Below are 60,355 nucleotides of genomic sequence, written 5' to 3'. Positions count from 1 at the left end.
ACTTTTTGACATAATCAAAATATAAATTCAATCGTCGAATACTTTCTGCATCAACACAAACTTTTATACATAGTTCAGTGAAAAGTGGTTTTTTTTTCAATAATTTAATAATTAAACCGAGTTCGCTTTCCAAAAATTATCAAACTAAACCGGCTTATTGAAATTTTAACTTGGATGAGACACAAAACTCGAGTTCGCTTTACCGATTGTCCAGTTTATTTGGCCGACTGGAAACCGGTTTGCGGAATGAACCGCAGCAAGATGCCATCAGTTTACTATCTCGAACCGGCTGCGGTTTGATTAGAGCGACATATTAGCAAAAATGATTACATAAATTGGCTGATTAAGATTTAAAAAGCCATGAAGTTATTTACAATTACGATTTTTATACTAAGAACAAACAACTTCCACCTTGATGTTTATAAATTCGATTGAATCTTTTTACTGAAAAAAAAATTAAAATGGCACTAAAATATATTTCTACATACCAATCAAAGTCAACCAATGAATTATGACAAAAACTCATTTAACATGTGGAATTATTGATATTAAAAATATCAAAATAAAAGAAAACCACAGCTTTCAGCATCATACGAAGCAAATTGTGTATGAATCATCGTCCAACATCCTCAATAAAACCAAGGACACTATACAGAGTAACAATCTTCCGGATCAATTTTTCTTTCTTTAACTTTGTGACCGTAGCAAGGAGCTGCAAACTGATCAAGCCGGATGTCGTCCAGGCACCTGCAACTCCTTCAGGGCTGACACTAGCCAGTCGAGTCCCTCGTACAGACCATCTCCGCTGAGGGCACAAGTTCCCTGTGCGTGCCAAGTTCGCGTCCGCAGATCATGGAGACCCAGCCCTTCGGCCACTTCCATTGGAGCCATTGCGCCTCTCTGAATGAGAAAATGAAGTTAAACCTAAAATGAATCTGACATGCAAATTGCCATATAATCTAATCCATTGAGAAAGTGCATGTAACATGAAAAGATTATCGAGAAGTTATGATGTAACTGGACGAACATAATAAGAAGATTTCACTGAGCTTAAGACACAACAAGAAGCAAAGCCAGGTTGAGGAAAAGCTGTAAGGGTATCTGCTTATCACCATTCACATGACTCTGCCTATGAAATACACTGCAGCAAAAAGGCGAAACCCTCGCCCCCAGGGCCCCCACCGACCGGACCCACGGTCATTGTGAGGGAGGTAAATCGTAGCACCCGATCTAACATGGGACGGACCGGGTGGGATACAGGGATAGGGGATTTATTCCCCCGTTGCCACTGAGTTTCGACCCGGTGGCCTCATTACAGCAACTTCCGCCCCATACCATCTCGGATGACCCGGTGGCCTCGTTGCCTATGAAATACACAAGCATATGGAGAAGGGAAACGAGGATACATTGAGATAGTTAAGATGAAGGTACTAAAATGTTAGAAAGACTCATAAGATATGATCTCTCTTTAAGCCAAGGAAATACTGCCAAAGAGAAAAGAGTTAAGTTAACAGATCATTGCTCGAGAATTGTTAAACGGGCACTTGATGAAGAAGAAATGTTAGCAAGCAGGATAGCTGCCGTAACTTATTTGGCTATTGAGCATCGAATAAGGTAATACAAGTTGTGCCTTTGGTTATTTCGTAAGAGACTTTCATATATTGTTCAAATACAAATTGATTGTATAATCTTCGCACGCTCGAACTCTTTTTTCTCTTATTTGTGCATTTTTCACATGGAGGAATTCCACTCTTTGTCAACGAAAATAAACATGGATGTTGGTAATAGAAACAAGCTGTATAAATTAAGGATGATATGATGGAAATCAGATTTACTGCATACCAAGTCTTGCTTGTTAGCAAATACCAATATAACACTGTTCAACATGAATGGATCTCGGATGATAGTCTGAAAGAAACAATTTATCAGAATTCCAAAAACGAAAAAGGAAAAAGGAAAAGAAGAAGAAGTTATATCATGATATCCTCCATCCATACACTACATACCTGAAATTCCTCTTTGGCTTTTCCAATTCTCTCTCTATCCAAAGAATCGACGACATAGATCTGAAAGCATAAACAACAATAGAATTGTTAGTGATTACTCGATGTAAAGCAAATCTGTGATTCAACAGATGGTTAACATATGAAACAAGAAAAAATCGAAACTAAAGGTTCATTAATCGTAACAAAAATTTGAGAAAGAATCTTGATATCTTGCTAATGTTGATCATTTATGTCAAAATGTCCTCCAAATACCCCTCTCCATTAACAAATGAATAATTTAGGTGGTAATTTAGAAGGGTAAAATAGGTATTTTAGTTTTAAATAAGAAGCATTTTAACAACACAATGAAAACCTTGCTAGGCGTTTTGATATTTAAAAGCTAGTAAACCTTGGGAGCATTTTAAAAAATACCCAATTTATTATGATTCTCCTCCATCTCATACACCTTCACTTGAATTGATTCAGCCACCGGGGTTATGGTGCAACGGCAGGGCATTCAGGTTGTCACCTAAGCACCCGCGGTTCGAGTCCCAGCTATGGCGAATTTGCAAGAATTTAAAGGATGCTAGGCTCCTGGGTTGTCCGCTGCGAGCACTTCCCGATTTACCCTGGTGGCCGGTGGGAAACTTCCGTGGGCCAGCCGGTCACCCTAGGCTCGACGTTACCCAGCATGGTTAATCATTTTTTTCCACTTTAATTGATTCAACTCTTCAAATTAGAATCTATAGTTGCCTTTGAACATGTCCATAAAATTTAACTTATTCCTCTCATTTTATCATCTATTGGATGCACACCAATTGCCATTGGCATTATAATTTAGAATCGTTAGACAATATGCATCTAAAAGGTGGATGATAAGAAGGTACTTTAGCAAGTTGGATCAAACTAGTGTTCCCAACAAGCAAAAGTAGGATCAATTTCAACACTCAAAATTGTCAGATATCTCAATATTGAACACTAACCACTTATAAATACTAAACTAGAACTTGAAGAATGACAAATTACCAGTGCATCAGTGTTGCTAAAGTAGTGCCTCCATAAGGGTCTTAATTTTTCTTGTCCACCGACATCCCACACTGTAAATACTACATTCTTATATTGGACCTTCTCCACATTGAAGCCTGGGAATAGATAAAAAGACGTTTAATATCAACAATGAAATAGAGGACATAAACATTCTCAAAGTATATTTTCTAAATTAAGTATATAGTGAACAAAGAGAAGAAGGATCGTATTAATATCATCACTATGAAGTAGAACAGAGAATAGTAGGAAGACCCAAATATCATAGGCAAATAAATAATACATTAATCCAGTGAAGAGAGCCATATGAAGCAAGAGAGCTTTTACATCAAAGGACAAAGATGTAGCACAAGCAAAGATACAAGTAATAAACTTAGCAGACATATCTATCAACAATATATTGTAATTACTAATATGGTATCAATTTTAACCATAGAAATTTAACAGAAAATAATTTGAGTGATGTGAAGGGCGATATAAGATCCATTTATCTAGCCTAATCTCAGTTAAAATATAAGGTCAAAAAGAAGATGATAAAGAGGAAAGAATAAAAGAAGTTCAAGTTATGAAGCAATACATCGCATAAGTTCAAGAGATAGTTCAAGATGAATAGGAACTTCCACTTAGCATCGATTTATTTACATCTTATGCAGATGGCAAAATGACTTCAAGTAAAACAATTACTTCCCACTAGACACGTATATTCAAAACTGGATAGGACCGAATGGTTCAACCAGTTAAACTAGGAACTGGAAGCGAAGACATTGAAACCATAAAGTTTGATTAGTGGGGACATCCTGGTAGAGCTGTATTTTTGCATGGTTCAACCTGAAAAGTAGGAAATTACCAGTCTGCAACCCAGTTTCATAAACACTTTGATATGTTATAACCGGTTGAGTTGGGGGGGTGGGGGGATCTTCTTGATTGCGCAACAAAAACTTGAAAGCAATGTTAACTCTTTGTGTTTACTTGGTATCCACTTCCTTGAGATGACTAATCCAAGGATCCCCACCACGGTCATAACATCTACTATGAAACTTTTTCTTCTCAGACCAACGCCAAAGGTAGAGAAACCTTACACAGTATACATCTCTCTCCCAAATGAAATAGCTTACAAGGAAGAAGAAGAAGAAGAAGAGAAGATATTACAATTTTGGTACAGCTTCTCCTTCTTTGAGAAGCTTGAGGATGTAGCAAGATGAGAGCTTGAGTACTTGAACTTGAGCACTTGTGAGCAATGTTCGTGAAAAAAAGTGTCTTCAATCGTGTTTGAAACCCTTCGGAAATGAGCTATTTTTCTTGTTGTTTTGTTAATCGCTTAAGATTTTTTTTTTTATCGCTTAAGAATCTCTGATTTATTCGTTGAATAGTCACTTACCCCAAATTGACGGCGGAGATTCATTTATTTGAATCTTAAGCGATTCAAGAAAAGAGCTCAATCGCTTACTGACCTTAAGCGATTAGAGTAATCAATTTGGCGCGTTTTTACACGAACACGACTTCTCCAAATCGCTATTTGGGAACCTTCTATTTTGAATAAAAGATTCCGTAAGTGATTGCTCTAATCGCCTACAGTCTCCAAATCAATTATAGCAATCGATTTGGAAACCTTCTTTTCGAACCGAAGGATTTGTAAGCAATTGATCCAATCGCTTACTATTTCAAAATCAATTATAGCAATCAATTTGGAAACATTCTATTTTAAACAAAAGTTTTCTTAAGCGATTGCTTAATTGCTTAACACTCCCATAAGGGATTAAGGATTTTGGCAAATTGATTGGCACAATGTACCATTTACTGCATTTGTACTGATACCAAGTACCTGATGCCAGACAAACCTCCTATTCTCTGGACTTTGTGCTTGGAGGTTCCTCATCTCCGGGTCTTCAACTACCTAGTATTTGATCTCGCAATCTGCTCGGGTTTTACCATTGCCAAGAATTCCATCCTCGACCTCCTTGGACTTCTTTGCTTTACATCCGGTCTTCTGACCTATAAGGGCTTCTCCTGCCAAGGATCCGGTCCCCGACCTCCTTGGACTTCTCTTGCCTTACATCTGGTCATCCGACCTGCAAGAGCTTCTCTTGCTAAGAATTCGTTCCTCGACCTTCTTGGACTCCTCTTGTCCTGCAAACTTACAACTCATGTTAGATCCAACGTATTAGCCTAAACTTAAAACAATTATCAATCATCAAAACTACTTATTTAGGACATGATTGCACCAACAATCTCAGCCTTTTTGATGTTTGACAATCTATTTAAGTTTAGACTAATTTCCAGCATAACACAAACAATATGTTGCATGAAACTTAAATACAATATTTTCTCCCTCTTTGGCAAATATCAAAAAATAGATACACAAGAGAAGAAAAATAAAGGAAAGACGCGAAGCTCCCCCTTAAGCCGTGCATGCCCAAAGGAACATATGCATATAATCCAGATCTCTACAAGGAAAACAAGAAATGGGTGCCCAACCTAAACAAATGCAAGAAGGATTGGATTATCTCCGCAAGCTCCTCCTTGGCTCACATTATGCCAAGGATGATCGTCTTCGTTAGGGTATGCATCGACAAAGGCAACAAGCGGCAAAGTCGAGCACGGATCCTCTGGACCACAAAGTGTGGTCCAGAGGATGGACCAGCTCACTCATAGGCGGGGTTCTATGGACCCCAACTGTTATACAGGTGGGATCCATAGAATCCACCTATGAACAACTCTTGGTCCAGGAGCGGACTAGGAGTTGTGGTCCAGAGGATCTGGACTGGGCAAGGTCTGCAGAAGCTCATGCTGCGGCGGAGGTTGGGTCTGACACGTCTGAGTCTGAGGATGATGTCCGGGCTCAGCTCCTTCAGTTTGAGAAGATCATGGACATTCAATTTAAGGAGTTACTGTTGGATCGAGATGCACGTGGGGGGGGTGAAGGGTCACTTTAAAAGATTTTCAAAAATTTAGTACGCAGCAGAAAATTAAATCGGAATGAGAACACAAGAAAACACGGGAGGTTTTACTTGGTTTGGAGCCTTCAACGACTCCTACTCCAAGACTCAGGTCCCACGGATCTATCAATGGGTACCTCCGGAAGAGGGAATCGAGTACAAAAGAAGATCGGTGAAGTGCAACATACTACACTTCCCGTTTGCAGAATTTAAGTACAATAAAAATGTTACTGACACTTAGGATCGAAGTGGCTTGTTCGTGTATCAATGTCGGTCAGTCGGCCGCGATCAGAAGTCCTTGGAACAGTCGTAAGGTGCAGTAGAGGAGCAGTTGAAAAATCAAATGGACGCGTAGTAGCTCACATAAGTGTTGTGTCTTGAAGCTTCCTCGAGACTAGTTTATATAGGGCATTGAAGGCACCTTCCATAGCCATTGAAGACGCCTCCAACTTGCGAAAGTTGATCTCGAACAGCACAGCCTTTATCCGCGACTATGTCCAAAGTTTATCCTGCGGAAGGCGTCTTCCATAACCTTGGAAGGCGCCTTCTATGAATAGTACGAATGCGCCTTCCATTAAGCTTAAAGGCGCCTTCGGACATTATTCATCCGAAGGTAATTTTTGCTCCTTTGTCCTGCAAAACAACGTTAGTCCAATAACTAAAAATGATAACCTACAAGACAAATGTTAGCACAATAATAATGAGCAGTATTAATTAATTTCTATCCTCCCAGGACCAGGAACTAATCAAGGTCTCAGATTAAGGATCCGAAATGGACATAACCTGGACCGACGCCTACTATCCCCTTAACCGGGACGTGTCCTCACAAGGTCATTCTCCTCCGGTGACTTAACCAACTTGTCAGATATCTGATCAGCCCGTCGACTTATCTGGACTTCATGCCAGCTATCCGGTCGGCCTGTTGATATAGCTGGACTTCTTGTCAGATATCCGGTCAGCCCGTCGACTTATCTAGACTTCATACCAGCTATCTGATCGGCTCGTTGACCTAGCTAGATTTCTTGTCAGATATCCAATCCGCTCGTCGACCTATCTGGACTTCGTACTGCACACTTAATCAAGTGGTTAGATCACAACAGAACCTAACTTAACTTGTTATTCATCAAAACCTGAGTTAGATCGTTAATATAAATTGCACCAACAATCTCTCCTTTTTTGATGCAATGACAACCTGAATTAAGTTAGCAAAAAAATATACAAAGTAAGCATAAAAAAAATATGAGTAAATTATCTTTTATTGTGGGGTTTAAGTTGTTCTGATTTTTCTTTTGTTTGCTAACTTAATCCTTAACCCTCCCCCTTTGACATTCATCAAAAAGATATGAGTTAATACGTAAGTCAGTGTAACAAAAACTTGTTCAAAAAATAGGCAACAAAAATAAGGTTCAGAGTTATGGGGGATGTACTTAACAAAAAAAACGAAGGTTCGCAAAACACTTGTAATTCTTTTTAAAAACTAACGGTAAAGTTTAAATAGTTATTAAGAAATTTTAAAGAAATAAGTTTTGCAAAAAAAAAAAAAAAAAATCAGGGATGAACCTTTTTCAAGATTTAAACTTTTAAAAGATTAATTTTTGCAAAATTGAAACTTTTTCAAAAATTTTCAAGAAAAAAACTTTTCAAGTTTGTTTAAAAGCAGCTTGCAAAAATTAAAGTAGTCAGTTTTCAAAACCATCAAAATTTTGCAAAACATTGGATATTTCAAAACGTGTCAAGAATGATTTTCAAAATAGAACTTTGAAAAGTATAGGTGTTTTCGAAAAACATCTTTTAGAAATATTTTGAAAAAAAATGTTTTTGAAAAATATAAGTATGTTTAAAATATCTATTCAAAGCAAAATTTTAAAAGTCGTTTTTAAATATCCTCCCCTTGAATCCAACATTATTTCAAATTAATCTAATCAACTATAAATTGTCCTTAACTGTCTAGCCATTAGTTACTAACTAACTATCAAAAGATAGCAATGTTCACTTGGTTAGTCAGGTTAAGTCTTTTTATACCGTTAATGTTTGACTAACCTGGATTACTTAACTTGATCACTATAAATTTGGTATTTAACGCACAGACTTATGTTGATGCACTGATATAAGCATCTTAAGTCCAGGCAATCTGTCTATGCATCTCACCCCTTTCTAAGTTTGACAATACATAAACAAGGTAGCTCTAATGTGTTAGTGAGATGCTCAAGTCCTAAATATATAGGAATATGCTTTCTATGGAGTTGATATAGACTAAGGCTAAAATTGATCTTGAAAATTCTAAATATAAGGAAATTTTGAGAAAAATGTAAGAAAAGAAATTTTACCCTAGAATTTGCAAATTATTTGAAAATAATTTTGAAAATATTAGTCATAGTCTATGAAACACATTACTAATTATCGACGTAAGTTGTTAAATTCACTTTCAGGGAAGGGTTTGGTGAATATGTCAGTTAAGTTTGACTTGGACTCAATGTACTTGAGTTCAATGTCACCTTTAACATGATCCCTGATAAAATGATGTCTAACTTCGATGTGTTTGCTTCTTGAATAATGCACAGGATTTTTTGTTAAATTAATTGACCTAATATTATCAATTAATACTTTTGTATTTGTAAAGTTTAGATTAAAATCTTTTAGAGTATACATCATCTATAATAATTGTGCAATGCATTCTTTTATTGCTATATATTCTGCCTCAGTAGTAGATAAGGCAACACAATGTTGCTTTCTACTAAATCAGCTGACAAGTGATGGACCAAGTAACTAGCATCCACCACTTGTACTCTTACGATCTAGTTTACAGCCAGCATAGTCTGAGTCAGAGTAACCTATAAGTTCAAAGTTGAGTGTTCTAGGATATCAAATCCCTATATTTGATGTTCCTTTTAGATATCTGAAAATTCTTTTTACGTTAGTTAAGTGGGATTCTTTAGCATAGGTTTGGTATCTAGCACACATACTAACCGCAAATAAAATATCAGGTCGACTTGCGATTAAGTATAGAAGACTACCTATCACACTTCTATAGTATTTTAGGTTTACGGGTTTTCCATTTGGGTCATTATCTAAGGTTGTGTTAGTTGTCATTGGTGTTTTTATTTCCTTGGTGTTTTTCATTCCAAATTTTTTAAGTAATTCCTTGATATACTTTTGTTGGTAAACATAATTTCCTTCATTAATTTGTTTAATTTGTAAAGCTAAAAAATAAATTAGTTTATCTACTAAGCTCATTTCAAATTCTTATTCCATTAAGGTTATAAATTCTTGTAAAAATTTTGAATTGGTTGAATAAAAGATTATGTCGTCAACATATACTTGGGCTATAAAGATATCTTGGTTGATTGATTTTACAAATAAAGTTCGATCAATTTGTCCTTGGTTGAATCCTTTGGAAATTAGGTAAGAGATCAACCTTTCACACCAAGCCCTAGGTGCTTGTTTAAGACCATACAAGACTTTCTTAAGTTTAAAGACATGGATAGGATGATCTAGACTTTCAAACTCAGGTGGTTGACCTGCATAAACTTCTTCTTTTATTAGCTCATGTAAAAAGGTAAATTTAACATCCATTTGATAAAGCTTAAATCCTTTATAGGATGCATAGCTAAGTAGCATTCTAATAGACTCAAGTCTAGCTACCGGGGCATATGTTTCATCATAGTCAAGTTCTTCTACTTGACTAAACCCTTTAGCCACTAGTCTAGCCTTGTTTCTGATAATTTTTTCATTTTCACTTAGTTTATTTTTGAATACCCATTTTGTTTCTATTACCTTTTTATTATTAGGTGGTGGTACTAAGTCCCAAACTTCGTTTCTTTCAAACTGGGCTAAATCTTCTTGCATGGCTATGATCCAGTCTGAGTCAAGTAAGGATTCTTCTATCGTTTTGGGTTCGATTTTTGAGATCAAAGATATTTGACTTAAGTTTCTAAAGGATGATCTAGTTTGAACTCTTAGATCTGAGTCACCAATTATTTGGTCAATTGGATGGTTTGGGTTAGCTCTTAACGTTCTAGTAGGTTCATTTACTTGAGGTTGTTCTTCTTCTTCGTATTCGTACTTAGGTTTCACTGGCTCCCCTTGACCTCGAACAAAATCAATTGTTTAGATCTGGATTTGTTCTAAGTTTTGGTTGGTCTCTTCAAATTTTACATTTGAGGTTTCTTCAATTCTTACTTCTTAGTGTGACTTTACTGTTTGACAAGTAACCTACAAAAATTCCATTTTCTACTTTTGAGGTAAACTTTCCTAAGTGTTCTGTTGTGTTTAGTATGTAGGTTGGACATCCAAATACTTTGAAATATTTAATATTAAGTTATTTATTATAATAGAGTTCAAATGAGGTTTTATTATAAGTTTTACTTATTGTGGTTCTATTTTGTATATAGTAGGATATTTTTACCCAAAAATATTTTGATAGTTTATACTCATTTAACATTGTCCTAGAGGCTTCAAGTAGAGTTCTATTCTTTCTTTCTACTATTCTATTTTGTTGGGTGTTTTAGGGCATGAAAATCCGTGATGATGCAGAATTGATTAAAGTTACGATTTATAAATTCACCTCCGTTATCACTTCTTATTCTTTTAATTTTTCTATCTTTTTCATTTTCAATTTATTTGCAAAAATTACTAAAGACTTCAAATGTTTCATCTTTATTTTTTAAGAATTTTACCTAGGTGAATCTAGAGTAATCATATATTATTAACAGGCAATAAAGGCTTCCATTTATTGATTTGATTCCATGGGAGTCAAATAGGTCCAAGTGCAATAGTTCTAATATAGAATTTGTTTGAAGTTGATTAGTTGATTTGTGAGTTGACTTTGCTTGTTTTCCTTGTTAACGGACATTACAAATTGTTGAGTCTAAGTTGGGTAACTTTAGTAAGCCTCTAACTAATCCATTTAATTTACTTAGATTTCTAAAGTTTGTGTCTGACATTCTTCTATGTCATAACCAGGTTTCTTCTTTTTATGTCAAGTGGAACTCAAGTAAGGAAGAAGTTAGATTGATTGCATAGATATTGTCCTTCCTAAACCCTTTTAGTTTTATGATAGGGTTATCTATGTACTGAATCAAGCATTCAAAGGATAGGAACCTAACCTTATATCCAGAATCACATAATTGACTAATGCTAAGAAGATTGTATTTGAGATTTCAACAAGTAATACTTTCTTAATAGTAAAATCAATTTTGAGTTCAATATTACCTATCCCAATTACCTTGAGTATGTCGTTGTTTCAAAGACAACTGTTCCGAAGCTTTTGTATGTTAATTGAGTGAATTTGGTGTGATCCCCGACATGTGTTTGGAACAACCACTATCCAATATCCACTTGGTTTCCTACAATAGGTAGGAGTTAAAAATCAATTTAGATTAAACTTGATTTGGAATTTGAATAGGGTGAATAAGGTAAGTTTAACTTTAAGTTTAAATCTTTAATTTTAGTTTTTAAGTTTAAGTTTAATTTTAAGTTTTAAGTTTACTTTTTTAATTTTTAATTTTAAATATAATTTTGTGAGATGAGTTAAGTTTAATTTCAGGGTTTGGTTTAACTTTGTGTTAGATCCAGGTTTAACTTTGGGTTCAATAAACAAACATTCTTTGGATAAACTTCTGAGCTATGGTGAATCACCTGGACATCTTTAGAGTAACCATGCCTTCGAAGTTTTTCAAATAGTCCTATCAAACTTAGTACAAAACCTTGGCCTAACTAGTTAGGATTCGTAAGGGGTAGCTTCAGTTAGTTCCACTAAATCAAATGCACCAAGTCGAAGCCATATCTTCCTAAACATACATAGACGGAGTTTCTCTAACCTACTATCATCCAAAACTTCACCAGTTCATTTGTCAAGTTAAAATGTTGTCCTTATTTTGACTAGTCCTAATTACCCAGCCGGGTAAGTTATTATTTTGACTAGTCCTAATTACGCATCCAAAACTTCCTAGACATGTATAGACGGAGTTTCCCTAACCTACTATCATCCAAAACTTCACCAGTACATTTGTCAAGTTAAAATGTTGTCCTTATTTTGACTAGTCCTAATTACCCCGCCGGGTAAGTTATTATTTTGGAGGTGCCAACTAATTTGGAACCTCCCCTGAATTGTTGAGTTTGATTTTTAAGTTTTGAGTTTGTGTCAATTACTTTTATAACTATAGTGGACTTGATGGTAATTTAATTTGTTTGATTTTATTTCGTTTTTAAGTTTAGAATTTGAAAGGGAGTCTTGGCGCAACGGTAAAGTTGTTGCTTTGCGACCAAAAGGTGAACCCTAGAAACGGTCTCTTGCAAAAAAAAACAAGGTAAGGCTGCGTACAATGGATCCTTCCCCGGGACCCCACATAGCGGGAGCTTTGTGCACCGGGTTGCCTTTTTTTTAAAAGTTTAGAATTTAGTTTTGAAGATTTGTTTTGGTTTGACTTTAAGGTTTTAGTTGGATTTGATTTTATATAATGAATCTCATTTTTAGGTACATAATATTAGTTGATTCCTACTTGTGTGGTTAGACACACTTTAGAACCCAGGCTTTAGTTTGGATCTTATTTTGATTAACTAATGATATAAAGGATTTGTTGGTTGAATTGGACTTGTATCCGAGTCCGGACTTGTTATACACAGCTCTTTGTGACTCAAGTATCATATTGAGATACTTGGATCTAGTTGTGGATTTTTGTAATAATTCTTTTAGTTCAATTATTTCATTTTTCAGTATGAGATTATCCTCAAGTTTTGCAACAGGAGTTGGGATTTCGGCTTGAATTAGTTCAGTTGTTGAATTTAATTTTAATTGTTCATTAAATTTGTTATTTTCTTTTGTTAGTTCATTTATGCAATTTTCAGAGTTAATTAATTTCTTATTTAAACATGCAATAATTTTAAAAATCTTTTGCTTAAAGTAAAGTATACCTCATCGGAACCTTCGGAAACGAATGCGGACTCGTGGCTCGATTCGGGTTCAAATCCGTCTTCCGATTCGTTCTCCGATTCTGATTCGTAAGCCATCAACACGAGGTAGTTGGTGTGCTGTGGTTCTCTACCATCTGATTCATCTCCGAATGATTCGTCTCACGTCACTTTGAGAGCCTTCCTTTTCTTTAGATTCGGACAGTCGGTTTTGTAGTGCCCCTTCTTGTTGCATCCGAAGCAGGTCACATTCTTGCTATTAGAATTGGAGGTGGAGTTGATCTTTTGCAGGTCCTTTTTGCTGAAATTCTTCTTTCTCCCCGTGAACATCTCTCTTAACAAGTTCACCAAGTGTTCTTCATCCTCTCATACTCAATTTCAGGTTCAGGTCTAGTTCTGGACTTCTCTTTTGATGTCCTTGCAATAAGAGTAATACCTTTCTCGATTTTGACAAAATAGTTCGTCTAATTTTAATTTTAACAAATTCCTCGAAATCTTATAGGCATCCATCCACAATAGATGCCCACAGTGCATTTCAAGGAAATGTATTTAGAGTATACCTTATTAGATCCTGGTTCTCCATCTGGTAGTCGATGGTGTGAAGTTCGTTAAGGATATCTTCTATCCTCGCGTGCAGCTGACTAGCAGTCTCACCTTCCTGCATTTTTATATTAAATAATTTATTTAGATATAAGTCTCTTTTCAGGTGACGTTGAATCACGGTCAAAGTCCATTTTTAGGTATACCTCCATCCGCTTCTTCAAGTACGGGAAGTCATCACCATTGAAGAGAGGAGGACGGACGGTGTTGTATCCTTCGTTTTGGGCCATTTCACAGTTGTAGATAGAAAACTAAAAGAGGTGCCGAGACTTGGTCCTGGATTAGCAGAGTTTGAGATCAAGAAACATAAAAGAACTTGAGAGGTGTTGCACCAACTTCAAGTTAAAATCAAACGAAAAATTATCTGAATAGGTAAAGTTTTACCAATTCAAATAGAATGCGAAAAACAACAAAAAAAAAAAATGATTCCCCTAGCTTGATTGGTGGTTGCACTAATTCAGAGCAGATCTCGCTCTAATACCACTTGTTGGATCGAGATGCACGTGAGAGGGGTGGGTGAATTACGTGTCTTAAAAATTTTTCAAAAATTTAGTACGTAGCAGAAAATTAAAGCGGAATGAGAACTTAAGAAAACACGAGAAGTTTTACTTAGTTCGAAGCCTTCGGCGACTCCTACTCCAATACCCAGGTCCCGCGGACCTATCGATGGGTAATCCACTAAAACCACTTCCAGTACCTCCGGAAGAGGGAATCGAGTAAAAAGAAGATTGGTGAAGTGCAACAGACTGCACTTCCCGTTTGCAGAATCTAAGTACAATAAAAATGTTACCGACACTTAGGATAAAAGTGGCTTGTTCGTGTATCGATGTTGGTCTGCCGGCCGCAATCAGAAGTCCTTGGAACAATCGTAGGGTGCAGCAGCTTCTCAATAGAGTCGTAACAGGAGCCCGGAGCAGTCAGAACCTCAAATGGACGCGTAGTAGCTCGTATAAGTGTTGTGTCTTGAAGCTTCCTCGAGACTAGCTTATATAAGGCATTGAAGGCACCTTCCATAGTCATTAAAGGCGCCTCCAACTTGAGAAAGTTGATCCCGAACAACATGGCCTTTATCCGTGACTTCGTCCAAAGTTTATCCTGCGGAAGGCGCCTTCCATAGCCTTGGAAGGCGCCTTCTATGAACAGTACAAAGACGCCTTCCATTAAGCTTGAAAGCGCCTTCGACAACTGTTCATCCGAAGGTAATTTTTGCTCCTTTGTTATGCAAAACAACGTTAGTCCAATAACCAAAAATGATAACTTGCAAGACAAATGTTAGCACAATAATAATTAGTATTAATTAATTCCTGTCCTCTCAGGACCAGGAACTAGTCTAGGTCTCGGATTAGGGATCCGAAATGGACCTAACCTGAACCGATGCCTACTGTCCCCTTAACCGGGACGCCTCCTCACAAGGTCACTCTCCTCCAGTGACTTTCCTTAACTTACCAACTTGCCAGACATCCGGTCAGCCCGTCGACTTGTCTGGACTTCATGCCAACCATCCGGTCGGCTCGTTGACATAGCTGGACTTCTCGCCAGATATTCGGTCAGCCTGTCAACCTATCTAGACTTCGTACCAGCTATCTGATCAGCCCCTTGACCTAGCTGAATTTCCTGCCAAATATCCGGTCGGTCCGTCGACCTATCTGAACTTCGTACTGCACACTTAATCATGTGGTTAGATCACAACAGAACCTAACTTAACTTACTTGTCATTCATCAAAACCTGAGTTAGATCGTTAGTACAAATTGCACCAACAGTTACGAGTGGAGCGTGATCCAGAGATGACACGGATCTATAGGCAACTTGCTACTCTTACACAGGGTCAGGCTGTCACTTAGACGGGTCTTGTCAACATTTGATCAAATATCGCATCACTGCACGATCTGGTCCGTTCCTAAACTGTCGGTCCACCGATTCGACCTCCTCCTCCGGCTAATGGTGCCTCCGCTGTCGGTGTTGGACTTCAAGAGCAATTGTTCCTTCAACAGATGGTGGTGATTCTGTAGTCGACGACGATGTTATGTAGTTTTTGTATTTGTACGATAGGGACTATTGGATGTATGTGGTTTGTTTGAATACTTTGCTTTCTCTATGACTGTTTCTATGTATATTTTGATTTTATCTATGGATTTTTGGCGGAAGAGTGCACCAGTGTTCCTTTCTTGGTTGATTGCATGTGCTTAGGGGGAGTGTCTCTATTGTGTTTATGCTTCTTGCATTTGTTTAGGGTGGGTACCTTATTGTTTTCCTTGTAGAGATATGGATTATATGCATATGTTCCTTTGGGCATGCATGGCTTAAGGGGGAGCTTCACTTCTTTCCTTTATTTTTCTTCCCTTGTGTATCTATTTTTTAATATTTGCCAAAGAAGGGGAAAATATTGTATTTAAGTTTCATGCAACATATTGTTTATGTTATGCTGGAAATTAATCTAAACTTAAATATTGTCAAACATCAAAACTTTTTATTTGGGGCATGATTGCACCAACATGATAGACTATTAATCACGCCTAACTTCCATCAATATTAATGACACTAACACAGATCTTTTAGTTGTTGATTCTCAGTTAATCATATAAAAAAAAAATGATACCATAAGTTTCAGCAGATTGCCTATTACATATAACAGTGCGTCACTTACCAATAGTTGGGACCGTTGACAAAACTTCTCCAATGTGCAACTTGTACAAAATGGTTGTCTTACCAGCTGCATCCAATCCAAGCATAGCAACCTGCAAGTGTAGATTCAGAAAGTCACAGATATTCTCCATGTCCATTGATCAAATGAACGCAGAAGAAAATAATTGTGTATGATGTTAGATTCCATGTGCAATCAGAACCAACAAAGCAATGCCTAGGGGGTAATGGATGAAATCATTTTACTTATCCAACTTAGGAACTAGGAAATTTTATCATGCTTCAAATTTCAAAAGCACAGTTTTCGTAGTAAATATATCATCTCTTATTTTAGGCACAAGGAGCCATGACACGGCCTAATTTATGAATGCAGTTGATTAATTACCATTACAATCTTCCTCGTTCCTATAAGAGCAGTCTCCTTTCTACTTAATTCAAACCATAAACGACGGTGTTCAGGATACCAAATTGTTATGCTGAAGTCTCCTTGCTACCCTAGCTAGCCAATCAGCTTCTCCATCATCTGCAACTGATCCTCAGCTTCCAGTCCTCCCCACTCTGAACCTTGATATGTTCAACGAGGTTGCAGTAGGATTGTGGGCACCTTCTGGCTCCGTTCAAGATCCCACAAGCTACCAAGTTAATATATCAACATACATCTCAGAACAGGTTCCTCTAAACTGATGGAAAATACGGATAATATCACTCTACGCAAGCTTCTGTGTATTCTTCAAGTAGCTTCAAGCCTACATATATTGCTAAATAATTGGATTTGGCTACGATAGATCATGTGCATTTCTAGGCATTTCCTTTGGCGTTCTCCAAAATCTGTATCGAAAATCTGTTTACTCGTCAGTAAAACATCTTCCAAGTTATCATGTTTCTAATTATCTAGCAGAAAATCGAATCGTGCTAACGCTACCAATCACATAGAACTAAAATAGACTACGCACTCATGGATCATCCTGGACAACGAAAGCTCCGATTTTTAAGATCAAAAGAGACGGAAGAGAGACCCTCATTTCGACGGGACCGAAGAATCTGTCGAAGAGCTTGCGGAAGGCTTGTCCCATGGCACGACTCGCAGCTCTTTTCCTCCCCTTCCTCCTCCTGCAGAGATTCGCGCAGCTCTGAAAGGCTCGATTGGGTAACCGACTGGCGATGGCGAAGAAACCGAAGCAGCCAGCGCGATTCCACTACAGAGGCAAAGGAGAGAGGTGGTGGTGGGACATGGATGGGTGCGTGGTTGACTTCGCCCGAGAGGAGTGGCGGGTCCGCGTTGTGTGCCCTAGACGGCTAGACCGGTCCGGGTTGGAGTTAGCTGACTGTTTTTTTATTTTATTATTATTATTATAATAAAGGTCTCTCAAATTTATTCTTTTTTTAAATTAATTTTATTTAATATATCTGATTTTTTTTTTTTGAAATAACTTATAAAATTATTAAAAACTATAAATTTAAGCCTCTATTCTTTATTAATATAATTATTAACTTTCTCTATTCAACTTACATTTTACGATTTTTGACTATTCTTTTTTGGCATTATTGGTACTTAGCTAACATTATAAGTAATTAAATTGTTAGAAAATTAAAAATAAAAAATTTTAAAATTAGAATAATTTTATTAATCAAATTATATTGCTTTAAAAAATTCATCACTCTAACACGAGTCTTACTTACGCTATCTTATTATACATAAGCAATTAAATTAATTGATATATATTATATCTTTATTTATTCAATCATAAATTTATTTAGAATTGCATATTAAAGAATAGAAATAATTCTTAATGAATTACACATCATCCACTTTGCTTACTGTCTTCCTCGATGGCAGCCACTGGCGCCCACCAACGAGACCGCATACAAAATTATCTGCGATCATCATAATGACCGCCAGAAGTAGGGATGGCAATGGGGCGGGGCGGGGCGGGGCGGGGGCGGATTTGTCATTCCCATCCCCGTCCCGTTTTCATTTTTTCGGATTCGAGGATTCCCCATCCCCGCCCCATCTCCATGATCTATCGGCAGCAACAATGTCAACCTGGAGATAATTTTTGTATGTCTCAAAGAAAAGGTAAGGCTCAAACAGTGCATTCCAGCTAGTCTTATTCAGTTCGATTTTCTTGCAAGGATGATAAACAGGGAAATACAGAAGACATGGTTCCGAATAATAGCTCAGGTAAATCATGAAGTACATACAGACCTCACAGATCTTGTTGCCTATTTGAAGCCAATAGATTAATATTAACACTATTATTAATATTTTTTAAAAAAATCATATTATTATTTATTAATATTAATAATAATAATATTCGGGGCGGGTTCGGGGATGGGGATAGTATTCCCATACCCGCCTTAAACTCGCCTCATCCCCGAAAAATCAGGGATTCCTATCCCCATTTCAGATTTTCCCCATGAGACCCTAAATCCACAGGGAAAATTGTCATCCCTAGCCAGAACTGGAAAATTCCATCCTATTTGTACAGATAATGCTCGCATTGGGATGATGGACCCACTGATCAAGTGTGGGTCCCCTCATCTTAATGTGGATCTTAATGTGAGAGGTGGGTATTATCTGGAGGATCAATAAACCGTCGGAACTATCCACGATCAGGTGAATCATGCATCATCACAGGATCGGACAGTTAGAAGAAATCTCCGAAGGAGAGGCAATTAATTCACCCATTCTGATAATCTGATTCGCTTCGTTTCGTAGGACCCAAAACTCGCGACGGGTTATTTCGTTTCCTTCGCCGACTTCCCCGGAGGCGTCGCCTGCTGCCTGCAGAATCAATGCCCCTTCCCTCGCGGAATCGATTTCCGGAACGTTTCTTCATGTGGATCGTGGTGGTCGGAAGTTCGTTTCCCTTATGTGAATTTGTTTTCTCTGTTGGATATTTTGTTTGAAACTTTAGGGATCGGTTTCGTTGATGCGCTTTTTGTGTCGTTGCATGAACTAGTTTGTTCTGGCGATGAAAAGATTGATCTTTGAATGGTCGGAAGACGAAATCCTAGCGGTGGTTTGGTCGTAGCGGTTTGGTTGGATTGATGGTTGCATGGGCTCTTGGTAAGCTTTATTTGGAGTTTGTGTCGGCATGGGAGTCGATTACTACAACGTACTGGAGGTTGGTAGGAGCGCCAGCGATGAGGAACTCAAGAAATCTTACCGGAAGCTGGCGATTCGGTGGCACCCGGACAAGAACCCTAATGATAAGGCGGCCGCCGAGGCCAAGTTCAAAGAGATTGCTGAAGCCTATGATGTAAGATTCATCTTTTACTACACTCGTTCTTCTTTTTGCCATTGTGACGTTTCTTTTTTGTTCTCATTTGAATTCGTGGGGGTTTATTCTAGTGTTTATGTTTTGGTTTCAATGATAATACTGTCAGTCAATTTCCACATTTCGGATTCCCAAAGGTGAGTGCGACTTGAGCGAGAAGTTATTCGGCTTTCCCTTTAGGCAAATTTGCAACTTTGCATCTGGTTGGAAGTCATCAAATTCCAAACTTGTTTGACACACATGTTTGAGAGGAAGAGCTATGCCACATCCTAAAACTATGCTAACTCCACAATCTTGTTCATAGTATTAGGGCAACTGTATCGAATGAGGCATCCAAACAGTTTAGATGGGGATTGTACCTTTATCTTCTGCCATGATGAATGTTGGATAGCCAATTCAAATCCAACTAACTTCTCCAAAGTAAAATTCTATGGACCCAATCTTCTATTACTGATGAACTTTCCCTCTTTCCCTCTTTTGTAGAACTAGCGGTGAGATATCAGTATGGTGTCATCAGAGTTTACTGTGCTAACATATTGTGGATATTGACCCCTCCTAAGATCAGATCCTCACCCTGTGATGATGGATAATTCTAAATATCTAATGAGCAAGATGCACATCACATAATTTGTACTCAAGAATGGGATTATACTTGCGATTTGTATGTTGCAGGAATTTCAGTAAAATCAATGTTTGTGGCTATTTGAATGTCAATTTTGCTACCTTTGGCAATGGATCCACAGTTGTGAACAACTTTCTAGGTTGACTGCTTTCTTTAGAACTTCTACTTGCCGATGCTCAGCTGACAAATGGTCAACACCCTTGATGCCAAACGACTTTGAGGATCTTTTGTTTGGATGGATTTGGGATATTTGGTAGGCTGTATTTCTTATTGTGGACAATCAGGTAACTTGACATTCTCAATAGCACACGATTACATACTTATATCTATTGATCCTCGTACATGACCAACCCTAATTCTTGTATATTTCATGTCAGTATATAGGAAGGCCACTGCCCTTCTTTCCCTTGAGGAAAGACAAACATATTTAAAGTGAAGAGTCAACTCAAGGGCAAGTGCAACCATAACCAAAAACTAGCTTTGCCATTGACTAATATTCTTGAAGAATTAAGACTATCATCATTAGCCTAAGACCTGTATCTTTTACAGTGCACTTGATTGCTTACGTATTCTTTGTTGATTTTGATGACAAGTTTTCTTGAGCTCATAAAACGTGAAGTAAATAGGTTAGATGTTCTTGATTTGTAATGATGTGATTAACATTTAGTGAATAAATTGCGAAATACCAAACCTTATATTGAAATTTCTAACATAGCTGCTGGCAAGTCAAAAGATACAGGCAACAGAGATTATGTTGTGAATGACCTTACTTCTTGTGACTTATTCCAGGTGCTCAGTGATTCAAAAAAACGGGCAATATATGATCAATATGGAGAAGAGGGCTTGAATGCCTCTTGTGACTCACAAAATGGAGCCTCTCATGGATCAAGTGGTTCTAGTACTTTCTGTTTCAATCCTCGAGACGCCGAGGACATTTTTTCTGATTTCTTTGGGAGCAATCCTTTCGGTTTTGAGAACTTGAATCATTCAAAATCAACAAGGTTTCAGACAGATGGTAGCGGCACTTTTGGTGGCTTTGGTGGTTCTGCAAACACCTTCAAGCCTAAGACTGAGGGAGCTGCTACTAGTACACGTTTAAGGAAAGCGCCTGCTGTAGAGCGAAAGCTAGCATGCAATCTTGAGGAACTCTATACTGGTACGAAGAGGAAGATGAAGATCTCCAGAGAAGTCAGAACTCCTAATGGGTAGAAAACTTTCCCCTTCTTTATAATTTTTTTGATAAATTGGCATTAACTGAATAGTTTAATGGAATATTACTGTCTAGATTCACACTGTAGATCAAACAATCTAATCATATGGATGGTTCATGTCTGATAGCATGCCTAATTTAAGACTGTGAAGCCATTGCAGAAGCTCTACACAACGATGCCCATGCCTCTAATGTTTGACATAATTTAATAGACACCTCGAAAATTTGTACTTATTGTGCATGAGAACTTGTTTGGTACCCAGTGATATTGCTAGCTGGTGGTTTAAGAAATCTATCCCATCACCTCACCAAATGCTCTTGTTTATTCTTGGCCCGGTGCCCCTTCTATAAAATGATGAGACCTCGGGCTTCAGGGCGAGGTTCTCAGTTTCCATCACCTCACAAAAATCATTTGGATGCAAATCTATTACTAATATTTCTACCATGTACTCTCTATCTATGGTTTTTTCCCCCTTCATTTTTCTAAGGGGATTAGATCCTATTTGACTTTCTTTTTTGCTTATCTAGTGTTTCTTTCCCTGTTATTATTTTGCATATCACCAATTTTCTGCCGCTTGTATACTTGAAAATGCTTTCAATTTGATCATAATGGTACACCGAACACAACATATACCGTAATGTAACTTTTTACAACTTAATCTTCTCCTCATTCTGTTTTCTATTCCTTTCCTTTTTCATGTTCATGCAATACAGGCAAACAGTAGCAGAACATGAAATACTGACAATCGAAGTGAAGCCAGGGTGGAGAAAAGGCACAAAAGTAACATTTCCAGAGAAAGGGAATGAAGAACTGAACCAAATTCCTGCAGACCTAGTCTTTATTATCGACGAGAAGCCACATGAAGTATACAAGAGGGAGGGCAATGATCTTGTTGTTCATCAAAAGATCTCACTGGTCGATGCACTAGCAGGGACTACAATAAACCTCATAACCCTTGATGGCCGTGATTTGGTGATCGACATGACTGATGTTATCAAACCTAACTATGAATTGGTGATTGAAAATGAAGGAATGCCCATTGCACGAGAACCTGGCAAGAAGGGGAAGCTGATTATCAAGTTCGATGTGAAGTTTCCTTCCAGCTTGACACTAGAGCAGCGTGCAGGGATTAGAAGCATCTTTGGATAATCAAGGTGCAGATTGCTCTACCTCAGCTCCCTTGCCATATTATCATTATCACTATTGTTATTTTATTTTTCACTGCTATTATGATTTAAGCACCATGATGTCTATAAAAAATTTCATTCTCATGTTGCATTTTGAATTCTTTACTGATGAGTTATGATCACCCAATGCTGTAATTTTATGAATTCATTAAAGTATCAACATGGGCATAGTTTAAGTATTGAGACTTATGCCTTGATGCTGCTTGATTGATGCGGCACAAATTAGTTAACAGATGGCTATATGATTAACAAAGACAATAGGACACCAACAATAGAGATTTTGTCACTGTACATACAAAGTCGTAATCATACAAATTTGGCCTTAAATTTTCATGGTGTAGTATCTTCCTAACTTCTCTAAATTTTATGAGGACAATTTTATGAGAATTCAAGTTCGCCATGAAACTTGATTTCCATTATACAGAAGGGCAGAGCAAGCAATCACATTCTTAATCATCAGAACTTGGATTGTAAGCCAGAGAATCTGGAGTTAGATTATACATCAGATACAAAGATACTATGCACACAAAAATTTGAGCCGAGAGAGGGAGAGAGGGAGATCGAGTCGATCATTCCTGCTGGATAATTGGTGCGCTCAACTCTGTGGTGCTATAGAAGGAATCTTCCATGCAGATAATATTCTCATCCTTCTCATCGGCCCACTTAAGCACTTCTCGCATGTACTTGAAGGCTTCATCCACTGAAGGGCGGTCTCGTGCTCGTGTTTGCCAAACAAACAGTTTCTGATCGGTGAGGGTGGAGTAGAGATCCTTAAACTGGATGGCGATGTAATAGTAAGCCTGCTGTGCTAGATTCTGGTTGCTCTGGTTGGTCCTCAACGGGGAGAACCCACTGAACCACTCGCAGGAAGACAGGGGCACGCGGTTTATCTTCTCCTCGAACAAGTCATACTTGTTGAGCACGAGGACGAATGGGGTATTGTGGAAGCACACGTGCCTGGTTAAAATAACCTCGAGTCACTTGATGATATATAACAAAGTCAAAATACAAGAGCAGTTTATGATAACTGCTATGGTATAGAAGCATTAATTTCCAATGCGAACTGGGAGAAACAACTAGTTCTTAACTCTAGATGCATATATAAGCAACAAGAGATGCATTTATAAAAGTGATTGTATAATGATTAACACCACAATTATCAAGAAAGTAAAGACAGACCTGACTGTGGCCTCAAACAACTCCTTGCTTTGCATCATTTTATTCTGCAAAGGTTTATTACTACCAGTGACAGGAGATGTTAACTGGTCATAGTCACTGAGTGCCACACAGAAGATTACTAGGCGGACATCCTCAAACATTTCAACCCATTTACAGCCGTAATTCATGCCCTTTGAGCTTACTCGAATCAATTGGTACCTGTGGGAAATGAACCACAGTAAAAAACATGAGCAAAAGAGTGAGAATGAAAGTATAATTTTCAGCACTGTAGAAGGGCCTTTAACTATCATTTATGGGGCAATGTTTAATTGAACATCCAAATTGCCACAATTTAGTTGGGGTTCAATGACACGACACAGTAGGTAGGTGTCATAATTTAGTTTACTAGGTCCTACAGTTCAGTTATAGTAGGTTCGACAATTTGACCCAGATATCCACAGATAGATGTCTAGTTTATTTATAGTAGGTGGCTAGGTGCCACAAGTCCTTATGGCCAGTAGTGCAATTCAATTATAGTATATGCCACATGGTTTCATTACTATATGTGCTACAATGTAGTATATGAAACCAAATTGTTGAGATTAGTGTTGCACAATTCATAATATGAAAGCTCCCTTCACTAGATCTTCCATTATACGAGAACCACCTTCATATAAATTCTATCCTCATTTTTCGCACCATTGTCTTTATTCTTCTGTGTTTCTACCTGTATTACGACTATTGAATAAAACTATATAAATTTCTAATCGCTAACATGGTTCAGCCAATACAACTATATCTCCTGCTACAATAGTTGATAGAAACAGCAACTAGCACAGAAGATTGAGGTGAGAAATTACTTAGGAAGTGATTGGGAGTGGGCTTCAAGATTGTCGTTGTAGAGTTCTGACATTGGACTGTGGTCATCAAGTGAGAACTCGATAAAGGCTAACCCATTCCCTTGAGTTACTCCTTCCGCATACAATATATCCTTCTCTGAAGGCTCATACTCATTGCTTGATATCTCAACAGCCTGCAAGAAAGTATGACATTGCTATCCACTTTAGCTTAAGTTTCTGTGATAAATAAAAACTCAGAAGAGATCTAACTGTATTGATAGGTTAGAACCATTAGACAGGTAAAAAAGACTGGTAGGGCCTCCATCAGATGGTATATGTTCAAATATGCCTAATAGATTGTATTATTAGATAAGTTGAACCAATTGAAATAACAAGCAGGAGTAGATTGTAGAGTGACCAAGGAAAACTCTAGTTAATGTAACTGAAAGTGATTCGAGAGTTGTGAATCTACTAATAAAGACTTCAAAACATATAACAAAGACTTCAAAACGTATAACGAAGCAATAAATCCAAGTAGTCAACTCCAAAAATAGTGGAGGTAACACAATTTGATGATGACAAGTACAAAATTCTCATTGTCGAAAGAATAAAGATTTCTCTTTTTCTCACAACTTGATGAGAGAAACAGGAGCAAGTAGCCTGGTCAAGTATTAATAGTAATCTCATGTGCATCTCAATACAGTGACAGTATAGCACTACTATATGTAGCTATTAGACTTTGCCTAAGAGAAGATCACACCATCAGAGAATGGTCGATACAAAGCGTGAACAATATCATAAACAAATACCTTATTCAAGAAGTATTTGGCAACATCTGGAAGAAAGTGGAGTTCATTTCTTCTCTTATATGTTTCTTGTATAGCAGGCTCTCTCCACATCTCTTCAACCAATGGAGCATATTCACGCGTTGCAGCAGGGAAAAAAGCATCCAAGTCCCCCATGGCTACTATGTCCAAAAGCCAATCAGAAAACTGCTTTAATCTTCCGTTGATAGAGTAAATACATTGATTTGGCCTACTAGCTTCACTTTCTTCTTGACCTGAAACCATTGCAAATGATTTGCTGAAACCATTCATGTGGGAAGTTAAATCTACCTATTCACTATCAAGATAAAGTGTTAATATCGATAGAGCTCAGAAGACATGCAAATGTAAACCAAAGTAACTACATGACTACATGTCACTGCAGAAGTTGCTTTATGTTTGAATGCTGGCCAGTGGCCACCAATTCTTAGTGATGAACATGTGCATGGACATTCGTGTATTACAATTCACTTGGTTAAAATTGAGATAAATTACCAAAGAGATAAAGATTTAACTTTGTCTAGACATTGAGATCACTATGGGGGCTATTTAAGGGGCTTGTCTAGGGCACATAGAAAAAGAGGGTAGTCTAGTGCAAGAAACTCTCCTAATGTGGGATATTGGAGAAGAGTCCGATCATATTGGGTCTATTGTACACAACCTTACCTGCATTGCAAGAGACTATTTCCACGATTCGAATCCGTGGCCATAAGGTCACACATCAACAACTTTACCATTACATTAAGGCTCCCCTTTATTTGAAAATAAAGCCTTAGATTCAAATCTGAACCAGGCTATCTTCTCAATTAGAGGCCAACCAAGATATAGTTCACATTAATATAGATTCCACAACCTTAATCAACAATCAAACTGCACTAGAAACATTAGCGACTCAAACCATGGTTATTGAACTATTACTCTGCTACTATGAAATTTGGCAAATTGTGGGTTTCGAAACATATTTGAGTACCTAGCAGTAGTATAACTGCTAACCCCAAATAGTGTACTCACAGCTTTGTGTTGTTGTTGGTTGTGGTGTTATTGTTTGTATTATGAATTAGGAATGATGCCAAAGTGAGTAGTCTTTTAGCATGTTTTGTGTAATTTTTGCACATTGAAAATTTGTTTGTTCATTCGATCCTAACGGCACTTCTTTAATTCCTTTACACACAAATGATCTCCATACAAGTATCTTATGGTGATAACTAGTAATTACCGCTGCCAGCCACTTAAGAAGATATGTCAAAATTCAAAAAAGGAGGACAAAAAGGTGGATAACCAATAAAATTTAATTAGATCAGCGCATAGCGGATAGCGAAGACATGGTTGAAAAAAGAACAGCAGAGACATAAATATGTGTGTTACCTTCATAAGAATGTCCTTCATCAGATACTCTCTGTTCCATCTTAGTCAAAGCCTCCTCCTCAAAGCGTTCTCGGCCTTCCAGTAAAATACTTAGATACTTGTACATATTGCTTTGTACCATCAATTTCATGTTTTCCAATTCTTCTTGAGAAAAGTTATTTCCATACATAAGCTTAGCCTGTCCAAATTATTGAGTCATCAAACAGAAATGGTGTGAACACGGTCTTTGTGTGTAGAAAAGAAACAAACAGTAGTGTATAGCAAATTTCCATACAATAGTTTTCCCGTTCAAAGCATTGAACCAACAATAGGCAGTTCAAACCACATGACAGTCTTTGAACAAATAATTATGAATCAAAAGATGATAAAATTATCATTTCATGCTACAAAACTTCATATGGCTTCAAACTTCAGAGATAAAGATCAGGTGGTTGAACTTTATGATAATTGTCTCTTCCTAAATGAATTACTACCCTTACTTTGATATTAAGTGTAGCATGAAGCATGCTATTAGTATAGTATACATGCAGGAAGTAGTCATCGTCTCACTATTGCAGGAAGTAGGTAACAATTGCCTATCTAAAGATTAAGACAAATCAAAGTAATGCACTTCGATAGCTAGCAACTATTATGAATACAATTTTGGATATCACGACACGGTTTGACATCCTGAAAATGATCATTATGTTATTTGGGTGAGTTCCTCACATATTTGACTCTTTTAAATTAATTCAAGGAATATAGTCACGTTATGTGTCAAAATGTCAGCGAACAAAAAGATGCTATATTGAAGTAAAGAACCCGACTAACATCACGAGTCAGGAAGACAGTGTGTTTCCTCATTTTTCTAAGCTTCACTATATATGCAAAATTAACTTTTTATAACCTCATGACAACAGATAACTTTAGGTAAAACATTTGAAGGAAATTACCATCAAAAAGCTGAATAGGCATATGAAGTAATTTTTAGGACCATACAGACTAAACTGCTACAGCATTTTGGCTAACAATGAGAACAAATGATAAATCGAAACACTATCTAGAAAAACTAGCAAACCACATAGCTTAATACTAATCATGTTTATCTGTTCCAGTTTGTATCAAGCAAACATATCTAGATAAAGATCACCAATGCAAACAATCACAATTTGTCATTATGGTTCATATAAAATAGTGGGTAAATGTATCACACCTGTTTAAAAATAGTGCCAGTTCCTGATCCCTGGGGTCCAAGGAGCAAAAATTTTTGGACTCTCTGTTCAAGATAACCAGGCAAGAGTCTGGTTAAGTGGGATGCCTCACTTTTAGGGCCACTAGGAACTGAATGTGGTACAGGTAAAGAGAATAATGAACATGCAAATCTTGTTAATGCCTGTCAAGCAAAAAGACCAGAACAATAATGAAGCAACTATTAACCAGATAATCCGTTATAGTAGATGAGGATCCAAATTTAGTTAGACGAAAAAAAATGAGTAATTAGTTCTCATACCGATTCCCAGATTTTCCCCCTGATATTATTTTGACCTTCCTCCTCATAACGACCGTCATCGTACACCCAGAAATGTGTATCACGTGGACATTGAACTTTAGCAAGCTGCAAAACGTACATTTTCAGAATGTGATTTAGAGACAGAAGGTATGACAAAGCACTGATAAGTGATAACAATGACAGTAAAAGATGGATGTGGAAAAACAAAGCACTGGTAAGTGACTGAATTAGCTATCAACTTTTTTTGTAGATCCTTAGATGAGCTTAATAGATTTAAACAAGACTACTTGTAGCTGACTCAGTAGTCAGTAGAATAACAACGGTTTGCTATAGATGATGAGCAAATAAAAATGTAGCTACTAAAAGAATCAACTTCAGTATTTGACTTGAGCACCTTAAGCACCCTTAGTTCAATTCTTGTTATTTGTCTTCCATTAATGTAAACTTCAGTATTTCCCTTGCTAGCATCAGTCTGAAGCTTGCCGGTGAAATTCAAGTTAGAACTAATAATTCTATCAGGTTTCTCTCCTTCCTGGAAAAAAACAAAAAGAATAAGCAAAGAGTTAACATGCTGAGCCAAGCAAAAAAGGACTCAGAATCACAGCCAGATGCACTTGCCTTTCCCCAGAGGCCGGATTCTTTGTCATACCAATACCTTCCAGGCTTCAACTTTTGAGGAGGCATTGTGCAGCTAAATAATTCTGCCATCTCCTCTTGCCTTAGTGGAAATCCATTCACAATGAGCTGTTCCGGGCGGAGTTGATTTGCATGGCATTCCTTCTCCGCTTTCAATATTTGCCTAACTTCCAGTGGACTAAGAAGACGAGCTAATGTCCTTGAACTCTTACCAAGTTTTGAACGATTGGACTCGTCAATAGGCTGTCCAATGCAACTAACACACTTCCGCCCTTCCGGCATAGATCCCATGGCTCTGAGCACACAGTAGCTGCAATACCTGGCATCACAAACAATACACACTTCTTTGCGCTCCCACTTTCTCTTCCCACATCTACAACACACTCTTTTTTTCTTCTCCTTGCTGGTAACACCAAGGAACTGAGGAGAACCTGATATATCTTCGAATAACTCTTTACTTTCTGATTTTTCCTTGAAAGTAACTACTGATGTCCTCCTCCCCTCGTTAACCTGTTGCCTAGGCTGCCCATTTGGCATGCTATGTGCAGAAACTGGAGAAGCCGAATGGGATGCATCAGTGAACTCTTCATTCTGCAAGACAGAATCAACAGACTCAGAGCTCCCAGAGGCCCGTAGACTTCGGGGTGGAGAGTCAGCACATCGAGCGACCAGAGAAACCGGCAACGGAATTTGATCAACTACTGGGGCAATTGTGCCGTTCCCGGACATATGAGATTCAAGAACAGGCTCAGCTGTAGGGATCACATCGACAGGCTCAACCCTCGGAAGCTCATAAGTCACAGGAGGGCCGTCATACTCGATGGCAATGGAGTAATCGAGGTTGTCTGGCGCCTCTGGGATGGGAGTCCCTGGAGGCAACATACTCCGTAGCATCTCCTGCCAGCTAGTAACATCCATAGTTTCCGATATTTCCCCAAGCTCAGCAATCGAGCAAAAAACAAAAAATTCCTTTTCTACTCACCCTAAAACTAGAACAGATCGAAACAGCAACCAAGCCGCAAAAGCTCAAAAGAGGAAGTTTGCATCTAAAGCATCGAGTACAAAGGGTAAAAGACGCATGAAAAAACCTTAATTTGCAGGACGAACAAGGATCAGGGAAGCAGAAGAAACCGGCGAAAGCCGGAACAAAGCCGCACCTTTCCTCCACCAGATGATCTACAGATGCAGAATAAATCGAAGAAACCCAGTTGAACTACAGCGAGTCCAAGGAGCCGACTTTTTTGACTTCCAGGAGGCGAACGTGTTCACTCCGATAACGAAACTTCCCGATCGAGAGTCCGAGATAGAATATTACAAGTCAAAGCCCTAGCAACGTCAACTGCTTGAAAACAAACACAAAACTGCCTAAATTAATCCGTTTTGAGGAAGATCGAAGATGGCGATGGAATCGGGAGAAGAATAGCAACCTGGTGGTGGTTGGAAACGAAAGCCGCGGAGAAGAGTGGAATCCATGATGATTGCGGAGGACCGGCGTTGCTCTGTCGGGTCTTCGATTGAGTTAGTTAATGCTCCAATTAATATGCTTTACAGCCATCCACCCACCAATTCCTCCTTTTGGAAGAAGATATGGCCTCGATCTCGAAGAATTGACAAGTAGACGCCTTCACCAAGAGATAGATGGGAATCGTAAACACTCGCAAGCACAAAACTTCTACCGCTGAAACTGATTACAAAAATGAGGGGATTTATAAGTACAATATTAATAAAATTTCAGGTATACTTTTCTCAGGAAAATTATAAAATTAATTTTGTGAATTTTAAAAATATTATAAAATTGGCGTTTTTGGTAAAGGACATTTCAAAGTTTAACATGGTTCGGAATTTATCATTACGGTGCGTTTGGTTCGGGGTTATTCTTGATAATCTTGGTTATCCATCCAAGATTATCAACAAAAACCTTGTTTGGTTTAGGTATTCGATGATTCCTGAGTAATGTTCCATGTCTGACATGTCAGCAAAAGGGTCATGCAGCTCGGAATCGGAAAACCTCAGAAAACTAAGGTTTTTCTTGATTCCGGGGTTAACGAATTTTTTTTATCAAAAATACCCTCCGATAAGAAAAAATATGAAAAAAAGAGAAAAAATGTAAAAAAAAATATTAAAAAATTTAAAAAAACATTTAAAAAAATTTTAAATTTTAAATTTTAATTTTTTAAAAAATAAATAATTAAAAATATACATTTTAAAAATAAAAAATAAAAATTTTAAAAGATTTTAAAATTTTAAAAAATTTTAAAATTTTAAAAAATTTAATTTTTTTTTTAAAATAAAAAAAATTTAAAAATAATAAAATTTAAAAATAAAATAAATAAATTAAAATTAAAATTAAAAAATGTAAAAAAATAAAAAAATATAAACATAAAAAAATATAAAAACATTAAAAAAAATAAAAAAACACATAAAAAAGTAAAAAAATATACCGGAACAAGAAAAGTAAAAAACATTAAAAATAAATAATAATAATAATATTATTATTATTATTATTATTATGTATAGTTGGTTTTGTAACTAAGGGTAATACGGTAAAATATTAAACTAGGGTATTCATTAAAACCTTCAAACAAACAAGTTTTTGTTGCATTACCTAGGTTGAACCAAACAACATTTTGTTATGTTTTATTCCCCATAACCTTGATTATGTGATTACCTGGTAATCACATAACTAAGGTTATACATGATGACTTGAACCAAATGCACCCTTAGAGTTATAAAGGAGTTAAAAGCTGTATTCAGTTTACAATTATTTGGTAAGACTACCGATAGACTTAGTTAAAATTACGATAACTTGTCTAAAATTTCCATGTAAAATTTTAACTTTATCATCAATTTCTATCTCCAATAATATTTATTTAACTCTCTAATCACATTAATTCATTTAATTCACTATCTATACATAATCTTATATATATTTGATGTTGATTGATCTATTATAGATAGTGCTCAATTGGATAGAACATAGAATAGATTTTAGTTTAAATGATGCTGAATTTAAGAGGATTATTATACCTCATTATGGACTTTTTTTACGTATATTTGACTACGTACCTAAAAAATGTGTACACATGAATGATGTTAAATTTAAGAGGAATTATATTTCATTATGGACTTCTTGTACCTATATTTTAACATGTACTTAAAAATTGTGTCTATAAGTAGTATACTAGATTTGAGTTTAAATGATGATGAATTTAAGAAAAATTATATCTTATTTTAGACTAATGATATTTCTTTTTAGACTTCTGTACCTATATTTTATAACAATCCTTCGAAATGTGTGCATAAGTAATGAATTGATGTGAATTAGGGAGTTAAAATAAATATTCTCTAACACACGGACTAATGATAAAATTAAAACTTTGCTACATGGAGATTTTAAGATAATTTATCGTTAAAATTAATGTGTGAGTTATATAAGTTGGGCAAAAATTAAAAGGACATTGTGAATTATATAAATTGTCAAAAGATATATTTTAAAAATAAAATAAAATAATCACCTATCGAATATTTTATTTTTAAAATATTTTTTTATTTCAGTGTTATTTTAATTACTAGTAATGGTTATAATAGGAAAAAAATCAACTATTTCATTTTAACCAAAATTCTTATAAATAATGGTCAAAATTATTTAAATTTTATTAAAATCATTTTAGATTAATCAAAAATATTTAAAACAATTATAATAGTTACTTAAATAGCTACTACCCAATTGTAGCGGTGAATTAGGTAGATACTGTAAGTATCTCGGATTAGTTTTGATGTAATCAACTAGGTTAAATTAGGTCTCGCGGTTTTGATGTCTTGTGTTTGAGTAGAAGCTTAAAAATACAAAAAGTAAAGCAGAAGACACGATAAGCGAGAAGGATAGCACGAGAAGGGAGCTAATAGACTTTGTGCATCTAAAGGATAAGAACCTACAGAAGAGTACACCGGTGGATGAGAAGAACGTGCGCGACATTCGAGGGACAAGAAACCGAGGAGGAAGCTTGTTTAAGGAGAAGGTCGGAGTTAGGTTTGAGTGAACTCAACTTCAGACGACCGAAGCATCACCCACATGAAGTTCAACCCTTGGAGTGTTGTGAAGGCGCCTCCAAGGGTTTTTGAGTCGTCTTAGAGGAGCTCAAAGGCGCCCTCGCACCACCTGTTGAAGGCGCCCTGGATAAAACTGGAGGCACCCTCAAGGAAGTTGAAGACGCCCTCAAACATAGAAAGTCGTTGGTTAGCCACTAGTTGACCGTTAAAGAGTGGATAAGGTTTTATCCACTTGGAGGCCCCTCCAAGCAATGTAATTGATCCCAAGATGATATAAAAAGCCCCCTGAAACTATGAATTAATCCATAACTACTATATTTAGTTCCTATTTATTTTCTGAGCTATCAAAGAGTGTAAGAGGTTTCTCTACCTTTAACGAAGGAGATTTTAGAGTTTTTTACTTGCTTGGATTAACAACCACCTAAATTGTAACCAAGTAAATTCTTTAACCTCTTTTCATGTATGTTATTGTTTGTTATAATTATTTGTGCTTAATTGATTGTGCATCCTTACTAAAGCAAAGCAAGAGATATTTTTTTAACTCTGATTTCAAGGAAATTTACCCCCTCTTTCGGCCTAATGTAAACCAATAATTGGCATCAGAGCTCAACCACCTCAGAATGACTAACAGCCAACTGAAACAACGAAACAATGGCCGGATCTAGCATTCACCCACCAAAGTTCGAAGGAGAATTCACAATGTGGAAAAAGTGAATGAAGGTATTCTTCAAAACAAACTTTGAAATTCTTTTAATAAAAAAATATAGTTTTGTAGCACCTAAAGATCAGCATAGAGCTGAAAAAGAAGAATACATGTGGACCAAAAAGGAACAAGTCGACTTCGTGGCGAACGGCAAAGCATTCTTACATCTGCTGAGTGTTCTTTCGTCTCAAGAAGTTAATCGGATTGACAGCTACAACTCAGCTAAAGAACATTGGGAGAAGTTCCTAGAGCTATATGAAGGTACCTCAGAAGCCAAGCTAACAAAACGGGACCTACTCCAAAACTAACTTAGCAATCTCCGAAATGAAAAGGAAGAAATGGTAGTGTTGAGACTTTGATGCCCGACTAGAGGGAGGTAAATAGCCGATCACCCACTTTGATCGCTTCCTATAACTTGTTAGTATGCAGCGGAAATACAAATAATACTAACAAGAGGCAAGCTAATCTACAAGATAATGAACAAGAAGAAAACATACAAACCTAACACGTTTATATAATGTGGTTCGGAGATAACTTACTCCTACTCCACGGCTTGTCCATTAGGTGGACGATCCGAATCCATCAGTGGATGACTCCCCAGAAAACCCCAGCTAACTCAAACCTCCTTCTTGGTGGAAAAACCTCACCATAACCTTGATCCAAAAACCCTTAGATCACAAGAAGAGCTTAGAGTACTTAGGATACTTCTAATAGACTTTAATCAAGTCTATTTCATCAACCCAAACTAAGCCCCAAAGTCATGGTTATATAGACAGCGGGTTGGAAAACTCCGTTAACCAGTTGACTAGTAAGTATATCAGTCAACTGCTCTCTATGGAATTCGACCTTTGCATGCCAACAGCTCGATACCAGTCGATTGATGAAAATATTAGTCAACTATTACAGTAACTGCTATAGTACTAGTTTGACTGCTACAATCCCAATTAACTGCTACTAGAGCTGTCAATTTGGGTTGGGCCCGTCAGGTTGGCCCGCTCCGTCAAACCAATTAAGAGGGTTGAGTTGGAATTTTATTAACCCAAGCCTGTCGCGGGCTGACCCGCCTAGGCCCACGATCCGCACGGGTCGGTCCACGACGGACTTGGGTTAGCCCGCGAGTTGAGAAATACATGTTCGTGGACGTGGAGAAGGATACGATACGGTTTAAGATATGAAAGTTTTTCTAGCTGACTGTCGACTTTTTTTTATCATGAGATTGAGAACATAGATAACTGAATCTTTTTCAGCTTGAAGCATTGAAATTTGCTTCAACTAGTCAACAACTATCAACTCTTGCATAGCCCATGATCCATCTATCCCACCCTTCGATGCTTTGATCTTCCTAATTGTCTCTCGCAAATCATCAATCTCTTCTTTAAGCAACGTTTTCTGTGAATTTATCTTAAGCTACAATTTTCCATTCTCCTTTTAAAGGTTGCATATCAAGCTATAGAAGCTTGTTGAAGATATGAAAGTTTTTTTTAATTCTTTTAAAAATTTGTATGGTCACGCGGGTTGGCCCACCAACCCCACAACCCGCCTTCAATTGGGTTGGATGGGAGACTTCCCAACCCGCTAAGTTGGCAGGTCGACCCACCCCACCCAGCCAAATGGTTGGCCTACCACGGGCCGACCCGCCCCGCCAAGAGTCGGCCCATTTGACAGCTCTAACTACTACACTACCGGTTGACAAGTTTTCACAGTCGTCGGGTACAAAAATATTCTGTGCCCTGACCTAGTCGACTGGTAAAACCCTAAACTTAGGATTTTACCTAAGTATAATCTCTCATGCACTCGTCCTTGCCCGCACAACCTCGACCTTTCTTTCTAACCTTCTCCATCAGCCTTATGTCCCTCAGATGTCTCCCCATCCTTCACCCCTTGCCTTCAGGAGCTTCCTTCGACCTTGTCCTTATTGTCAGGTCTTCCATTGTCAAGTCACACTTGGACTTACGTTGCCAAGACTACATACTTGGACTTACACCGCCAATACTCCACTTGAACTTTCACTTTTACCAAGATCTCACTTAGACTTTGCCTTTGCTTTTGCCAAGATCACACTTGGACTTTGCCTTTGTTGTACCTACATTATGCATACTCACAATTCATATCAAATACAATAATAATACTAATTTAAACCTTTGTTTAAACATCAAACTTAAGGTCACACAGATTTCTCCAACAATCTTTCCCTTTTTGATATTTGACAACTAGTTTAAGTTAGGAAAACAATATGATAATACATATGTAAATCAACTCATGCATAAATAATGGAACCTAAATCCCTAGGCTACCCCTTGACCTAAACTCTCCCTTAAGCTAAGATTTCCCGCAAAGATAAACTTCTTCTCTTTTGCCAATATAAGCAATCACTCTCCCTTCACCTAAGCTTCCCCCTTGAGCTAGGATTTCTTGTAAAGGTGTGTAGGTTTTCCACTTAAACCCAACACTTCTCCCCCTTTGTCATACATCAAAAAGAGATCCAATAATATCCCAATTATTGAACTCTTTAACCTTTAATGATTATAAACATCATGTATTAATTCTCCATAAGATTATATACATGTTCACCACTCTTTTGATTATTTTCTAATGCTGAAAAATATTTTTAAACTATATCAGTCGACTACCATTGACCCCAGTTGACTGCCCTCTTCAAAACGAGCTCATAGAAATATTCTGTGCTCATGAACAGTATTACCAGTGGACTGATACAGTTACAAGTCGATTAGTATACTATTTTAGCCCCAAACAGCATTTCTGACTCACTTTTAGAAATACACCAAAAATTCCACAAACCTCAAAAAAAAAATCTCAAATTTTATGGAGATGTCTATTTTACCAATGCCTACTTAGGAAAAATATATATAAAAATATATTGATCACGGTTTCCAAGATTGACACAAAAATAAAACTATCTAAATGGATCAATTGAATCTTGACCTAAAGTCCTAGTTTTGGCTTCCTCTTGATGTATTTGTCCATACTAAACCATAATGCATCCCTAACATTAGTTTATATGACATCTATACGTCCAAAATAAATTTTCATGCAATATGAATCTCTCTTCATATTTTCATGCATGATACTCAACTCAATTGTGTCAATTCCTTGGATTTGAGATTCAAGTCTATCTCCAAACCACTTTGACACATTTCATGACTCATCTTGAGTCCCAAACACGGTCCACTTGAGATCTATTTACTATATGCCTCAAAGACTCTTTGAGCTCCCCTAGAGCTCTTATCTTTAACCACCTCCTAGGTGACTTATTTACTATGGCCAGGCCACTTTAGTACATTTCGGGTGACACTTGGCCTACAAACTTGACTTTCTTAACTTTGGACACCTTGTCCTTGATTAATTTCTCTTTATCCTCAAATGGCTTTCCCTTGCCATAATCATATGTCACCCTAGCATATTTCTTTTCATGGGTTTTAGATGACACTCCCTTTCCCTTGGTCACTCCTCCCTTACCAATATCATGTGTCACTATAGCACTTGATCTCCTTTTAGTCTTGGAGGGACCCAAATTGACATTTTGGGTCTTTGACCACCCAAATACATATCAAGTCTTCAAGGTCCAATAATGAACCTATCTAGGACTTTCTCCATTTCCTCAAGCCTTTCCTTCAAGACTTAATTTTCTAATTCTAGGGTTCTAACCCTAGAATCAACATGCCCACCTTGAACATTCCTAGACTACCCTTCCTAGGCATGTGTCTCCCCTTCTTGAGATTAATGCTTAGGTTTTCAACCACCTTCCTCTCCTTAGGCAAGGTAGGTTGTGTTGCTGTGGTTTGCACTAACGATTTAACCCAGGTTTTGATGAATGTCAAATCAGGTTAAGTTAGCTTGTTGTTGTCTAAACACTCTGATCGAGTGTGCAGGAAAAGTCCAGACAGGTCGACAGGCTGATCAGATGTCTGGCACGAAGCCCAGCTAGGTCGACGGGCTGACCGGATAGCTGGCGAGAAGTCCAAGCGGGTCGATGGGCTGACCGGACGCTTGGCGAGAAGTCCAGCTAGGTCGACGGGCTGACCGGATAGCTGGCGAGAAGTCCAGACGGGTCGAAGGGCTGACCGGACGTCTGGCAGGTAAGTAAGGTAAGTCACTGGAGGGGAGTGACTGCGAGGACGCGTTCCCGGGAAGGGAACATTAGGCGTCGATCCGGCTTAGATCCATTTCGGATATCTAAGTCGAGATCGTGACTAGATTCCGGTCTCGAAAAGATGGAATCTAGGTCATACTCTGTTTTGCTAAGTCATACTTCTTATACTAAACTCATAAACTGTGCTAACACTTTATTTCGCAGGATCTATTTGTCTCGGACTAACCTTGTTTTGCAGGAAAGTTGTTCGCTGGAAAAAGGTGGTCCGGGCGCTCGGAGGGGATCCGGGCGCCCGGAGGTCCGGGTGCCCGGGAGGCACCCAGGCGCCCCGGAGGCAAAAATTATCCTGACCGCGCGTCGCCACTTGGAGCTCGCTGGTTGGACTTGCCACATCTTACCAGGGCGCCTGAAAGGGATCCAGGGCGCCCCGAGCTTTATATAAAAGATGGGGCGGAGGCAGAGATCAGTATCAACTCAGAACTCTTAGACTGCGTGCTCTACTGCTCTGCGCTCCTGCGACGCTAACGAAGATCCGACAATACGCTCTTTTCCTCGTCTTTATTTCTTGTCGGTATTTGTTTTATTTTCATTAGCATTTCTGTACTTTAAATTGTAATAATATTTGAACTGCTAGTGATTGCCCAACGAAAGTACTCAAGGAGTACGAGCCTTCGAGTAGGAGTCGTCACAGGTTCCGAACGAAGTAAAAAACATCGTGTTCATCTGTCTAAGCTGTTTTATTTCCGCTGCGCTTAACTCTTTTATACTCGTTGTTTTTCGAATCGATATTCACCCCCCCCCCCCTCTATCGACGTTTCACGATCCAACAGGTTGTTTCTTTTTTAGGTCTATTATTTGAAAATGATTTTCTAGGGTTATCTACCTTGTTAATTCTATTCTTATCTTATATCTAAATTTATAATTATACATGAGTACATAATTTTCATTAATCCTAACAAGCATGAAGGAATTTGAACTTGATTAAATTTATATTGGGGGTTACCTTTCATTTTACCTTTGGAGCTCTCCCTTGACTTGAACTCCTCTTCTTCTCTCATTTCTTCAAGTGCACCAATTTCTTGAGCTCTCCTCTCCTTGGGTACTTTGTATGGTAGTGACCCCACTCACCACATGTGAAGCATCAAATGTGGCTCTTCTCCTTTGCACCATCCCTACAACTCACGTTAGTCTTCAAAAGAACTTTACAGGGTTTAGAGTTTACCTCCTTTATCTTCTTAAGAAAAGGACACCTACTCTTGTAGTGTCCCATCTCCTCACACTCAAAGTACTTGATGTAGGCTTTAGTTCTCTTCTCGATGGGTGCGGTTGAAGGTTGAGCTTCCAAGACCTCCTCTTCCTTGGATTGCTCTTCTTTTTCTTCCTTCAATGATGTGGATGACACTTCCTCATCTTCCTTCTCCTCCTCAGATGTTGAACGCGTGTCAACATCCGATTGGTCCTTCTTATCTTGGATCAATGAGCCCTTCTTCTTAGGCTCCTCTAGTCCATAGAGTTTTGTAGGATCTTCATGGAATGCAATGATCTTTTTCCAAAAATCACTTTCATTATCCTTAAGAGGTAATAAATTTAATAGAATTTTTGTTACCTCCTTATCCATCTTCGATTGCTCCCTTTACTCTTTCGTCCAATACCAAGGTCGAAGGTGTTTCCCTTTCTTATCCGATAGAGCTTCGAAAGGATCTTCCAATGCGCTCCAATGGTGCCAATTCATTTGGAACTATGTCTCCAAGCACGATCTCTAATATCTGAAGTCTTCCTTCTCATATGGAGGTGGGATCCAGATATCTCATCCTAATGGTCCTTCCGATTCCATCTTTCTCTAGCACTTTGCTCCCTCGGCCATTAGTCCAACGAAGAGAGACCAAGTTCTGATACCAATTGTTGAGACCTTGATGTCGTGTTAGAGAGGGGTGAATAGTCTATCACCCACTTCGATTGCTTCCTACAACTTGTTAGTACACTGCGGAAATACAAACAACACTAATAAGAAGAAAGCAAATCTACAAGACAATGAATAAGAAGAAAACACACAAACCTAACACATTTATGTAACATAGTTCGGAGATAACTTACTTCTACTCCATGGCTTGTCCGTAAAGTGGACAATCCCGATCCATCAGTGGATAACTCCCCGGAAAACCCCAGCTAACTTAAACCTTATTCTCGGTGGAAAAACCTCACCACAACTTTGATTCAAAAACCCTTAGATCGCAAGAAGAGCTTGAAGCACTCAGGAGATTTCTAATAGACTTTAACTAAGTAAAATATATTTTATCAACCCAAACTAAGCTTTAAAGACTTGGTTATATAGGCCACAGGTTAGAAAACCCCACAAACCAGTCGACTACTTTCTGTGGCATTTGACCATTACATGCTAACAGCTCGATACTAGTCAACTAATGAAAACACCAATTGACTGTTGTAGTACCTACTACAGTAACTGCTATAGTGCTAGTTTGGCTACTACAGTCCCAATTGACTGCTACAATACTGGTTGACTAGTTTTCACAGCCGTCAGACACAGAAATATTTTATACCCTGACCCAGTCAACTGGTCTAGTTGTCAGTCTATTGGTAAAACCCTAAACTTAAGATTTTACCTTGAATACAATTTTCCATGCACTCATCCTTGTCTGCACAACCTTAATCTTGCCTTCTAGCCTCCTGCATCAGTCTTACGTCCCTCAGATGCTTCCCTATCCTTCACGTCTTACCTTTAAGAGTTTCCTTCGGCCTTGTCCTTATTGTCGGGTCTTCCATTGGCAAGAGGCTCCTCACCTCTAGGACTTCAACCTTGCCAAGTCACACTTGGACTTACATTTCCAAGACTACATACTTGGACTTACACCACTAAGACTTCACTTGGACTTTCAGCTTTGCCAAGATCGCACTTGGACTTTGCCTTTGCCAAGATCACACATAGACTTTGCCTTTGTTGTACCTGCATCCTGCATACTCACAATGCATATTAAATATAACAATAATCTTAACTTAAACCTTTGCTTAAACATCAAAACCTAGGGTCACACATATTGCTCCAATAGGTAGCTCATCTACATATAGGCATCAAGGAGTTCATCACCAGTCTACAAATCTCAGAGAAATGGTAACAAATTGGGACTTTCTCTAATACGCGTTCAATACCTTTCTGAGAACACTAGAGTGGACATCGATAGTCTACTTCTACTACATTTCAAAGGACTTAAAAGTAAGTACTTTAGGGGAAAAAAATTCTACATTTGAACTACACAAATCTCAATGTGCTTGTATAAAAAGAAAGGGAACCAAGTCAGAATCTGGCACTACAAGTCAAGAAAGATAAACCAAAATTAGAGTCTTCTCTCGACGAAGACGAACAAGCTTATGTGGTAAGAAAACTAAATAAGTTTCTTAAAACTAATAAATTCAATAAGATGCAAGCAAGGAAACTCTTTTGAAGTAAAAGGAAGATTTGATGCTACAACTGGCAAGAAAAAGGGTACATCAAGAATAACTGCCCAAAGCTGAAAAATAAAGAAAAGGAGAAAAAAAGGGCAAGGCGGTCAAAACATAAGAACCTCAAAACAACTTAGAGTGAGTCGTCGTCATCTGAGTTTTAGCTAGAAGAATACGTCGGACTGGTATTATTGGTGAATCACTAAAAAGACGACGAAAGCACTTCAGAGATGAGCATTGATGAAGGGGAAACACTACAGAAGAAAGTATCGAAGAAGGGGAGCATCAAAGTATGAGACCGACATAGTAAGTGAAGTACGTTCTAAACACTTGTTGTGTACAACCTACAAGTGCACGGTTGTCGTTAAGTCATAAAATATCGATCTCACAGCAACTGTTGATTAAATATTAGTTAATTTTACACAACGAATTATCTAGACAATCAAAAGGTTGGCTCACGACGCTTAAAAGTGAAAGAGAAGGGAAGGGAGAGATGTTGGTGTAGTTGGTACCAATGATCAAACCTAAGTTTTGATGAATGACAAGTGAATTAAAGTTAAATGTGTTATTAATCTAACTTTGTTACTGAGTGCATAGGGTTGACTAACTTGACAAGTCAAGAGGACCAAACATTAGGTAGAATGTCTGAATGTGGGATTCTAGTAGGACGTCAAGATGTTCGATTCCTGATGGGTGGAAGTCCGAATATGTGATTCTAGTAGAAAATCAGGATGTTCGATTCTCGATTAGTGAAGCCTGTATGTGCGATTCTGACAAGAATACCTGGTGGGTCAGAATGAATGTTAAGGAGGTGACTTAACACTTGGTAAGTAGAGGTAAGTCACTGGAGGAAAGTGATTAAGTGAGAACGTGTCCCAGTTGAGGGGACATTAGGTGTCAGTCTAATTTAGGTTCATTTCGAAAACCTAAATTAAGACACTGACTAGATCCTGGTCTGGAGGACAGAGTCTAAGTCATAAATAAATCATATTATTATTGTGCTAACTTTGTTTTGCAGGTTAAATATTTTTGTGTTGGACTAACACATTTTGCAGGGCAAATGGAGCACAAACGGCATCAGGAGAGTCCCAAGGTGCCTTCTCAGAGACGAAAGACATCTTGAGCATAGCTATGTAAGGCACCTTCAAGTGCTTGGAAGACGCCTTTGGTCGAATAAGGTAGAGATGTCGTCGACGATAAGAAGCCAATTTTTAAAGGATAGAAGTTGGCATTGAAGGTGCCTTCAATGCTATAGAAGGCGCCTTCTATTCCTTATAAAAGAGGTATTTGACCAAGGCTTTTACAACATCTCTTCTACAAGTTTCTAAACATTCGTTTGACGTTCTGACTGCTCCAACTTCCTATTGTTGCTCTGATACACTCGACTACTACTGAGAAGTTGTCTAACACCGAGCTCGAGCCGACTATTTATAAAGAGTGTTGGGCAATGAACTTTGATTTTTGTACTTAAATTTGCATAAAGGAAAGTGTAACTTGTTACACTTTTCCTATTCTTTCTTTTGTACTCGATCCCCTCTTTCGACGGTTCTGGAAGAGATTATTAATGGAATGCCAATCGATAGGTCTGTGGAACCTGGGTCTTGGAGTAGGAGTTGCCAAAGACTCCGAATCAAGTAAACCGCTTGCCTTCTTGTACTTTCCTTTTTTTGCTGCACGCACTTACTTTATTTTTTTTAAAGGAAAAGGAAAGGTTTTTAAAACCACGTGATTCAGCTCCCCTCTCACGTATGTCTCGATCCAACAAGTGGTATCAGAGTTAGGTTCTGCTCTGACTTGGTGCAACCATAAATTAAGCCAAGGGAACTATTTATTTCTTTTTGAATTTTAATTTTTTTGTATTTTATTTGAATTGGTAGAGTTTACCTCTTTAAATAATTATTTCTTATTCAGTTTTAACTCAAAGTTGGTGCAACACCACTCGAGTCTTCGATATTTCTTTTTACCTCAAACTTTGCTAATCCAAGACCTAGTCTTAGGACATTTCTTCTCTTCTGTTTCTTTTACAAGATAATTCTATTGGCCCAACTCGAACGGGTTTAGTACCGCCCACCCTCCTCTCTTCAATGGAAATGGCTTTCTATATTAGAAGAAAAGAATGGAGGTCCACTTGAAGAAGGACATCGAGTAGTGGTTCACCATCCGACGAGGATACAGATCGCTCGTAGACGAAGCAACTAAAGTACTCGACCCAGAAAGATGGAATCCTAAAGATAAGAAGAAGGCCCAGATCAACTCGAAGGCGTTGAACATGATCTAGTGCGGACTCACGAAAGAAGAACTCAACCGAGTCGGTCTGTACGAGAACACAAAGGAGCTATGGGACAAGCTCATCGAGTTACACGAAGGAACCAACAATGCTAAGGTAACTAAATGAGACCTGCTTCTAAATTTTTTTTATTTAATATCAAAATACAAGACAGAGAAATTGCAAGCTAACTACAATCGAGGATCAAGGATATCCTCAATGGCCTGGACATGATCAGACATCAACTCGAGAACTGCGACATTATTACGTATGCGCTGAACTCATTTCCTCGAACCTCATTGTGGGCATCGATCATAGATGCCTATAAGGTTTCGAGGAGCCTTTCAAAGTTGAATTTAGATGAATTGTTTTGTGAATTAGAGTTGCACGAACAAACTAACTGCACAAAGGTCGAGAACGAAATTGTGTTTCTTGTAGGTACTTTGAAGGGAGCTAAACCTGAGGTGAAAACTGAGTCTGACTTGGAATCAAATGAAGAAGAGCAGCTAGTGAACATGGTAAGGAAAATGTTCACTAGACACAAGAGAAACTTCTCCAAGTGTGACATGAAGAAAATGTCTAAGTCCACATCCAACAACTCAAAGGCGAACATCAAGTGCTACGGCTGCAACAAGAAAGGACATTTCAAACACGAATGCCCTAACGATGATAAGACGAGGAAGAAAAAGTAGAAAAAGGCACTCAAGGCGACTTGGGACGAGTTTTCCTCTTACTAATTGGAAGCAGACGAACCAAAGCAAGCAAGTTACCTCGCGCTGATGACAACCAGAGGTAAATCAGATCAAGAAGACGAGTCTGAATATGAGTTGAACAATGGATCCGCATTCGGTTCAAACGAACCAAAGCAAACAAGTTACCTCGCACTGATAGCAACCAGAGGCAAATCAGATCAAAAAGACAAGTCCGGATATCAGTCGAGCAACATATCTGCATCTGGTTTAGGCGAACCAACTGGCATAAATTTTAATTATACTGTAAAGTTTTTTAAAACAATTTCCTTCTTAAATAAAAAATTAACAAAAACTGAGGAACACGCTAAACTCCTCCTTAAAGAAAATAACATCCTTAAGGAACAACTGAACCTAACCTCCTTAACTGACCAAGTTCAAGACAGAAATTTAACTCAAGCTGTAAAACTTGAGGAAGAAAATTCTGTCTTGAAAAGTCAAGTTAAAGAATTAAAAGAGCAGTTAGAAAAGTTTACCTCAGGATCCAAGTATCTAAACATGATACATGGATCCAAAAGAGTTGCGTATAATAAATCTGGACTTGGATACAAGTCTAATTCTACCATTAAATCATTTCTAATCCTAACTCAAAATAAGAAATAAATGAGAGTTTGGGTTCCGAAAGCTTGTCTTACCAAGCAAATGAGACTCAATTAATACTATCTACCTAAAAATAAAATACACTATCTGAAACCAAATCAAAATGAATCAAATAACTCAACCTTAATCTCAAAAATTAAACTTTCTAAACTAAATACAAATGTAAAAAATAAAATGAAATTAAAAACTAAAGTTAAATCAAGTAAATACAAAATTAATCTAAACTCAAACTATAATCAAGTTTATTATAACCATAAAGCAAATCAACGCAAACTTAAAATTAAGATCCAAAGTTCAATAATTCAGGGGAGGTTCCAAATTAGTTGGCACGTCAAAAATAATAATTTACCCGGCTGGGTAATTAGGATTAGATATATAGGGACAAAAGTTTAACTTGACAAACAATGCTGGAGAAGTTTTGAATGATAGAAGGTTAGGGAGGCTTTGTCTATGTAGGTCTAGGAAGATATAACTTCGACTTGGTGCATTTAGCTTAGTGGAACTAACTGAAACTACCCCTTACTAATTTTAGTTCATTAGACCAAAGTTTTGTACTAAGTTCAGTGGACAGGACTATTTGAAAAATTTTGAAGACATGGTTACTCTAATGATATCCATATGACTCATCACAGTTTAGATGTTTATCCAAAGAATGCTTGCTTGTTGGACCCAAAGCTAAACTTGAATATAAAACAAATTAAATCAAATCCTGAAATTCAACTTAACTTATCTCATAAAATTATAGAATTCCCTTGATTGAAAATATAGATCGAGTGAGATGAACTAAATAAAATAAAATAAAATAAATTAATTAAAATTTAAAACTTAATATAAAATTAAAATTTAAACATTAACTTAAAATTAAAAATCAAACTAAACATTTAAAAAAACTAGTGTCGAAGGCGCCTCCGATTGTATCGGAGGCGCACTTGGAAGGGCAACAAAATTCCTGCCCAACCGACTGAAGGCGCTCTCAACGTGGCGCCCTCCATAACTCATGGAAGGCGCCTTCCATAGCATTGAAGGCGCCTTCAACCCAGATTTTATCAGTGAACAAAGACTTTGCTCTATTCATAATTTCTTCTCGGGAAGGCGCCTTCTAGTGGATTTTTCCCCCCTTTTCTCCACTTTTTTCCTCTAGAACCCCAACTATGTCTCCTAGGTACCCTTTAACTCAATTTATCTAGTTGTTTTTCCTATTTTGTATGCTTTTGCCTTAAATATTTACATATACATACTACTTTAGGAAGTGACGGAACATTATTCTGTCCCAGCCTAATTCGAGTAGTGCCCTCTCTACCGATGCTAGATTTCCTATTAAGCATCTTAGGCTAGATTTTCTAGAGTGTTTATATATCGTATTAAAATCTAGGTTTCTAAGTAGGACATTCTTTACCTGTTACTGTGCTCCTATTATATTAGTTATAGACTATTATAAGTTAAATAGGTTAGTTTACTATAGTCATTCAGTAAACTTAGACTTATGTGACTAATTTTATAACAACGTAGTTAAGATCGATGACTTAACATACTCCACTAGAGTAGGTGGTAAGAACTTAGGTTCTCACCCACTTTATTGTATGATAGTTTAGGATTTAGGAGGTATGCATGCCCTTTTTTGTATTATCCTAGTAGGAATTTGTCATTTGGTGAACCCTACTCCCATATTATATTGGATACTATCCATATATATTTTTTGGGGAGGAGAGAGTACCCACTGTTACTGACTTTGGATCTCTCTCTCTTAGGGTTCAGGACTATGTCCTCTATAGAGTCCTTATTACCTGCATTTTGCCGATTACATCTCGTGATGTTATGATGATGCATCCCTCATATTTTTTCTTCCTTTTGCACTATATCAATGACTAGACATCGGTATTGCATTGCATATATTTCAGAATGTCATTCATACATCAGTTTCATTACTAGGCGATAGTTTCATATGTCCCACTTGTTAGTGTAGTTGGCACTAATGATTAAATCTGAGTTTTGATGAATGATAAATAGGTTAAAGTTAGACGTATTATGATCTAACTTTGTTACCCAGTGTGCAGGGTTGACTAACCCTAGTCAGGATATTCGATTCCTGATTGGTTGAAGACGGGATATATGATTCTCGTAAGTCAGGATGTTCGATTCTTAATAGGTTGAAGTCAGATGTAGGATTCTAACAAGGGTCGAGATATGTGATTCTCGATTGGAGAAGACCAGATGTGTGATTCTGATAAGTCAGGATGTGTGATTCCCAATTAGAGAAAATCATATGTGTAATTCTAGTAGGTTAGGATATTTGATTCCCAAAGTCTAGATGTTTAATTCTGGAAGGTATCTCTACACCTACTAAGTAGAGATAAGTCACTGAAGGGAAGTGACCAAGTGAGGACGCGTCCCCGTTAGAAGGGACAGTACGCGTCGGTTCAATTTAGGTTTATTTCAGAAATCTAAATTGAGACCTTGACTAGATCTTGATCTTGGGGAGATAGGGTTTAATTACTACTCATTATTATTACTGTACTAACACTTGTCTTTTAAGTTATTGAACTAACACTTTTTTAGGGCAAAAGAAACATAAAAAAGCCTCGGTGAACAGTGTCTGAGTCGCTTTCAAGCATTGGAAGGCACTTTCACATTGTTCATTGAAGGTGCCTTCGATGCTGTGGAAAGCGCCTTTCACATGATAAATTTCAGACTTCATTGCAGATAAGAACCAAGTTATTCAAGATCAGATTTCTCATATGGGAGGCACTTTCAAGGCTATGGAAGGTGCCTTGCACACCCTTTATAACGGTGTTTCGCCCAAGCCATTAGAATCAACTCCTACACGAGCTTTTACGCATCCAATCGGCTTTTCAACTACTCTGGCTTCCTACTGCTGCTTTATAAAAGTCTGTCTGCCACTAGGTTGCCCCTCCAAGTCATTCAATCATTTCTGGCAGACCAACAGCAACACATGAGTGCTCTTAATTGTTGGTAATATTTTTAAGTGTTGCTCTTTTTGTTACTACTTTAAAAAGGGAAAGTATAGGTTGTTATACTGTCCCTATCTCTTTTATTTGATCACCTCTTCCAATGATTTTGAAAGAGGCATTTAGTGAATTACTCATTGATTGGTCTGCGGAACTTGGTTCTTAGAGTAGGAGTCATCGAAGGCTCCGAACCAAGTAAAACTGACTGCGTCTGTTACTATTTTTTGTGTTTGATTTTTCGCTGCACACTTTGTTTTTAAAATCAAAAAGTTAATTTTATAAAACTAATTGATTCACCCTCCTCTCACGTGCATCTCGATCCAATAAGTGGTATTAGAACTTCTATAAAGCAGCAACCTAAGCTCATACCCAAAAATTTACCTGTTGGATCGATACGTACCTCCAAAAATTTAGTGTCTTAGCAAGTGGTATCCAACAACAGGTTAGTGTCTGAAATTTACCTGGTCTAAAATAGTTGGCATCTCCAAAAATAACAATTTACCTGACCAGGTAATTAGGTCTATAGTAAATAGAGACAAAAGCTTGACTTGATTAACAGTACTGGAAAAGTTTTAGATGATAGTAGGTTAGGGAACATTTGTCTTTAATTGTTTAAGAAGATATTGTTGGTGCAATCAACCTCCAAGGTTTTAATGTCAGACAAATATGTTTAAGTATGTTTAAGTATGGAGCTTGATCAAGGGAAGTTCTAGTTGTAGGCTAGGCAAGGGGAAAAATCTCGGTAGATCGTGGAAGCCAGGTGGATAGGTCTTGGGGACTTGATCCCTGGGTAGCCGAATACTGAATCCTAGTTGTAGGCTAGGTAAGGGAAATCTTGGTATATCGTGGAAGCCAGGTGGATAGGTCTGGAGGACTTAATCCATGGGTAGCCGAATATTGAGTCTTGATGAGTGAAGCCAAGTGGAAAAAATCCTAGGGGATGGTAACCTTAGGTTCTGGTGAGTGAAGCTAGATGAAGTAAATCCTAGGGGGTGGTAACCTTAGGTAACGAGAAGTCTTGGAGGAGTGAACTCCAAGCAAGGTTGTTCGGATGGTTTCCGGTCAACCGCGCGCAGTCGACCGGACCAGTGAATCTCAGTAAATATAGGTTTAGGTTTACCATTGTATTCTGTATTATTATTATTGCTGTTGGCTAATGTAGTATTGCAAGAAAAGTCTTAGTGGATCGGGCGATTAGACACTGAGCTGGCAAAAGTCCAAACAGGTCTGGAGGACTAATGTTTGGCAGGTAAGTTGAGGTATGCAACTGGAGGAGCGACAGTGAGGTCGGGTTCCTAAAGGGAACAACCTTAGGTCGCTGATTCAACTAAAGAAACCGGGAAAGTTTCCAAGTTGAGATCAAGACAGTTCTACTGTCTATATTACTCATGCATTATATTACTGTGCTAACCTTTGTTTTGCAGGAATACTATCTAACTCTATTTTGCAGATTCGGCCTGATCGATCGACCGAACAGGAGGATCGGTCGACCGAACCAGCTTGACTCAGACCAGAGAGCAGTACGGACCAAAGCGAAGCACAGTCTAATCGAAGCTTGATCGGTCGACCGAACCAAGGATCGGTCGACCGATCCAATCAGTATTAATGGAACATTAAATGAAGATCTTAGCAGATTTCGACGAACAGGGAAGGAAGTTGTTCGGTCGACTGAAAAAGAGGTTCGGTCGACCGAACCCTTAATTGTTAGGACCAAAAGTAGCTAGAGGGGGGGTGAATAGCTCGTCGCGTTCGCTCGGTGCTTGGCGTTGCTCGACGTTGCTTGGCGTTGCTTGTTTCTTCAAGACTATGCAGCGGAAATACAAAGAAACAATCACACAACGCTAACACGGTTGGTTTACTTGGTATCCACCTCACAAGAGGTGACTAATCCAAGGATCCACACCAACACACACACCCTCCACTAAATAAAACTCTCCTTTATGGTAACTACCAAGGGTGGAGAAGCCCTACAAGACTCAATACAAGAAGAGAGGGAAAGGATACAAGAAATACAAGCTTACAAACTTACAATGAGTATAAACCCTAACCCTAGCTTCTCTTCTTGGCTTTGATCCGCCTCTTGACTTGGAAAACTTCCAAGATCCTTCAAGAACTGGCGATCTGAGCTTTGTGAGTGCTGTGGAGGAGCTGGCGAGAAATCTGGAGTGAATCGGAGAAGAGATGCCGCACGCCTGCAGCTCAAATACGACGCAACGGTCGGATCCCGATCGATTCGAATATTCCCAATCGATCGGGTAGGCTTTGGATCGATCCACGGATCGATCCAGAGCGCCTCTGTGCTCTGGAAACGCGCCTGGATCGATCCACGGATCGATCCAGCGCTTATCGCGCGAAGCAGCCGCGTCCCAATCGATCCACTGATCGATTGGAACATCTGGATCGATCCACGGATCGATCCAGAGGCTCTCTGTTCGCTTAGGAGAAGCCTGGATCGATCCACTGATCGATCCAGCTCCTGGATCGATCCACTGATCGATCCAACACTTGGTTTTGCCCAAAACCAAGTTCCAAGCCTCTCAAACCAACATCCGGTCAACCTTGACCTGTTGGTACATCATGCCTAGCATCTGGTCACTCCTTTGACCTGCTAGGACTTCCCACCAAGTGTCTGGTCAATCCCTTTGACCCACTTAGACTTTTCTATTCATGCCAAGTATCTGGTCACTCCCTTGACCTACTTGGACTTCCATCAGATGTCTGGTCAATCCCTTTGACCTATCTGTATTTCCTCGTGCCAAGTATCCAGTCAATCCTTTGACCTACTTGGACTTCCCAACACCAGATGTCAGATCATCCTTGATCCATCTGGATTTTCCCTTGCCTAGCTTCACTCACCAGGACTTTCACCTAGCTTCACTCACTAGGGTTTTCCATCTGCCTAGCTTCACTCACTAGGGCTTTCACCTGGCTTCACTCACCAGGACTTTCACCTAGCTTCACTCACTAGGGTTTTCCTTCTGCCTGGCTTCACTCACCAGGACTTTCACCTAGCTTCACTCACTAGGGTTTTCACCTGGTTTCACTCACCAGGACTTTCACCTAGCTTCACTCACTAGGATTTTCACCTGGTTTCACTCACCAGGACTTTCACTCTGCCTGGCTTCACTCACCAGGACTTTCACCTAGCTTCACTCACTAGGACTTCCCTGTCAAGTATCCGGTCAACCTTGACCTACTTGACTCTTCTTCAATCAATTTCTTATTATCAAACATCTAAACTTAAACCAAGACTCAGCTTGGTCACCCAGGTCAACCTTGACCTGAGGGATGTTGCACCAACAATCTCCCCCTTTTTGATGTTTGACAATACCACAATAACACTTACAATACCACATGTAAGTTAGGCTAATCCTATAGCCTCAATCTTCATGCCACTAGGTAATGAACATATAAATTAAGCTCTTCATTCTCCCCCTACGAGGGCACACTCCCTCTAGGTAATGAAAGCCTAACTTACACCCATTCATAGGTCCTTTCATTCTCCCCCTATTGGCACACATCAACCCATCTTTGGGCACACATCAACCCATGCCCCAATTTTGGGTACACATCAACAAATGCCCCAATGTTGAAAACTCTCCCCTTGAAGAGTTGCTCATCGTTGTTCACAACTTCACTCGTTGTGGTCAACACGATAATGAAGGTCTCATACCCTTCATTAACCTTAACCCTACATTCTCCCCCAATGTAGGCAAATGCCCATCCTTGAGCATTATCCACTTGAAGTCACTTGAACAATGAGGATATCCACTCCCCATTAAAGTTCAAACGCTCAACCTTGAGCATGTTCTTAACGGAAGGTTGACCACCTTCCAAGGTTCATGAAAAATAATTTTCATGTCTTTAAAGAGTCCCTCCCCCTAAAGACATGGTGGTAACTTCTGTCATTGCACCAACAATGACTTGGAATCCCTAAACCTTTAGGAAACCCAAATTTAGAAGTTTTGAGGTTCAAATACTCAAAATTTGAAACAAACCTCAACCTAAACTTCAATGAAGCCTTCCTTAACCAATCCATCCTTGTTTTCACATGAAAACACCCTTTGTATGTATACAAATGTATTTTAGGGGTTTGGAATGGTTACCTAGACTCAAAGAGGTTCAAAGATGCTGAAATCAAGCCTTCCCAGCCAAAATCAGCAACTTGGATCGATTGGAGTTGGGTTCCAATCGATTGAACCTTTTTGAATCGATCCACTGATCGATTCAGACTACCTGGATCGATCGGCTGATCGATCCAGCGAGCTTCTGCTCGCGGGAGACTTGCCTTCTGAATCGATCCACGGATCGATTCGGGCACTCCAATCGATCCATGGATCGATCGGAGCTCTGATAGTTGCTGAAATTCCATTTCAGTCAACTTCAGAAACCCCTAGAAAATTCTACAAAAATTCAAAAATCATGAAATTTCGTGTAGACATTATTTAGGGCATACTTAATCATGGAAAAATAGCTTTCTATGAAAATACATCATATTTTCAAAGATTGACACAAACTTGAAAACTTGCAAAAACTTTAGTGTTTTTCTTCAAGTTTGTGTCTAACTATTCAATGGTGATTACTATCAAAAGATAGCCTTCACCAAGGTTTTCCAAAAACATTTTAAAACATTTTCAAAACCAATATCCCATCATGTTCCTTGGGCATAATGCACATGACTTGTACATTAGCTTTCCCAATGATGGGAAAACACATAACTATGTGTTTTGATGAACCTAAAAACTCAAAAGAATGCACTAATTCAACATCTTGAGCTTTGTTCATCATCCTAACATCTCACTTGTATCTAATGTGCACTAATCACATACAAGTCACCTTATAGTCCTTGTGAGATGTGGGATTTTGATTTTTCCCTAATCTAGGGATCATGCATATCTATCTAGGCATTCTAGAGATATTAGACATCCACCTAGGATGTCACTTGTCAATAATTGTTGTTAAATGTCATTTGTCCTTAATTACAAGGAATTAAACTTAATGCATGATAATGTTATGACATACATCAAAATAAAATAATTTTCAAAAGAAAAATATTCTATAACTACATGATGTATGAATGTCATGACATGGTATTTTTGGATTTTTCATAATAAAATATGAATGCAAAACTAGACATGATGTCATGGCATATGATGGGCAAACAATCATGGCAAGATTTAACATAAATAAAATATACCTAGATTAACTATCTAAGTATCCTTAAAGTCTTAGCTAAACTTACAACTTAAACCTAGATTGCCCTAAAGTGCTTCAAGAGAATGCCAAAGCCTAAATTGGCATTTTTAATTTCCTTGATTTAATGTATGCCAATTGAAAATAAACATGTCCTCAAATGTTGGCATATTCCATTTTTCCTCAAGAGTGATTACATAAATCAAGGCCCGGATTGCCTTAAATTTCCAAGAGAATACCAAAATCCCAACTTGGTATTTCTCAAGGTTTTCCCAATTTGTGCCATTTTAAGATAAAATCAATTTTTCACCATTAGACACATTTTACTCTTTCAAGGAGTAATCAATAGGTCCATTTCATTTTCAAAGGTTAACTAAAACCTTGAAAATGCTCCTTGAGTGTCAATTTCCTCAAAGTTGGGTTAACTACCCTTCTAATCGGAGTTGACACTCTCTAACCCATCTATGGGGTAAAGAAGATGCTCCTAGGAACCCAACACCTATTGGTGCTCCTTGGATGCTCTAGGTACTCACTAGGGATAACTTCCCTAGATACCTTCCTAGTGACCTTGTTGGGCTTCTTAGAAGCCTTGGTCACACTTTCTAGGTCAACTCTAGGGAAAACCTCCCTTGTGACCTTGTTTGTGACTTTCTTAGACTTCTTAGAAGTCTTAGTCACATTTATTGCAAAAATACTCTTAGGGATGACTTCCCTAGTATTTTTGGCTTGACCACTAGACCTAGGGTTTGTTCCATAACTATATGGAACTCTATGGTAAGAGGGCACATCCTTCTTAGCCTTTGGTTTGTATCCCAAACCTCTATGGCCATTGGATGGCTTTTGTACCCCTAAACCTAGGTTATGCTCATTTTGCCCTAATAGGATATTTTCCATCCTTTTTAGGGTCTTTTCCATTTTATCAAGTCTTGACCTCAAGACTTGATTTTCCATCACTAAGTCCTTAGTTTTTGGTTTTCCATTAAGTTCATGAGCATTTTTGTGCCTAGGCTTGTAGATACAATCCTTAGAGTTCTTGCCTAGACTTTTACTTACATTCCTAGCCTTAGGTGTAGTAGTTTTAGCATGAAAAGCTATATGTTTTTCTTTAATGCTATCATGCTTTCTATTTTCATGGTAAATAGCATTAAAATGATATAAGTTAGAACTATCATGCTTTTTACCATAATGTAAAGGGGTAGGCTCAATAAATGTTACCTTCTTCTTTACCTTGGAGGCTCCCCCTTGACGAATGCCTCCTTGAGCCTTGACCATCTTCTTCCCCTTGGGGCATTGACTTCGGTAATGCCCTTTTTGGTTGCAAGAAAAGCACACAATGTGCTCCTTGCTCCTTTTTATTCCGGGGATGGTCTCCTTGGGCTTCTCCTTGCCCTTTTGTGTCACTTGGCCCTTCTTCTTGGCCAAGTTGAGACACTTGCTCTTGTAGTGCCCATGTTCCCTACATTCAAAGCATATAATATGATTTTTATTATTAATTGAAATATTTATACCTTTGCTTGTAGGGTGGCATCTTTTTTGGATCCGGAGGAAGAAGCTTCCTCTTGATCGAACCTTGATTCCCCTCCATTTGATTTTTCTTGACTTGTGGAGGTAGAAGCTTCTTCCTCCCCTTCTTCTCTTGACCCGGATGTAGAAGCTTCTCCTTCTTCTTGATCCGGTGTCACCAAGAATTGCTCCCCCTCAATCCTAGAGGTGGAGGCTTCATCATCTTGAATATGAAACAAGGAGTATGCTCCCTCCTTGTTCCCTTCGTTGCATTCCCTTGAGGATGAAGCTTCTTGGATTTCTTCTTCTTCGGAGGTTGAGCATCTCTCAACCTTGGAGTCCTCCTCTTGATCTCGCTCCAAAGAGTCACCCTCTCCGGATTCTTCATGATCTTGTACAGTGGAGGGGATCTCTTCATGAAACTTGGCCAATTTGCTCCATAGTTCCTTTGCATCTTCAAATTCTCCAATTTTGCAAAGGATGGTGCTTGGCAATAAATTGACCAAGAGCTTGGTCACTTTGTCATTGGCCTCGCACCTCTGGACTTGCTCTTGGTTCCACTTGCTCCTCTTGAGAACTTTACCCTTTGAATTTCTTGGAGTCTTGAAACCTTCCATTAGAGCAAACCATTGCTCTATCTCCATCATAAGAAAATTTTCGATTCTTGATTTCCAAGAATCGAAACTCGTAGAAGTGTATGGTGGAGCCACCCTTGTATCAAATCCAAGTCCATCTTGGAATTGCATCTTGAAGTTGAGCTTGATAAAGTCTTGAACTTGAAGAATTTGCTCCAACTTCTTCACCCTCTAGCTTTTCTTGTTACGCTTGACCCTTCCGGCGATGATTCCGGTGAAGAGCGGCCTCGCTCTGATACCACTTGTTAGGACCAAAAGTAGCTAGAGGGGGGGTTGAATAGCTCGTCGCGTTCGCTCGGTGCTTGGCGTTGCTCGGCGTTGCTTGGCGTTGCTTGTTTCTTCAAGACTATGCAGCGGAAATACAAAGAAACAATCACACAACGCTAACACGGTTGGTTTACTTGGTATCCACCTCACAAGAGGTGACTAATCCAAGGATCCACACCAACACACACACCCTCCACTAAATAAAACTCTCCTTTATGGTAACTACCAAGGGCGGAGAAGCCCTACAAGACTCAATACAAGAAGAGAGGGAAAGGATACAAGAAATACAAGCTTACAAGCTTACAATGAGTATAAACCCTAACCCTAGCTTCTCTTCTTGGCTTTGATCCACCTCTTGACTTGGAAAACTTCCAAGATCCTTCAAGAACTGGCGATCTGAGCTTTGTGAGTGCTGTGGAGGAGCTGGCGAGAAATCTGGAGTGAATCGGAGAAGAGATGCTGCAGCCAACGCACGCCTGCAACTCAAATACGACGCAACGGTCGGATCCCGATCGATTCGAATATTCCCAATCGATCGGGGAGGCTTTGGATCGATCCACGGATCGATCCAGAGCTTATCGCGCTCCGCTGGATCGATCCACGGATCGATCCAGCGCTTATCGCGCGAAGCAGCCGCGTCCCAATCGATCCACTGATCGATTGGAACATCTGGATCGATCCACGGATCGATCCAGAGGCTCTCTGTTCGCTTAGGAGAAGCCTGGATCGATCCACTGATCGATCCAACACTTGGTTTTTGCCCAAAACCAAGTTCCAAGCCTCTCAAACCAACATCCGGTCAACCTTGACCTGTTGGTACATCATGCCTAGCATCTGGTCACTCCTTTGACCTGCTAGGACTTCCCACCAAGTGTCTGGTTAATCCCTTTGACCCACTTAGACTTTTCTATTCATGCCAAGTATCTGGTCACTCCCTTGACCTACTTGGACTTCCATCAGATGTCTGGTCAATCCCTTTGACCTATCTGTATTTCCTCGTGCCAAGTATCCAGTCAATCCTTTGACCTACTTGGATTTCCCAACACCAGATGTCCGATCATCCTTGATCCATCTGGATTTTCCCTTGCCTGGCTTCACTCACCAGGACTTTCACCTAGCTTCACTCACTAGGGTTTTCCATCTGCCTAGCTTCACTCACTAGGGCTTTCACCTGGCTTCACTCACCAGGACTTTCACCTAGCTTCACTCACTAGGGTTTTCCTTCTTCCTGGCTTCACTCACCAGGACTTTCACCTAGCTTCACTCACTAGGGTTTTCACCTGGTTTCACTCACCAGGACTTTCACCTAGCTTCACTCACTAGGGTTTTCACCTGGTTTCACTCACCAGGACTTTCACTCTGCCTGGCTTCACTCACCAGGACTTTCACCTAGCTTCACTCACTAGGACTTCCCTATCAAGTATCCGGTCAACCTTGACCTACTTGACTCTTCTTCAATCAATTTCTTATTGTCAAACATCTAAACTCAAACCAAGACTCAACTTGGTCACCTAGGTCAACCTTGACCTGAGGGATGTTGCACCAACATTAATGACCAGTTAATGCTGAAGATCGAGCCAACGTCAGACTCCAACCAGGAAGGAAGGAAGCAGGTTCGGTCGACCGAACCCAAGGATCGGTCGATCGAACGTTGACGATTTTTATAAAAGTGAAGCTCCAGGTCCATGGCTGGGTAACGGGTTCTGATATCATCTCTGTGAAAAAGTTGTTCGTGCTACTACTCTTCTACACATCCATCAAGCAAGTTGTTGTACCATCCAAGAAGTGTCGATCGAGCTACATCTTCTATCTAAGTAATCGGTATTTTGTTTAACTTGCATTGTACTTAATTCAAGTAAGATAGTAGGCTGTTACTATCTTGCTCTGCTCATTTGTATGATCTGCTTCTTTCCTAGGATCTCGGAAAGAAGGGTTATAGTGGATTATCCATCGGTGCAATCAAAGATCGTGGGCCTTCGAGTAGGAGTCGAGCTAGGCTCCTAACGAAGTAAAATAGACTTGTCTATTCTTTTACTTTCCGTTGTGCACGACTCTGTATTTAAAAGACTAAAGAAAAGTTTTAAAAAGACGCGATATTCACCCCTCCCCCCTCTATCGCACTATTCAATCTATCAGATATGGCATCGACCTAGTGCATTTAGTTTAGTGGAATTATTTAAAAAATTATTTTAAAAACCTTTTAAAATTTCTTTTAAAATTTATTTTAAAAAATCTTTCAAAAAATATTTTAAAAATTATTTTAAAACTTTTAAAATTTATTTAAAAAATCTTTTAACAATTATTTTAAAAATTATTTTCAAGATAGAGGTAAACGGATCCAAGCATCATGTTTAGGTACTTGGTTCCTGAGGTAAACTTTTCCAACTGCCCTTTGAGCTTGTTGACTTGACTTTTCAGGACAGAGTTTTCTTCCTCAAGTCTTTTAACTTGAGTTGAATCTTTATCTTGAACTTGGCTAGTTATTAAGTTCATGTTCAGTTGTTCCTTAAGAATGTTATTTTCCCTTAGGAGTTGTTTACCGTGTTCCTCGATTTTAATTAATCTTTTATTAAGGCAAGCAATTACTTTTAATGAATTTATGTTGATGAAGGAATTTACCTTGGGTCGGTCTAACCCGGATGAAGATTCGTGGCTTAACTCATATTCAGACTCATCTTCTTCGTTCAAATCGCCTCCGGTTGCCATTAGTGCGAGGTAGTTTGCTTGCTTCAGTTCGTCTGTTCTCGATCCGTCCAAAGACTTGTCCCAAGTCACTTTTAGTGCTTCCTTTTGCTTTGTCTTCTTGACTTGGTCTTCGTTCGGGCATTCATGTTTGAAGTGCCCCTTCTTGTTGCAGTCGTAGCACGTGACGTTTACTTTTGTGTTGTTAAATGCAGACTTGGGCATCTTCTTTGTGTCCCGTTTGGTGAAGCTTTTCTTGCATCGGGTGAACATCTTCCTTACCATGTTTACTAGTTGCCTTTCGTCGTCCGATTCTGATTTAGACTACAAGAAAGGCAATTCCTTTCTCAACCTTAGGGTCATTAGTTTGTTCATAAAGTTCAAGTTCACAAAATAGTTGGTCTAATTTTAACTTGGAGAGATTCCTCGAAATCTTATAGACATTAATGATAGATTCCCACAGTGTGTTTCGAGGAAACGAGTTAAGTGTGTGCCTTATTACGTCCTAATTTTCGAGCTGGTGTCCAAGTAGGTGAAGGTCGTTGAGGATTCAGGCATGTAGCTAATTCGCAGTCTCACTGTCCTGCATTTTAATATTAAACAATAAATTGAGGAGTAGGTTGCATTTCGTTACCTTCAAATTGGGAGTTCCTTCGTGTAGCTTGATGAGCTTGTCCCAAAGCTCCTTTGCATTCTCGTGTGGACCGACTCAGTTGAGTTCTTTTTATAAGTCCACACTGGATGTTGTTCGATGTTTTAGAGTCGATCTGGGCTTTCTTTTTGTCTTCAGGACTCCATCTTTCTAGATCAAGTTGTACTTTTGTTGCTTCATCTATTGACGCCCGGTATCCTCATCGAATGATGAACCATTGCTCAACATCTTGTTGGTTGCTACTCGGAAAACCTAATGGTTCCACTGTACAAAAATTTTGTACAAAGGTCTGAACCTTTTCCTAGCTACCATGTGTTCTTTTAAATTAAACTTGGATCGCCTGCGGAACTTAACACGTTTGATCCAAAGTTTAATCTATTTGTTCTTTTAGGTTTAGACTCGGATCTCCTGCAGAACTTAACACGTTCGATCCAAATCACCTAGGTTATTAATTTCATTAAATATTAATTTCCAAAATTGGCTTCCAGTACTGACGTGACGAGGCACATGACCTTCTTGGATATGGGAACAACCACCACCGACTAGACAAAGCCTTTTAAGGAAAGTTAATATTTAATTTCCTTAAATAACTTTAGGTCAACCGAAAAGAATAATCAAATCACAAGGAAAAGAAAAACTAAAAAAAAACAACATCGAAAACAAATTCGAAATACTAGAATCGCATGTCTCTTGTATTTGGTATTATTTCCTAAAATAACTAGTATGATGTGGAAAGGAAAAATACTAGTTATACCTTTTAGAAAGACCTCTTGATCTTCTACCGTATTCCTTTTCTAACCTCGGACATTGTGTGGGCAACGATCTTCCGAGATGAGAAACCACCAAAGCACCTTCTTCTCCTTTCTTCAAGTTTCGGCCAAGCACAATGCTTCCAAAAGATGAAGATCTTTTTCCACCAACCAAGCTCCAAGGGATGCATGAAACAAGACTCCTTTCTCTCCTTTTCTCCAAGCTAGATCCGGCCACTTCTATGCCTCCAAGAGATGATGAAGTCTCGGCCACAAGAAGGAGAAGAGAGAAGGAGAAGGGGAACCTCTAGGGGCCGGCCACACCAAGGAAGAAAAGAGAGGAAGAAAAAGAATAGAGTCGTTCTCAATGAAGCCTCCTCTACCCCCTCTTTTATAATCCTTGGTCTTGGCAAATAAGGAAATTTAAATAAAAACTTCCTTAATTCTTTTGCCATGAAAAGGAAAATTTATTTAATTAAAATAATTTTCTCTTTTCCAATTTATTTGGCCGGCCACCTCTTTCCCGAAAACAAGGAGAGTTTTAATTAAAACAAAAATTAAAACTTCCTAATTTGTTTCTAGAAATTTATAAAAATTTCTCCAATAATTTTAATCCCTTCATGATTGGTTAATAAAAAGGAATTTTATAAATTAAAATCTTTCTTTTAAACATGTGGATAATTTCCAAAAAGGAAAGTTATCTCTAAAAATTAAAATCTCCTTTCAATCTACAAATAAGGAAAGATATTAAATCTTTTCTTAATCTTTTGTAGAAACTAATAAAAGAGAATTTTTAATTTTTAAACTTTATTTTAAATCATGAACATAATTAAAAGGAAAGTTTTTACCAAAATTAAAATCAACCTTTTAATCTACAAATAAGGAAAGAGATTTAGCTCTTCTCTTAATCTTTTGTAGAATCTTATAAAAGGAAAGATTTAAATTTTTAAACTCTCTTTTAAATCATGTTATCCACATAAGAAAAATTTTAAAAAAATAAAAATTCTTTTTATTTTAATTTGGGTCGGCCACACCAAGCTTGAACC

At 38.3% G+C, this 60,355-nt stretch overlaps 3 protein-coding genes across 6 annotated transcripts; 1 reads left to right on the top strand and 2 right to left on the bottom strand.

Moving 5' to 3' along the window:
* Positions 1 to 553: 553 nt before the first annotated feature.
* On the bottom strand, positions 554 to 17,334 carry LOC122009314 (ADP-ribosylation factor 1-like 2). 2 transcript variants are annotated; one of them, XM_042565426.1, is made up of 6 exons: positions 17,132 to 17,334; positions 16,120 to 16,210; positions 3,012 to 3,127; positions 2,007 to 2,066; positions 1,843 to 1,908; positions 554 to 900 (listed from the first exon to the last, which is right to left on the bottom strand). In XM_042565426.1, exons 1-6 carry the CDS (start codon positions 17,186 to 17,188, stop codon positions 724 to 726), a joined length of 567 nt encoding a protein of 188 aa, XP_042421360.1. In that variant the 5' UTR covers positions 17,189 to 17,334; the 3' UTR covers positions 554 to 723. The 2 variants fall into 2 exon arrangements, with proteins under 2 accessions (XP_042421360.1, XP_042421361.1); XM_042565427.1 differs by lacking the exon at positions 17,132 to 17,334 and adding an exon at positions 16,501 to 17,043.
* Positions 17,335 to 18,737: 1,403 nt separating this feature from the next.
* Positions 18,738 to 22,481, top strand: LOC122009313 (dnaJ homolog subfamily B member 1-like). Of its 2 annotated transcripts, none has more exons than XM_042565425.1 (4): positions 18,738 to 18,968; positions 19,079 to 19,378; positions 20,808 to 21,223; positions 21,943 to 22,481. In XM_042565425.1, exons 2-4 carry the CDS (start codon positions 19,214 to 19,216, stop codon positions 22,376 to 22,378), a joined length of 1,017 nt encoding a protein of 338 aa, XP_042421359.1. In that variant the 5' UTR covers positions 18,738 to 18,968; positions 19,079 to 19,213; the 3' UTR covers positions 22,379 to 22,481. The 2 variants fall into 2 exon arrangements, with proteins under 2 accessions (XP_042421359.1, XP_042421358.1); XM_042565424.1 differs by having other exon boundaries at positions 18,738 to 18,975.
* A 146-nt stretch (positions 22,482 to 22,627) lies between these two features.
* On the bottom strand, positions 22,628 to 30,417 carry LOC122009312 (extra-large guanine nucleotide-binding protein 3-like). 2 transcript variants are annotated; one of them, XM_042565422.1, is made up of 11 exons: positions 30,155 to 30,417; positions 29,816 to 30,066; positions 28,710 to 29,716; positions 28,486 to 28,623; positions 28,092 to 28,196; positions 27,795 to 27,974; positions 26,603 to 26,780; positions 25,223 to 25,473; positions 24,435 to 24,607; positions 23,596 to 23,793; positions 22,628 to 23,373 (listed from the first exon to the last, which is right to left on the bottom strand). In XM_042565422.1, exons 3-11 carry the CDS (start codon positions 29,643 to 29,645, stop codon positions 22,986 to 22,988), a joined length of 2,547 nt encoding a protein of 848 aa, XP_042421356.1. In that variant the 5' UTR covers positions 29,646 to 29,716; positions 29,816 to 30,066; positions 30,155 to 30,417; the 3' UTR covers positions 22,628 to 22,985. The 2 variants fall into 2 exon arrangements, with proteins under 2 accessions (XP_042421356.1, XP_042421357.1); XM_042565423.1 differs by having other exon boundaries at positions 28,710 to 29,773; positions 29,885 to 30,066.
* Between the last annotated feature and the right edge of the window lie 29,938 nt (positions 30,418 to 60,355).

This window comes from Zingiber officinale, chromosome 8A (genome assembly GCF_018446385.1).
Source record: "Zingiber officinale cultivar Zhangliang chromosome 8A, Zo_v1.1, whole genome shotgun sequence".
Classification (NCBI taxonomy): Eukaryota; Viridiplantae; Streptophyta; class Magnoliopsida; order Zingiberales; family Zingiberaceae; genus Zingiber; species Zingiber officinale.
This window is presented reverse-complemented; position numbering and strand designations above follow the sequence as displayed.

What these genes read in the sequence shown, in the direction of transcription:
- LOC122009314 (XM_042565426.1), bottom strand. Translation starts at nt 17,188, where the DNA reads ATGGGACAAGCCTTCCGCAAGCTCTTCGACAGATTCTTCGGTCCCGTC. An exon ending in GTCAACGGTCCCAACTATTG is followed by an intron (nt 3,128 to 16,119) that starts GTAAGTGACGCA and finishes ATCTATTCCCAG; the next exon opens with GCTTCAATGTGGAGAAGGTC. An exon ending in AAGCCAAAGAGGAATTTCAG is followed by an intron (nt 1,909 to 2,006) that starts GTATGTAGTGTA and finishes TGTTTCTTTCAG; the next exon opens with ACTATCATCCGAGATCCATT.
- LOC122009312 (XM_042565422.1), bottom strand. Translation starts at nt 29,645, where the DNA reads ATGGATGTTACTAGCTGGCAGGAGATGCTACGGAGTATGTTGCCTCCA. An exon ending in AATCCGGCCTCTGGGGAAAG is followed by an intron (nt 28,624 to 28,709) that starts GCAAGTGCATCT and finishes GTTTTTTTCCAG; the next exon opens with GAAGGAGAGAAACCTGATAG. An exon ending in TTGTTTGAGGCCACAGTCAG is followed by an intron (nt 23,374 to 23,595) that starts GTCTGTCTTTAC and finishes TATTTTAACCAG; the next exon opens with GCACGTGTGCTTCCACAATA.
- LOC122009313 (XM_042565425.1), top strand. Translation starts at nt 19,214, where the DNA reads ATGGGAGTCGATTACTACAACGTACTGGAGGTTGGTAGGAGCGCCAGC. An exon ending in AGATTGCTGAAGCCTATGAT is followed by an intron (nt 19,379 to 20,807) that starts GTAAGATTCATC and finishes GACTTATTCCAG; the next exon opens with GTGCTCAGTGATTCAAAAAA. An exon ending in GAAGTCAGAACTCCTAATGG is followed by an intron (nt 21,224 to 21,942) that starts GTAGAAAACTTT and finishes CATGCAATACAG; the next exon opens with GCAAACAGTAGCAGAACATG.